This window comes from Ursus americanus, chromosome 16 (genome assembly GCF_024610735.1).
Source record: "Ursus americanus isolate L20-20 chromosome 16, mUrsAme1.1.p, whole genome shotgun sequence".
Taxonomy (NCBI): Eukaryota; Metazoa; Chordata; class Mammalia; order Carnivora; family Ursidae; genus Ursus; species Ursus americanus.
Genome location: NC_142142.1, coordinates 46,138,881 through 46,210,969, shown reverse-complemented (window position 1 = coordinate 46,210,969; position 72,089 = coordinate 46,138,881). Strand labels below are relative to the sequence as shown.

Genomic DNA, 72,089 nt, shown 5'->3' with positions numbered 1-72,089 from the left:
TTGCTTCCCCCCTAATTCCTTATTCCCAAATTGTGGTTGCTTGGTTTTGGTCATGATTAACCTCTTGTATCTTCAATTTCCTTATCTGTAAAGTGAGGATAACAATTCTCCTCACCTAGGATTAGTGTAAGGATTAAATGAGAAGATATAATGCAAGCAAAGTGTGTAGCCCAATATTAGATATGTAATAAGTACATAACAAATGTTTTTTTCTCCTCTACCTGAGATTGTTTTCTCTTTGTACTAGTTTGAGACAATGGTGTGGAGACCACAGAGTCTGGGTTTCTTTCCTGAGAGCACCCCCATAACTGAAATGCAGAACTTTAACTTTAAAAACTAACAGAGCATAAAGGGACTGCTATTGCAGACAGACTCACAGAAAGACCCAGTGGCAGTGAAGACTTGTGATGAACGTGGCCACCTCATCTCATAATAAATCAGTAGCAATTATAGGAATAGGTCTGAATATTGACTATCAGATAAAAATGTTACATGTAATAAAGACAGTATCTCATATCAGTAGGAAAAGATAAACATTTTACTAACTGGACTTCCATATAGAAAAAAAGGTAAAATCAGAAGTATTGCTCACATCATAAACCAGAAGTAAAATCCTAATGGATGCAAGACTGAAATGTACAAAATGAGGGGCGTCTGGGTGGCACAGCGGTTAAGCGTCTGCCTTCGGCTCAGGGCGTGATCCCGGCGTTATGGGATCGAGCCCCACATCAGGCTCCTCCGCTGTGAGCCTGCTTCTTCCTCTCCCACTCCCCCTGCTTGTGTTCCCTCTCTCGCTGGCTGTCTCTATCTCTGTCGAATAAATAAATAAAATCTTAAAAAAAAAAAAAGAAATGTACAAAATGAAACCATAGAAATACTAGAAGAAAACATGGGGTTGATTGTTCTATAACCTTCAAGTGGAAGAAAGGTCCCTCAAAATGACTCAAAATCCAGAAGTAAGGAGGGGGTAAAAGATTGATAAATTTGACTACGTAATGCCTTTTTGTGGCCAAAAAAAAAATGTAAACAACAAATGACGACCTGGGGAAACATATTTGCAAATTATACCACGAAGGGTTATATTTAGGGAAATATAAGGAAAATTGTGGAATCACTATATTGTACACCTGAAACTGACAGAACACCGTACGTTAATTATACTTCAATTTTAAAAAATTAAGAAAAAAATACCATTCCACACACACACACAAAAAGTCAGGAAAAAAGGCAAATTATTCTTAAACATATAAAATGACACATAAGGGAAGTGCAAAATTAAAACAACACTGAAATACCGTGGCAGAAATCCAAGCATTCCAGAGCATGCTTTGTTGGCCAGGTTGTAGGGAAGCCAGCGCTCTCATATGTTGCTAGTGGGGATGTAAAATAATATAGTCTCTGTGAAGGGGAACGTGGCAACATTGAGCAAAATTACATGAGTACTTACTTTTCAATCCAACAGTCCCACTTTTAGAAATCAAGCCCAAATGCAATCAGCAAAATTACAATTTGACATATGTGCAAGGCTCTTATGGACTATTTTTCACTCGCAAGACTTCAGACAACAAATGTGTGGCTTTTTTCCTACACGTCAACCAATTTTCCAACTCTCTAGACAGTAACTGGGTATTCGACAATTCAATCCAATTCTGACACTATCTACCAGGAGGTAGCCCAAACCTCACAGGTTAAGGGCTCAGTCCCACAGTACTGTCCCCGCTTCAGATCCAATCACAAGCTGCAGGCACCTGTACTTCTGACTGACCAGCTATAAGCCATATATTCCCAGGGCCCCCTCCCCAGGTTGGGTAATTCTCTACAACAGCTCAGAATGCAGAGAAACACTTTACTTACTGTTACTAGTTTATTGTGGAGGATATTGTAAATGAAACAAACGACTAACCAGATGAAGAGGCGCACAGGGGGAGCCCTGGAAGAGTCCCAAACAGAAAAGCTTCAATCCCTGTGGAGTTGGGTTGCATTACTCTTCTAGCACAAGGATGCATTCACCAACCCAGAAGCTCCCTGAGCACCAGCATTTAGGGGTTTTTATCGAGGTTCTATTAAGTAGGCATGACTAAGTCATTGGCCATTGGTGATTATCTCAAATCTTCAGCCCCTCTCCCGAGTTTGGGAGGTGGGGCAGAAGGTTCTAACCCTCTAATCACATGATTGGTTCCTCTGACAAATGGCCGCCATCTTGACCGGTGTCTGAGGACCCACCAAGAGTCACCTCACCAGCATCAACTCAGATGTGGTTGAAAGGGGTTTGTTATGAATAACAAAAGATACTCCTCTCACCCGTAGCACTCAGGATCTTCCAAGGGTTTTAGCAGCTCTTGTTTCAGGAACCTGGGACAAACACCAAGTATTAGAATAAAATAAAACTAGAACCCTTATCAGTTAGGAAATTACAAGTGTTTGAGGAGTTCTGTGCCAGGTATCAGGATAAAGACCAAATATATATTTCTTATTATATCACAACATCACAGCTATTCGTTGTAGCACCGTCTATAATAACTCAAGTATGTATCAATAGGGAACTGATTGGGTACACAGTGGAGTCTTAAACAACTATGCGAAGGAACGATAAGGTAGTTCGCTGTATATGTCTATAAAGTCATCTCCAGGATATATTATTGAATGAAAAAAGAGCAAAGTATGGAAGAGAGTACATATATCCCTTTCATCTGAGAAAGGGGTTAAGTTAGAAATATATACATATTGGATTAGATTTTTTTAAGTACAACTAATCTGACAACAAACAAAAATCATCACCTTTGTGAGCTAAGAGCAGACCGAGTGAAGGGATGGGGACAGAAGTCAGACTTCCCTAAATGTCCCTGACTTCAGAGTTTTGACCTTGGAATTATGTAAATAACTTAATCATTTTAAAAATTAAACCAAAATTAAGAATTAATTTCTTCACAAAAACTGCAACACAGAGAAGAATTAGTTCAATTTACTTTCAAGCAAAGACCTTTGGGGGCACCTGGGTGCCTCAGTCAGTTAAGCATCCAACTTGATTTTGGCTCGGGTCATGATCTCAGGGTCATGCACTCTCTCTCAAATAAATAAATAAATAAATAAATAAATCTTTTTTAAAAAATAAAACCCAGACATTTGACTGCATACACCATCAGGATATACCCTAATGACAAAAAGAACTGCAAATAAATTTTCAATTGCTTTCAGTAGTCATATTGTTAGTCACATTAATACAGCCATTTTGAAAGTATAATTCATATTATGTAGGATAAAGTGCCTAACTAATTATGTCAATATCATTGGACCTAAGATTTTCAGCATGAAAGGAATATAAACATAAAATCAAGTAAGTTAAGTAAAAGCCTTGTGTTCTTACACTTAAATTGGAAACAAAAGCATACGCTCATATTTTTCTCTTAAAAAAAGAAACAAAAAAGTATTACCTAGCTTTTTCCACTGAAAAGGCCTGGAGACGACAACCATTCCAGTACCAAGAAGCATCCTTAGTGCCCAGATTGTGGTCTCTAAATATTATTCCCACTAAAATGACCCAAGACTCCTTGAAGAAATGGCTGATTTCATGTTGGGGCAAGAAATGTATGAAGATGAGCCTGGAACATTTTATACTAGAAAGCAAGGAAGCTCTCAAAGACTCTGGGACTGTGTTGAAGGACATGGAAACCCCGTGCAGACCCTTCACAGACTTCCACTGGACCCAAATGAAACAATTCAAGCATCAAAAAGCAAAAAAGCTGCAAGATATTAAATAAATTAAAACTCATGCGTTCATAATAATACTTTAAAAATTCATTGATTGAGTCGCCTGGGTGGCTGAGTCGGTTAAGGGTTTGTCTTCAGTTCAGGTCATGATCCCAGGGTCCTGGGATCGAGCCCTGCGTCGGGCTCCCTGCTTGGTGGGGGGTCTTCCTCTCCCTCCACCCCTTCCCCTGGTTGTGCTCTCTCTCCCTCTCTCTCAAATAAATAAAATCTTAAAAATAATTCATCGATCACCTGTAACACGTTAAATACATTGAAATTCATTAATTCATGGTACTTAAGGTTTTATTGATCACTTTTAGAGACTGTTCAGCTATCAAGTCTTTCATCTGAAATTTGACATTCCTCATTACCGTCACTGTGTAATAAAAATGGCCATAAACACATGAAAAGATGCTCAATGTCATTAGAGAAATGCAAGTCAAAACTACAATGAGATAGAACGTCACAGCCACAAGGATGGCTATGATTTAAAAAAAAAAAGTGGTAACAAGCTTGGGAAAGAATACGGGGTAATGGGAACTCTCATAGATAACTGGTGGGAATGTAAAATGTTTCAACCACTTGAGAAAAAGAACTTGGCAGTTCCTCAAAAAGTGAAACAGTTACCATAAGATCTAGAAATCCCACCTCTAGGTATATATCCAAGAAAAATGAAAACATATGTCTACATCAAACTTGTGTCTGAATGTTCATAGCAGCATTATTCATGATAGTAAAAGGTAGAAACAATACATGTGTCCATCAGCTAGTGAATGGATAAATAAAATGTGGTGTATTAGGGCGCCTGGGTGGCTCAGATGGTTAAGCATCTGCCTTCAGCTCAGGTCATGATCTTTGGGTCCTGGGATTGATCGAGCTCTGCATCGGGCTCTCTGCTCAGTGTGGAGTCTACTTCTCCCTCTCCCTCTGCCTCTCTCCCCTACTCATGTGCTCTCTCTGTCTCTCTCTCTCTCTCAAATGAATAAAAAATCTTTTTTAAAAAAGGTTAGAATTTAATAAATAAATAAAATGTGGTATATTCATACAGTGGAATATTATTTGGCAATAAAAAGGAATGAAATCCTGATACATAAAACAACATGCATAAACCTTGAAAGCATTATGCAAAGTGAAAGAAGCCAGACACACAAACGCACACACACACACACCACGTATAGTCTGATTCCATTTATATGAAATGTCCCGAATAGGCATGAAATCAATGAAGACAGAGTAGATTAGTGGTTGCCACTGGCTGAGAGATCAGGGGAATGAGGGGTGACTGCTAATGGGTGTGGGTTTTGGGGGGACAGATATTCTGGAATTAGATAGTTGTGATGGTTGCAAAACTAGTGAATGATGTATTTTTAAAGGGTGAATTGTGTGTTATGTGAATTCTATCTCAAAGCTGTTATTTCAAAAAAAAATCACTTTGTAGAACTTATTTGAATCTTGATTCAAACCTACCCACTCTGAAAAGATAATTGGAAGTCGAACTAAGTCTGAACACTGACTCAGTACTAAATGATATTAAGGAGTCATTCATTTTATTTTAAATGTGATAATTCTATTGCAGTTATTTTAAAATGATCCCTTACAGATACCTTACAGGTGAAATCATACGACAACTGAGATTTGCCTTTAAATTATTTTGGGAGTCCAGCATAGTGTGTTTAGAAACAAGACTGCTCAGGACTCCTGGGTGGCTCCGTTGGTTAAGTGTCTGCCTTTGGCTCAGGTAGTGATCCCAGGGTGCTGGGATCAAGTCCTGCATTGGGCTCCCCACGCAGCGGGGAGCCTGCTTCTCCCTCTGCTTATGCTCTCTCTCTCTCTCTCTCTCTCTCACACACACACACACAAATAAATAAATAAAATCTTAAAAAAAAAAAGAATTCATTCCTTAAAAAAAAAAAAAAAACAAGACTGTTCACATGTTGGTCTTTGTTGAGGCTGGGCGAGAGCTCATTGAGGATTTGTTACCCTGTATGCATAAGAGCCACCCTAATAGATCATCTCCTTCCTAAAGCCTCTGATTCCAGCCAGGCAGAATCCCCCTCCCCCTCTGGGTTCCCCCCAGAACTCAACTCTATCTTCGGGAACAGGGTTAGGGTTACCTACTTCTGTCTGTTGAATTGCACCGTTTCTATAAACACATGTTTACTACAACTTCACTTCTCTCAAATTCTCGACTGGTCATTCTAAATAAACCCTGGGGGTGGGCGGATAATTGAGAGTTTGTCCCTTGAAATTTTGAACAGTTTAATATTTGGAGGAAAAAAATCTTTGTAAAATATACAACATGATTTTTAGGTTTCTACTTAAAACATTTATTAAACTGCTCTATTCTGTGTGAGTTTTTAAAAGTTAATCAGTATGGAAATTAATCATTGTGCTTGTGGTCATACCCTGATTCTCACACAGGGTTTTCCACAAGAGGGTTACAGGTAGCCTATGCCAAACAACTGCAAGTTGCTCTGTTTTTCTGAACATCTCCTATTTTTGTGATACTTCTGTCTCTTCACTTCATGGCAGTGTCCCTCCTCTCTGTCCTCAGGGTGCCTTCCCTTATCCTCTTCTAACTTGCTTCTAATCTAAAATATATGGAAAGGAACCAGACGATTAAACTTGTTAGAGTTACACATAGAATGACCACACTTCCTAGCTACCCATGAAAATCTCAATTTATATCTGTTAATAGCCTTTTTTTTTTCCTTGAGTGTATCCTGGGCTTAAATACTACATTATCTCATCATCCTAGTCATTTGCCAAGTAAGAGCATATCTCTATTAAAACACCTAATAAGGCTGCACTTATCTACCCTCCATTCAACGGCTAAATTACAAGGGTACTGTGCCTTTTCAACATTTACTGAGCACCTATCTATTAGGCGGCATGCACAATGCCAGTCCTTGCTTTCCGGGAGCTCATCACAGAGTAAGGAGGTGCCAGAATCGTTAACACAATGCAAAAAACGGTAAGTAATACACTACCACAGGTGTGCACGTGTAACGATGGAAGCCTGCACTTGGGTGTCTCGGGGCCACAGCCGGAGGGCCATTAGTCTAGGATGGGGTTTGTCAACTGCAGCGCTACTGACATTCAGAACGGAGCTGGGTTTTGTCAGTGGAGGCTGCCCTACTCATTTGCAGGACGTCTGGCAGCATCCCTGGCCTTTTCCCCATAGATGCCAGTAGCCGCTCCCCTGTCTTGACACTAAAAAAAGTCTCCAGATGCTGCCGACATCCCCTGGTGGACAAAACTGCCCTGGACTCAGAACTACCCTGGGCCAAGAGTCATGAGGACAGTGTGGGAGGGCTATCTGAAAATTCTTCCTGGAGGAGACGAAGCTCAGTAAGGTTTTATCGACTGAGTAGCAGCCGAGGAGTCGAGAAGGCAAGAACTAGTGGAGGAATGGACTGTGCTGGCAGAGCCCGAGTAACAGCAGAGGACAGGGAAGTAGGAACTAGGGAGCTGAAGGGATGGGTGGAGTGAGGGCGGAGAAGGGTTCAAATCAGTCCAGCATTACAAACCTATCTATGTTGATGATTTTTTTTATGTGGTTCTCATTCTTCTTGGGTTTTGGTTAGGGTCACGTTGACAGCTTAATTCTTAACAAGTAATACACAGAAAAGCACTTTGCAAACCCTGGGAAGTATCACTCATACATAAATTTATCATTATTATTGCCATAACGGCTGATTAAAACGGTGCGCTTTATAGCTTTGCTTATATGCGCTAATTCTTAGGAACTGTGAAGAAGAGAATATTGCTGTGCTGCTTATGAAACCAGGGTCTCTCAGCTTCAAATAAACTCACAAAAGTCTGTGGTGATCGGTGGGCAACCCCTGCCAACCGCATTTCTCCCGCCGGCTCCTTGTCAAGCCTGCCAGTAGGGGGCACTAGAGGGAAACCGCAAGGCTGGAAAAGGGAATAGGGACTGCTCCGCCTTTGCTCCCTCTTTGTTTCAGCAACAGCAATTGATTTCCAGTTTTCCCAAGTCCCCAGAACCAGCCTCGTCCGCCGTTTTCAGACACCAGCACTCATGCGCTTTATATTTCCTCCTTGGAGGCCTGGATCCCCGCTCTGGCCCCTTTCTCCAAGCTTGTCAAGGTTAATAATTCCAAACTCTTCCTAGGGTTCTCCTAGAAACAGGGCTGGTGGGGGCTTCCTTTGGTTCCTACTCCCACGGTCCCCCTGTTCTTCTTTCAACGTTTCAGTTCATAAATCTTCACATGAGATCATTTCTGTTAAAATGACTTGGGTGGCTTCTGTCTCCTGACTGGACCCCGACTGCCACTCCTGACTATTCTTTCAGCCTTTAGTTGCTTTAAATCAGAATAATCAGGAGAGCCATGACAGAGGAGGGAGGAGGAAAATCAAGCTCGGGGTGTTCCATCTGTGTGTGACTAGTCTCTAAAAGTAGCTGCTGGATTGGTAGATTCCAGAATCACATAGGAAAATCATTTGCAGAAAAGCAGAATAAAATCTTTTCTGGATAGTGCACAAAGCACCTGAAGGGTCTAAAGAAACACAGCATCTGTTCCCAGAGACCAGCAGATGAGAAGGCAGACAAGGGAATGACTCAGCAACAACTCCGTAACATATTCTAGAAGCTGCTGTGGGAACAAATCCTTCTGCCTGGGGTTGGTTTGCACATTTGCAGTGTTAGCTCTAATGTGAATTTGTATAATACACTGGGCGGAACAGCACCAGTGTTTTTGGCTTCCTTGCTTCTATTTCTTAAGTAACATGGAGGCTCTGTTGTATACTCATAACACAAGGTAGCTGCTGTCAAAGACGTTTGTTTTTTTTTAATATCTAACTTGAATAAAAAGCAGAATAAAAAATGATAAAATTGCGTAGTAAAAATTTCCAGTTCTCTGCTTCCGATCATGAATGAGGCAACTGGAATTATTCTTACCTCTTTGTAGCTAGTTATTCAAATTTACTTGTGGTTTTAATGCCACGTTAATGTGAATATAATTCCCAATGCTTTTTTTTACTCTTCTTTAAAGGCTTTTTAATAGTGAAATATTCTATATACATATACGTGAAGGTAAATCAAGCTTAATGAATGGTTATAAAATGAATATCTGTGTAACCAGCATTCAAAGTCAGGAAGTACGATTTCACAAACACTCTGCCAACCCCCACCCCTGCTGTCCAGAGCTAACCACAATCTAACTCTATGAGAATCACTACTTTGCTTCTTTTCATAGTTTTCTCCATTAACTGTACAGCCATCAATGCAGTACAGTTTTTTTTCTGTTTGTAATTTTTATATATAAAAATCATACAATATGTATTTTGAGGGGTTTTTTTCTCAACATTTTTTTAAAGATGTGTTTATTTATTTTAGAGAGAGACAGCCAGAGCAGGGAGGAGGGGAAAGAGAAAGGGAAAGAGAAACATAAGCAGACTCCTCACTGAGCAGGGAGCCCGACGCAGCGCTCCATCTCACAACTCTGAGATGGTGACCTGGCTGACATCAGGAGAGAGGCTTTAAGAGCTCTCTGTGTTGTTGCTGTATTTCATTCATTGTCACTATTATATAGTAGGCCAGCATATAGTCTAACACATTTTAACTAACTATTCTACTGTTGATGGACATTTCAGTTATTTCCAATTTGGGTGCAGGTAAGTTTGAGAGGTAGATACCTAAAAGTGAAATTGCTGAATCATAGGATATATATCCCAGCTAACCTTGAACCATTTGCCAAAGTGGCTGCATCACTTCACACTCCCATCTGTAGCACATGAGCATTCTTTGTCCTGCACCCTCCCCAGCCCTGGGCGCAGTCATATATTTTGACTTATGCCTATCTGGTGAGTATGGAATGACAGATATCCACTATGATTTTAATTTGGCCTCTTCTGATTATTAAGGAAGTAAGCATCTTTTCAATAAAAAACAAATATTTATCTGCCATCTGGATTTTTTTTGTAATATTCCTGTCCAAGTCATTTACCTATTCTTTCACTGGATTTTCTTTCTTGATTTGTAGGAGTCCTTTGCCCATCCTAGCAGTATTTGTGGCAAATATCTCCTCCCATTCAGTGGCCTGCCTTTCCTTGCTTTCCAAAGATGGGAAGTCAGGGTGGCCCTACAGCAGCCTAGCCCCAGAGCTCCCCGTCCTTGAACGCTGTTATCACAAGTACCACCCCTTCCGCGGGGCAGGGAACGCTACCGCGCTGGCCCCGCCCCCTGAGCGGAGCCCCGCCCCCTGAGCGGAGCCTCGGGCTCGCTCTGTTGGCCGCGGTCTCCAGGGCAGCACCTGCCACGCCGGCGGGGCGGGGCGGCGGGAGGGAGGCCGGGAGGTGGCAGCTCGGGAGGATGCGGGCTGCAGGGGTCGCGGTCGCCGAGGAGCACTGGGCAGGTGACAGGCGGTTGCCTCCTGAACGAGGGTGCGCGTGCCGGGGGAGGGAAATGGGCAGGACTGGGACTGGGGGTGGGGACAGCAGGAAACCTCCGGAGGAAACTGGATCAGGACCAGGAGAACCCCAACAAGCCCGCGCCGGACAGCATTTGGGGCCTGGGCGGGAAGGGAGGACCTAGGCAAGGCAGGGGCGAGGGCCCAGAGGCCGGTACCTGGAAAGGCTTTGGTGCCCAGACTCCCAGAGCAGCCCTGGCCTCTGTTGATAACCCGCCTGGGGCACCTGACCATCCCCCTCCTCCCCCGACCTTAAGACGCCTTTGTTGCCGGGTCTTGTCCATCAGAAAAAAGGCAAAGAGAGAAAACAAACCGATCGTCCCTTACGGGCAGCTTCCGGGCTGATCCACAACAGGGCAACTTTTTCTCTACCTTTCATCTTGGCCAGAGCGAGCAGGGTTCCTTTTCACCTACAGAAGGAAATTCGTTCCTCCTGGTACTAGAGGACGAGACCCAAGGTCTTGAAGGGAGCCCTAGGGAACGGGCCGCGTCTTAGTGCCTGGATACCACTGCCGATATCCCAGTCCGCCTTGTTTACTTTTGTAACGAGACTGACTGTCAGCCTCTCTCGGTCAGAAATTTCAGTGAAAAACAATTGTGCCACTAGGGAGCCACATTCATTACATTTAAAATGCCTACTTGCTAATTTATTCGGAGATACCAGCTTTTCCTTCTTTAATCTCATGCCTTTATAAGATCAGGCCTCCACCAAAGGCCCAGCTTTGCTGTGTTTGGCTTTGTATTCTCTGCACTATCCCACATTTAATTACAACAAAATTATTTTCTATGGACTTTGTTCTTTATTTATTCACGCTAAGAAACCTTAGTCTATCTCACTTAAGAAGAACAACTGAGGGGACTGAATGATTTCATGAGCAATTCCAAATTGAAATAGAATGATTATTTTAAGCTTTTTCTTTAACAATCCCAAGTACAGTGACTTAAACTCATCCAGTAAAACTCTTACAGATGTTTATGCAAACTGTTTCTGTTAAAATGTTAGTTAGTACTTGGTGAATTTGCCACTTTCTAAAAACTCCCTAAAAAGCAAGAGTTAATCTACTTGTCAATATTAAAGTAATAAGATAGGGCACACTATGTATTTTTAGAATGAGATGATACAACAAAGCGGTCTATACAGTTAAACAATATTATTTATATTTATAATACCAGCTTGGGGAATTTTGAATTAAAAAAAAAAAACCACTCCATATGCATTTAAATCTGAATGCTACCTTTTGTCTGTTTTGCTTGTTAAGGTACTTCCCTCTAAGGTGTTTGATGGTGTTAGCAACGAGGTCAACATTATTAGCAGTGCAAGGAATAGGAATAAGTTCGTGTTATTTAATTAAAGTTAGCATTTGCCAAAAGAACAAGAGCAAGCCCTTAGAAAATGTTATAGGAAACTCTGATGGTAAAAGTTTCTGTTGTCTGACCTACAGGGAAAAAAAATGGCATAAAGGCAGTGAGATAGAAGACTGAGCAAAATAGAAATGCCAGGGAGAGATGAAAGGAAGCACAATCAAAATCATCACCTCCTTTCAATCTGATACGAACTTAGAGCACCCTTTCCATAACCCATCTCATGGGTCTTTATGACAGCCCTCTGAGACAAGGAAGGCTCACTTGGAATCACACACTTAAGCGAGTTCGAAGGGACCCTAGCTGTTACTCAGGCCAATCTCCCACCCACCCAACATTCTCCAAGACAGCTATGAGTCACTTAGTGGCAGAATTCACAAAACCTCCAAATTTGGTGTTAAACGGTTTTAATCATTGTCCATTTTTTTTTTTTTAAATACTGAGCTGAAGTTGATCTCCACGTAACGTCCACCTAAATTACTCATTCCTACCTACTCATGGCCTACCTAGTGGCAACCGGGGGTCCAAAATGTCTTCTAAATGATGAAACCAGCCAATATCGGTCTAGACACAACACAGCTGCCCTCCTTACTGCTCCAACTATGGAAACCACTCTCCTCCCTGCTCTCTCCTTTACTTTCAAAAGGTAGACCTGAACCTGTTTTACTCTATGCGTGAATACTCCCGAACATGGCATATTTATATCGTAGGCCTGGGTATTTGAAATAAAGCCATCCAAGTAGTGCCCGTAATTAACCATTTAGCTCGGTCCAGGCTTGGCTGTAATACGCCCTTGGAAGGTAGAAAAAGGAATCCAGCCATTTGATTTCCTCAATAAAGCTGAATTTGATTACTCAGGCTGTTTATGAACTCCACATCAGATGTGTTTCTGTAGAGACAAAAACAATAGTTTTTCCAATAGACCTTCCTCATACAAAAGGGTACGTACAAAAGGCTGCAGAAAATATAACAGGGTTCTGCTGACTTAAATGTTTGATTAACATTGAAATTAAAGAGAATTCAGTAGTCACGAAGTGACATAAATATATTTTTTTTTTAGGTAATGCTTTTGTGAACCACAACTTTAAATATTCAAGCCAACTGCTCCTATCATCAAGAATATTTGTATTCATATTCATATTTGTATGTTTTCAAGATGAGTCATAGTCAATTAATTCCCAAGCTCTCAATCCAGTCTCCTGTTCATCATACCAACTTAAAGGTCCGGTCCACAGAGCCACCTTTTAAGAAGGACTTACATCTGATTTCAAAAGACTCCTTGGAATCTGAATCAGGAAGCTTCACTCAAGAGAGTAAGTCCCAGTTGGAAGACCAAATCCAGGACAACAATATGGAGTTGGACAGCTTAGAGGAGGAAAGCCTTCAACAGGAAAGCCTGAGTGAGACAGAAGAGGAAGCAAGCAGAAAAGCAGCTCGGAAGGAAGGCAGAGAAAACCCCCATACCCAGAACACCGGCATGGACAACAGGTAAGGAATCGGCCTATGTACGGTACCAGTGGGTTCTGAAATGTTAAGTCATCACTGGTAGATCATAAGCGACAGTAAGGACAGGCTATGGATGAGCACCTTTACTGTGTGTATGACAGCAACTAAGGACAGCTTGAAGCCAGGCTTTTTGCCACACCTTTTAATAAAAAATATGCAAAAGACAAGGTATTAATAAGGGCATATGCATTTCTTCTGCTCCTTATTTCCCGCCCATATTCCAAGTGTCTCCACTGCTAGGATCTGACCTTGGAAAGATTCCAGAAAGCCTGCTATGGAAAAGTGCCATGACTTGGAATCAGGTGGTGTTGATTTGGTCCAGGCACTGCTGTTAAGTGTATAACTTGGAATAAGTCACTTAACTCTTTTGTGGCTCACTTTTCTCACCTGTCAAATTGGCCTGGCCCGTCCATCTCCCAGGACTGCTGTCAGGGTCAGTAAATAACATTCTGGGAGTACAGTCCTACCTGAGCTGACGAAGGTCTACCTCCCGGGGCTTACATAATCGTATAAGGATTTAATTTCAAACAATCAGTATTTATGGGGTGTTAACATTATGCAATGAGCTACCAAATAATATAAGAGAATATACATTAGTGCATTACTCAGTTTTAATGAAAAAATTATAAGACTCAGTATGGAAGAAGTTAAAAGTTATTGATTAGAAAGAGGTTTTCATGGGGGGATGGAGTGTGTAGTCTGAAGCAGACCATCTGGGTTCAAGTTCTGCCACGTACTAGCTGTGAGAGTTGGCCAAGTCCATTTAATCACTCTGTGCCTCAGTTCCCTCATCACTAAAATGGGATAATAGTTACTTCGCAGAGTTTTGAGGCTAAAATAAGTGAATATATATACAACGTATGTAGGACGGTGACTAGCTCTTTATGAGTTATAGATGTGTTAGGTTTTGGTTTGTTTTAAAAGGGTGAAATAGACTGAGGAATGTTTCTTAGAAGGCCTAGAACTTGGACAGGCAGGGTTTTGGAGAGAAGGTAAAATTTGGAAGCAAGGACCCAATTAGAGTGAGACACATTCAAGCCCCACTTGGTGGCAGATGATTTGTTCTGAACATAGGGAGAGAGGACTGCGTAAGGGACCTGGTTATAGGGGCCATCATGCGTGCAGCCAGCCCACACCCCAGATAGGGCGTTGAACACAGAACCCTACAACCTGTCCCAGCAAGGCAGCCATAGCAAGGGGCACCTGAAGGAGCCGGAATTAGAGTCCAGCTCTGAGTCTTTTTCCTCCTTTCTGCTTGCCCTCCTTATTTCTTCCACTGCAAATATTTCTGGGCAGAATCGATCTCACTTCTTGGGGATCTCAAAGTACAATGCAAGTGTGACGCGCCGTGAGCAAGGTGCAGTCACAGCGCTGGGGAGGACGGGGGGTTCAGGGAAGCGTCAGCCAGACGGCCTCCCCCGCCTGACCTGGCTACACCAGGGGGAGAGAATACAGGTTCTTGGGGAGACCTGGGAGAGGAAGCCATGTTTAAGAAAGATGATCCTGCAAGCCAGTGCGTTCTGAATTAGAGGGTCAATTCACGACAAACAAAGAAACTACCAGATTACCAGATGGTAATCGTAATTACAACAACGACAACAGTATCTCTTTTTAGAGGCCTATCCGTAATTTCATTCACTTCTTCATTGTCATCCTGCCAGAAAAATGCTGCTCTTCCCATTTTACAGATAAAGAAAATGAGGTGAACAGAGATAAGTAACTTGCTGGACCTCATAGAGCTGTGCGAGGATGAGGGGCGCCTGGGTGGTTCAGGCCGTGACCTTGGAGTCCTGGGATTTGAGCCCTGTGTCAGGCTCCCTGCTCAGTGGGGAGTCTGCTTCTCCCTCTCCCTCTGCTCATCCCCCCTGCTCATGCTCTCCCTCTCTCTCTAATAAATAAAATCTGAAAAAAAAAAAGTACAGAGAAAAATTCCATATAACCCTTATTGCCATATTTGTTTCAGATATTTATTTATTCATTTATTTATTTTAGAGCATGCGTGAGTGGGAGGGGCAGAGGGAGAGGGAGAGAGACTCCCAAGCAGACTCCGTGCCGAGCGCAGAGCCTGAAGCAGGGCTCAATCCCACGGCCCTGAGATCACGACCTGAGCCAAAACCATAATATATACACTCAATCAACTGCACCACCCAGACGCCCCTTAGATATATTTTTTTATAGACATAAAACATTACAGATAAAACTTCCTTGTTCCCCTTCCCAAACCCATTCCCCCACTGGCCTCCTCAGAGATGACCAATATGTATGCTTATGTGGGTGCGTATCCTTCTTAGCAAACTTCTATTCGTTCACTGCATAGGTAATTTATAGTGGGGGGGGGGCGAAGAGAATGAGTATCTGCATTGACAGGGCTTGTTGACAGATGAGATATGGTGGCTGAAGGAAGAGGAGAAGCCAAAGGTTACGTTAAGGTGCTCGTAACAATAGCTGGCATTTATAGAGTATTTACCATGAGCCCATCACTGTGCTAGACACTTTACGTGTATTATCTCATTTAACCCGTGTGGCAGCCCTGTTAGGAGACACTACAGTGATCCCCATTTTAAAGGCTGTACATGAGGCGTAAAGGGATTATATTTATACCCCTTTATTACATCGACTGAGTGGTGGAGCGGAGAACCCGTGCAGTCTGGCTCTATGCCTTAAGCCGTGTTTTGATTATAGCTCTGACAGAAGAGAGTGGGACAGAGTCTCCGAGGTCATAAATGGTAGTAGTTTTACTGCTGGTTTGTTGTTGTTGTTGTTCTTTTTCCAGAAACGAGGGCAGAGGAAAGATGTTTTGCAGTAGATAGGCATTCTGGTCTGTAGAGAAACCAAAGCAAGGATCCATTAAGGGACCTCATTTCCCCAAAGTTGAGTTTTTCCTCTTTGAGTCCAGTGCTCAGGGAGCAGACTTGAACCCTTGCTCTTTACCCAAGGACAACGTAAATGCCACTCAATATATTTCAAAATAAAGAAAAGTACTTGTAGAAATCAAAATTATGGTGAGGGCCTTCGTCTTCTGATTCAGAGATCCATAAATCTTGCTGTTTTCCTTAGACTGGTTTGCCTTAGAAATCTTTAATGACAGACTATCATCCTCAGGGTTGGAATGGCTTTTAGCCCTAGTAATTATTTGGCGGTGTAGTGCTTGAGACATCGAACGTTAGGAGACCCAGTTCTCCACTACAAAGGAAAACAGAACCGAAGCATTTAGCCAAATAATGCCTCAAAAATATTATTCAGGTTAGTTTAGTTATTGGCCTCTTTCACTTAAGTCTTGGAAACCTTTCCTACGTGCATGGCTGCTTGGCTCCGAGTAGTTTACTAGCCATGAAACAGACAAATCGATCTCAGACTCTCAGTATGAAATTCAAGTAGGCTTTCATTTTTATAAGGTAGATGGCATTCTGGGAATTGTAGTTCAAAAAAAACTAGTCAGCCCCTTGCCTTAAAACCATGAAAAATCTCTTTCTTCTTGCTGTTATAAGCAACAGTTTTAAAAGCTGCCTGACAAATCGCTTGAGCCCTACTCTTCTGTTTTGATGTTACCAGAACCTCCTCAAAGCAATTACTCTCTTGTATCTCACCAAAGTCAAGCCATAGTTCAATGTATATGGATTAGAGAAAACCTTTTACTTAATGGAAATTGGAGCAGCATTGACTACGGTGAATGAATCAAGAGTGGAGAGAGGATCTCCACGTGATAATCCTTAAACCCCACTCCACAACTAGCCTTAGGACACTCGGCGCTGGCAAAGAAAGAGATCAATGTAATTCCTCGAGCATTAGAAATAACCTCTTCAGTCCTGGGGCCTCTGATTCGTATATGTTAAAAAAAAAAAAAATTAGAGGGCAGCGGTACAATACCTAGTATATGTGTTTAATAAGAATACTTAAATGTAATTAGCTACCATTTGTAGAACTATTTGCTTTATATACACTGTCTTATTTATCCTTCCAAGAGTCTCTCATGCATTATTACCCCCATTTTGCAGATAAGGAACCAAGGCTCTGAGAGTTGTGTAGGTGTATATAGTTACTAAGGGGCACAGCCAGAAACTGAACTGAATGAATGCTCCCCTAACCAAAGCCTGAGCCTCTAATTAGAAGTTATCTAGAGAGGTGATCAGGGCTGATCTGATAAAGGATTCGGTTTTACGATCTAGCAAAAATTAAAGCTGTAACAATTTCGATATGGACTAAACTGAAGCCAGAGTAAACATACATGGAAAATTACATGTTTCGGTAAAGTAATAAAAGTTTCTAAAGGTTGCTGTGCCTTCGTAATAAACCAACATTAATCGTATTTTACTTTGGGCAGCGGGTCATCATAGTTGCCTATATTCCTTAGCACCTCTCCTGGGAAAGAGAGAGGCTTTCATTCATTAAGGTCTGTCGATGTCTTTCCCATCATCTGGGACCAACAGCCCTCACCAAAGATCCCATAGTCTAATAAACCACCTTGTGCGAGAAATTACTGGGCAGGAGACAGACACAATGAGGAATTCTTAAGTTGTTATGCTCAGAATTGGCTAAAAATAAGAAAGGGACGCAGTAATAATAATCTGCATTTTTATTGTGCTGTGGGAGTCTAGGATCTTCCTCTCAAATGCTTTTATATATATTATTTCTGATTAATAGTACAAGAATCAGGTGAAGGGTTCAAATAATAGTGGCGGAGAACAAAACAGCGAGTGGGTAAAGAGAGACTGGGTGAAGACCAACACTCAGCCTTTCCACTTCCTGCAGATTTCCCAGACTGTTTGCAGAACACGTTGGGAATGTGAATCTGAGGGCAGACTTTCCTCTCACAGGTGTTACAGAGTATGTTTGTTTTCTTTTGTTTTTTGCACGGGTGAAGAGGGTAAAGATGGCCCCGAGGACATGTCTGACATTCTAGTATTACCGAGAACACCGTGAGAGCTTCCAGGGGCCCACTTTCATCCCTGTTGGTGTCTAGAAACATTCATCCATGTTGATTTTTACGGACTTTGTTAGATAGATTTTCAATGTAAGGCCCCTGGTTGGCCAACCACTTCACAAAACTTACACTACACCCTTACTCTGGGGCTTTCACACAGCATGTTGGGGATAGCTGTTAGCATTTTAGTTATTTCTGATCACAGGGGAATGGCTGTATCAGAGAAGTGACTTTTTGTCGCAGGCATTTGTCATTTCTGTTGTCTGTGCATCCATTTGCTCACAAACTCGGCCGCCGTTAAACCTGGTGCACTCCTCAGGGCAGGCATGGTGCCATCACAGCAGATGAGCGGGCAGGGACGGAAGTCAAGTGTGTGCGTGGGCATAGATGGTGTCTATTAGAGGCAGAGTCCCCGCCAGAAATGCTAAAGCCGCTGTGCCCTGCGGTGTAACGCCCTCGGAGACACCCACTAATTCCCTTCTAGCTTATTTCAAAATTGGGATGCTCGCTGTGTTAGATTAGTAACTAGGTAGTGAGTTCGAACACCTCCCACAGTATGATTTGAAGTCACATCCCTTACAGTGCTCTGAGTTCATCCAGACGTCTCAGAGGATCGCCAGTTATTAAAGGAACGGTCGGATCCGTGACCGTAACTGTGGTCATTATTTCTACTCCCTGGCAAGTGTGAAAATACAGAAAACTTCCATTATTATACATTTTTAACATACTGAATTTAAAATGAGTGCTTTTTCTAATTCTTATATACCATGATGGACGCCATCCAATGAATAAAACCATGGATTTTCAGAGCGGCAGGGTCCCTAAAGCACAGCCTACTCCCCTTACTGCCCAAAGGAGGAGCCCAAGGCCTAGGGTGGTACAGAGATTCACCCAAGTACACACAGCCAGTCAGTGGGACCCACGTTTCAAGGCCTGTCCTTCCGCTGCCTATCTCATGACATCACAGTCACCTTGCAATGACAATGCCATCAATATCTGGCATTTAGAAGACAAGACATTCTATGGGGCATCTAGGCGGCTCGGTCGGTTAAGCATCCAACTCTTGATTTCGGCTGAGGTCATGGTCTCAGGGTCCTGAGATTGAACCCTGCATAGAGTCTGCACTCAGCAGGGAGTCTGCTTGAGATTTTTTTTCCCTCTCCCCCTCCCCCTCTCCCCCACCAACCCTGGCTCACTCGTGTGCAAGCGCGCACTCTCTCTCTCTCTTGATAAATAAATCTTTTACAACTAATAAAACAAAGAAAAGGCAGGAAATTCTATCTAAAGGAAGTGTAAATGCCTACAAATTTTATACATCCAAGGCTTCTTAGCCGCTGTTTCTGGAGAATGAAAAGAACATCCAAGATCTCCATGGAAAATTCCTGGCCTGAGCATTGTAAACTCTCACTGAACGCGACGAACTGTGTTTCTAAATACTGGGTCATACATCATTTCCCGTGTGAAGATGCAGGCTTTGTTTCACCTCAGATGAGAGAAGTGAGGGACGAGAATGTTACGTCGCAATTACGATCACGTGCTCTTTAGATCATTTGTTTTCATTCAATTCACAGACTGTCCTTGAATCAAGGCCGGTACTCATATGAACGTGGAGCAAATATCTGGTTATTCTGCAGCTATAAATCTGTTGTCAAAGACAAAGAAGGGGCTCTGGTTGGAATTACCCAAATTATCTAATTGCTGTAAATAAAGTTCACTAGGTAACAATCTAGTCCCCTCTCTGGAGTGTACTTCTGTAGACAGTCTTTGGCCTTCAGTTCATGAAAGCAAGTTTTTTCCTATTAAGATGTTTAATTGTTTTAAAGCAGGACGCCTACAGTAAATGAAATTTCCTGCATCGCAAACAACCTACTTGAAGTGCATCAGCGTATTTATGGGACCATTTTATTTCATGCTTGCAAAAGTGATTTTTTTTAATCCTTTGGATTTATTTCATTTGATTTACTTAAAAGCCATTGATAAAAAGATTAAGAGGAACCTAGAATTCAGAAATCCTTGGAAGTAATTGTCAGTTTTATAGTTCCTTAAAGAAGCATTAAAAACTTTACACTTAAACAAAAATTGAATTTGCTGTTCATATGCATAAAAGATGTAATGGCATATAAATTGGGAATAATTGTCCTGTTTCAAAGGATTAAATTAAACCTAAATCAATAATAACATGTGCAGTTTCAATTTAACTGCCTACTTAAAATAAAGTGGCAAATAAGTAACTGCTAAATGATTAATAGCAGTGCTTTTATTCACCTCCTCAACAGGCAAAATGGCCAGTTATTGAATATTTTATTATGAGTGCAAAGGATGTTAATTGTACTAGAGACATGCTCTAATTTTAGTAATTTTTTGATTGCATGCTACACTAAATATGAGGCTCTTCATTAAATGGAGATTTGATTTTATTTTGTTTGAAGTTGAGCACAGTAAGTCCTCAAACGGGGTCCATTAGAGCCTGCAAATATCGTGGCGTATGCATAGGAGACCAGCGTCCCCTTCCTCTCTGCATCCGGGTCTTACCTCGGCATCTGAAGAGGAGACCCGGCATCTGTTGTCTGAACGGTAACAAAAGAGTTGTGCACGCATTGTCTGCGTAACCTTTCTGTCGAATGGGGAGGAAGAGAAGTGCATGTTCTCTGTGCAGATGATGACTGATGAAGGAGCTCTTCACGCTCTTTTTGTTCCAGTGTGTTGACCTGGACCACGAAACCTAATTGAGCTTCTCAGCACACGAGCTCAGGACAATGGGGTTCTTCAGTGTCGTGTTCTGTTTCCACCATTAGATTCGTTTCTGTGAAGTACTACAGCTTCCCGTGCTCATAATGTTGCAAAACAGAACCTGGCCTTTGTTTCGACATATAGTTTCCATCTAGAAAGGGGACGGAGGGGATACTTGGAGACCGTCGCTGCGGGTGTAAATGGCGCAGTGTAATTAAAGCTCTTAGAAGAGAGACATTTTCAGGTTCCAATCTCCTCTGTATACATTATTAGAGTTTCTCTTCACACGATTGGCTCAGAAACATTCTTCTCAGCCAAAGCAATTCTTTTTTTTTTTTTTTTCTGATCTGTTCCCAAACACTTTGTATCGTCTAGGTTCCACTGAAAGCACCAGTCTTTCTGCAATGCATGATACACTTCCAGGGGCATTTAAGAAGGGTAATTTGTTGAGGCCAGAAATTACAGTTCTTCCTGAAGCTCTAAAGTCACTTCATTCTCCCTTGTTTTCTCTTCCTCATCAGCACTCAGCAGGTCCTTAAAACATTTCATCATGTGGCTGAAATTTCTTAGTCCCATTTCCTAAACTATAGTTCAAACAGATTGTCCACAGGTGCCTAAGTCATGGTAACAAAAATTGGACTTTTGAAGATAAGTGTTAGTTCCTTCAAGGCGCAAAGGTGCCCCTTAGTGCATCACAAGACAGCTTTGTGCCCTGGAAATAACTGAAGCCCCAGGGAGAGAAGAATCCCTTGAGATCCGTCAGTAGGAAGCACAACAGGACAATGTTATGTCATAGTGACTGAACGTGACACAGGGCAAGCAAAGAGTGTCACGGAGCTCACAGACAGAGGCGGTCATAGCTAGCCCTCACTGGATCCTTACTGTGTGTCAAGGACACAATTCATTGTAAGCATTCATGTGTGTTAACTCACTTAATGCTCTCAACAGCACAGTGAGGTAGATACTATTATCCCCATTTCACTGATGAGCAAGCTGAGGCACCGAGAAGTTAAATAATTTGCGCATGCCCACACAGTAACTGGAGGCACCAGGAACTGAGGACAGGCAGCCCCTTGTCCTTAGACACTCTGCTGTACCATTTCTCAGAACCAAAAGAAGCCATATCATTACTTAGGCAAGAAGAGCCCCACGGAGATGACAGATAACTGAGGAAGGTCTATACTCATGACCGTAGACATTATGCCACTAACAGCAGGTGCTGGTTAAATGTGCTGACCACTGTGAGTGCCGGTTTTCTTAGTATCACTGCAGAGGTGGAATCGGGGGAACCATATCCTTCAAATCTTGAAGACTACCTACTTTTTTAAAGATTTATTTGTTTGAGAAGGGAGGAGGAGGAGGAGCAAAGGAAGAGAGAAACTCAAGCAGACTCTGTGCTGAGTGCAGAGCCCAATGCGGGGCCCAATTTTACAACCCTGAGATCCTGACCTGAGCTGAAACCAAGAGTCAGACGCTCAACTGACTGCACCCCCCAGGCACCCCAAAGACTACCTATTTTTTTTTAAATAATAAGCATTCTTCAGCCTACTGATTCCTTTGTGAGTTTATCATAGGGTCATAGAATAGAAATGAAATGGACTTTGAGATATCATCTAGCAATTGAATCTGGAAATAAGACGTTAACGTATTTTCAGTGATGAGTGAGCCTATGCCCCCCCCCATTTTAAATACCCAATATGTGCTGCATTTCTTTATATATCTAATTTATTACTTGATCATGAGAGCTGGCCCAGAAAGCCTATTTCCTTGCCAGCAGGTAAGATCCACCAGCCTGCTTCTGTTTTGCTCACCATGCTTCAATGCCTAGGACCCCGGGGAGCTGCTCAGCGTGTGTTTGCTGACTGGCCGACAGACCGATTCACTAACCCACATGAGGCAGACCTTGCTCCACGACCACCTATGGAAATAGCTGAATGATAGAGGCCAGCTAGGCGGACGGGAGTCGGCCAGATGCCAGGGTCTTTGTCCTGGTTCCACCACTTGTTCACTCGGTGACCTTGGGAAAGTTACGTAAGCTCTCGAAGCTCCAGCTCCTTCATCTATTAAATGGGCATAATAATAGTACTTCTCTTATTGGGCTCTTTTTTTTTTTAAGATTTTATTTATTTTTCAGAGAGAGAGAGGGAGCACGAGTTGGGGGGAGGAGCAGAGGGAGAGAGATAAGCAGACCCCGCACTGAGCGGGGAGCCTGACGCGGAGCTCAATCCCAGGACCCTGAGATCCTGACCTGAGCTGAAACTAAGAGTCAGACGCTCAACTGACTGAGCCACCCAGGTGCCCCTCTTTGGGCTCTTCTAAGGAAAAAACTGGAGATTCACCATCAGCATTCCCTAACTGGCATACAGTATGGGCTATGTTCCCAAAGTTAGCATTCCATGTCCCACCCCCAACTAAGTAACAGAGCAGTGATCCCCAGTGCGATACTCACTTTCAAAGGCTGCCAACCCCTGCTTTAAGGAGCACAAAGAAGAGGGCTAGCTATTCTAAAACTTTACAACAAACAAGCAAATAAAAATGCTCCTGTAGTTAATACCTTCCAAACACCCATCACTTGGGCTATCCAAAAGTACTTACGTCTAACATCTTTGCTCTCTAATTACTTTTGCTCGAAACCAGACTCCCAAGTTAATTTACGTAAGCCACATTTCTTCACAGCGTTTACAGAGCCATTCAAGATCTCACCTCTGCTTCACCCTGAGCTCTCCTCCACCTTCCTTTCATCCGTACAGAATCTGTTCTTTGAAATCACCACACTCTCCCCTCCACTCCGTTCTACAAGCTCCTCCCTCAGCCTGGCATACAGTCCCTCTCCTTCTTAGCCTTAGGTCTCAGCTCAACCATCACGTCCTTCAGAAAGCTTCGCTCGACCTCCTGAGATGGGATTGGAGGTCCCTCGTGAGTCTCGATAGGCCCGTGCTCCTCGTCAGGACACTCATCACTCCCATTGTAAATTGCTTGTTTTCTTGTCTGTATCCCCACGAGGCTGTGAGCCCATCCCTGTATCCCCTAGCTCAGTAAGTGCTCAATAAACCCCCAGCAGAATCCCTGAGCGAGCAAGTAAATGAAAGAAGTTCTGTGAAATAGAGCAAACGAATGAACAGGGCAGTTACATTGACTTTTTTCTTTTCAATATGTATTGGATATGGGGAAACAGCACCTTTCTTCATTAAAAAAAAATTCATATATTTACTTGAAGATATAATCAAGGTGCCCCTTAATCCGTTCTTCCCCACCTAAACAATCACAGTTGACCTTTATGTTGAACTCATTACATGATAAACCCTAAAATCATTCACGAATTTGGTCCAATGGAAGAAGGTTTTCTGCATGTGTAGGTCCTAATTTACTACCATTGGGTTTTTAAAAATTAATATCTGATGCCACATTTGTGTTGACTCGAGTAATTTTAGAGGCTGTTATTTAAGAAACGCTCATTCACTCCTCTGCCCAGAGCACAGGGTAGAGTATTGGGGCAGAGGTTAGGGAAGGAAGGAGACTGTCAGTCCCTGCCGCCCAAAGCTTTAACTAGGTGAAGAGGCAAAGTTACTATAGTGGAAGGTGAAATAAGCACAAATACAGAACATTAAGATATACGGTCTCATTTTGATGTCTACGCAATCCTGAGAAGTAAGCAGAACAAATATAATTGATCGCTACTTACAGACAAGAGACACTGGCTCAGAGATGACATGATTTCATGCACAGCTAACGACAGACCCAGAACTTGAGCCCAGGTGTGTCCAGTCCCAAGTCCAGATTGTGCCCTGCTGGACCATCCCAGGTCCCCACTCCGTGCCTACTGAGACCTAGAGAGCCAAGTGAAAGGCAAGGCCAAAACACCGTGGGAGTTCACATGACATCCCACAGGCGAAACCTCGTCCTCAAAAGCCCCAGAGGCAGGTAACCCGTGGTGCTTAGGGAGTGGGCTGGGTTGCAGAGTTTGACCTCCAACTTCCCAACAAATGTGTGCGATCTCCATTCAGGCATTTTGCTGGAAGAGAGTATCATTTTTCTTCCCTTGGTGGAGAAAGAAGAGCAGCCCACTCCAAGAACTTCTCCATCTTTTTTTTTTTTTTAAGATTTTCTTTATGTATTTGTCAGAGAAAAAGAGAGAGAGCACAAGCAGGGGGAGTGGCCGAGGGAGAGGGAGAAGCAGACTCCCGCTGAACAAGGAGCCTGATGTGGGACTGGATCCCAGGACCCTGGGATCACGACACTTAACCGACTGAGCCACCCAGGTGTCCCAAGAAGTTAATATGTGAAGGAAAAATTCAATATGACAGTTTAGCAAGACATGGGAGTTTTGTCTTTTCACTCTAATTTTTGTTTTACATCAAATCAAAAGACATCTAGGGCCACATTAAGAGAAGGAAATTAGTAGTAGGGGCACCATTAGTTTGTTTACCCAGCATAAAATTATGTCCTCTGCAAACGGGAATATCAAGTAGCATAAAAAGCCTACGTGATTTACATATTCTTTTTGATTAGAAGATTGCATCTACTATACTCAAGGAAGGAAAATCTCTCCCATTTAGCTTTTGAAGATCAAAGGGGCCATTAAATATGCCATACTACCAGCATTTTTTTTCTTTTTTTTTTTTTTTTTTTTTTGGTTAAGACCAGGAGGTGCCTTACAAATTGAGACTGTCATGAGGAAAAAGGGAAGACTTTATTTGGGGTCATAGGCCCTGATTCTGGACTAGCCCTTGTCCCTATGGCAGGACCATATGTTTAACCTTTTGCTGAAATAGGGCCATCCAAGAGCTAAGAGCACACACTGACCTGTGCTCGGTTTCGTGGGCATTTGTGCCACAAACCAAAAGAATATGCACTAAGAACTTTTCAGTGAGCCGCCGTCTGATTCTGAACCCTGGGGATCTTTCTACTGCGCGTGTGATAAAATCTACAAAGACAAAATGAAAAGCAAACTACTTAAAAGGATGAGCCTGGGTAGGTATTCACTTGAGATAAATCTTGCTTTCCCTCACAGGAGCAGCAGACCGAGGAAACTCTCATCCAGGCAATAATGGCATTTTCTTCCTAGATAAGCACCCAGACGTGTGTGTCACCAGCCAAAATGTGAAATCAGTTTTACCTTCACTAGCTGAAGTACCGAAAGTGTGCATAGCACAGTGAGTCACTGGCATGTGATTTTCAGCTGCTTTTGGGCATTTACAAATTAATTATCCCTAATTTTTAGTCCCTAATTTAATGAACTTGTAATTGAAGCCTTTGTGCCCTTACGTATACTCCGTAAGCCTGATCTGAGCCTCCGTTACGGCTTCGACACAGAGGTAGTAAAAGGGAAGTTATAGGAGAAAGATTCAAGTCAGATAACTAAACATTATGAGTAAATTCATTTTAATTAAGGACTTGACATTTCCTTTCTGCTTTGGGCAGCCAACAACCAGTAGAAGACAAATATTCGGACCTCCGCTATGACCCAAACTGGAAGAGTAAGAAAGAGGAGAGGAAGTTGTTGACGATGGAAACACTGCCGGAGTCTGTAGACAGCTCTACTAAAGATCCGACTCCCGATCCACTGTACCCTTCCAAGGAGACATCCATGGAACTCTCAGGCGAGAAAGGCGAACACAAGAGTAGCCCACAGAGCGTGGACTCCTTGCTTGGCAGTGAATTTTTAAGCCCAAACTATGAGCGTGGTACCCATCGCAGCCAGCCATTTTCGGAGCCGAGCGACAGTGATCTGGGGGAGAAGTCAAGCAACGTCTCTCATTACTTGAAGAGTTCAAGTTCACATAATGAGGTTTTCCTGCCAGGATCACGTGGCCGTCGTCGAAGGAAGTCCAAACAATATTTCGTGGAAAAAAACAAGCTGACTTTGGGATTACCTACTCCTAAAATGGACTCTTATCTTCAACTTCACAATAAAAAAAGGGGGGACATTCTCCCAGAACAGGTATGTAAGTGCTATTTAATAATCTCTTCCCAGCACTACTAGACTGGAATTAGCCTTTGTTTGAAATGGCTGGAGATCACTTCCCTTGAGATGGTGATGTCATTATAACCATGTGGCTGAGTAAAACAAAGGCCCCATCCCTTGCTCCTCTTTGAAGAATCAGGGGGATTATTCCATGAATTCTTTTTTTCTTTTTTAAGATTTTATTTACTCATTTGACAGAGAGCGAGCGAGAGTGCAAGTAGGGAGAGCGGCAGGCAGAGGGAGAGGGAGAAGCAGGCTTCTCACCGAGAGGGGAGCCCTACGTGGGACTCGATCCCAGGACCCTGGGATCATGACCCGAGCAAAAGGCAGACTCTTAACTGACGGAGCCACCCAGACGCCCCTGTTCTACTAATTCTAAATGTCCCAATACATTGGAGGTGACCTAACACACATCAGTAATGGCAACAAACACACAAGTTATTCTCAGCTTAGATTTTATATACATTTTGGGTGGTAGCAAGAGGGTGGCAGGCTATACCAAGTGGTTGTTTGGTTTGGTTTTTTTTTTTTTTTTTTTGAGAACATGCACGTGAGAGAGCGAGCGAGCAAGCACGCATGCATGAGTGGGGGGGAGGGGCAGAAGGCGAGGAAGAAGCAGACTCCCCACTGAGCAGGGAGCCCAACATGGGACTCAATCCCAGGACCCCAAGATCATGACCTGAGCCAAAGGCAGACGTTTAACCAACTGAGCCACCCAGGAGCCCCTTGTTTTGTTTTTTTAATTATCCAGTGATTCTGTTACCTTTCCAACACAACTGATAATCACTACACCATCCTTTTTTCTGTGCAAAGGATATAATTAAACTTTAGTCTCTCCATCTATAAAATTGGAACAACAAATGCCCTCCCTTTCTTTCTCAGATGATGGATTCAAAATCTGTTGGAGCCAGTAGCCTTAGCTCTACTTCACGGGCTCTCATAAAGATCCTATCAGCCCAGCTCCTAGTGGACATGTCCATGGACATAAAGAAAGAATGGTTAGATCAGTATATCCACCATCCTTCTTGGGGGAACGAGCTTGAAATTCATTACCTACTAATGTGAGGTCATCTTCAAATACGAAGGAAAGGTTATTACATTACATGGGGATGCCCTTAGACCTATTCCAAATTCAAATTGGTTTTATTTAAAATGCTCTAACCTGTTCTAACCTGTAAGTATTTTTTGATAGAACATGAAAGAGGAGGTAGATGAATATTTGTGATTTTCTTTTAATTCAGAAACTCCTTTTATAGTCTTAAAGGATTATGGTCACAGCCTTGCCTTTGAAACTAATAATAAAACAGAGGAATGGATGTAGCATATTCAGCTGAATTCTCAAAACAAACATTTAGCTGAATGCAAAAGAATTATCAACATTTTTGACCCAATTTTAGGTGTTCGTGTACTTTTCATAATATATAAAATTTTGAATTTTGCTTGGTTGCTCCTTTAAAAATATAAATTCAACAGTCCATTATCTGTGAAAAATATTTATAGCCAGTAATTTCTCCCAGACCAGACCAATATTTTTCATTTATTTTTAAATGTGTTCTCAAAAGAAGCCAGTCTAGAAGGAGAGGCAAATAGTGAAGCCAAAAGAAAGTTATATCTCTACTAATAAAAGTGAAAGTAGCTTTATTATAAACTCTTTAACTGCTGATTTCTTACTTGCTGATTTTTCTTAGAGTTGTAACTTAATTTACAAACAATATTGGGGTGAGTTGACTGTCAGTGATTCCATAGCATAATTTTTTGTTATGCCAGGGAGGAAACTTTAAAGCATTTTTGGCTTGCTCAATCTTTGAGCTCATAAACTAGTCTTTGAAGTGGCCATTGACCTTGTCCACCACTTTCTCCAGGACCAAATGTCTAAGGGCTGATTGCTAATCATATTCAAAACTGTTTCTTCACCATTTTCCAACATACATTTCCTCATCTTACTCCTCTTCTTTTTAAAGGGATAGAAATTAGTTTGACTTAACACTGCTAGGATACATGTAACTGTTTTACTGAATTATAGTCAATAGCATTGAACAATCTGTTCCTTTCAAGTCGTTATTTATACATGAAGTATGTGCGGATCTTTCTGTCAGTACAGATTATAGGTTTTCTTACGGACAAAAACTATGCTTTGTACAGATTCCTTGGCCTGAGGCCCTGAATTTCTGATTTAACTCATCTGGGGTGCACTGTCAGCATGGGGATTTTTCAAAGCTCCCCAAGTGATTCTATTGCTTAGCCAAGATTGAGAACCACTGCTTTACATCAGGGAGTCTCAGACATTAGTGTGAATCAGAATCAACCAGAGGGCTTGTTGAAGCAGATTGCTGGACCTAACCTAAGGGTTTCTGATTCAGTAGGTATAGGGTGGGACCCAAGAATTTGAATTTTTCAACATGGTTCTGGGTGATGCCACTTCTGCTATTGGGTCCACTGAGAACCACTGATCTTTTTCTCTTTCAAACGTTAAGGCACTTATGAACCACCCCCAGAATCTTGTTAACACACAGATTTTAGTCTAGTAGGTGTGGGGTGAGACTCAAGAGGGTGCATTTCTAACAAGTGCCCAGGTGAGGTTAAGGCTGCTGGTCCGTGGACCACACATAAAGTCCATACAGGGTTTTTCAGAAACCCAACGTCATAGTTGTGTAAGTCAGTACCTACAGAACATTGATGTTTTCAATGGCTGATTGATTTGGGAGCAGGAGGTAAGAATTAGGGGTGGCGGGTTTGGAGGGTCTTGTTTTTTTTGTTTTTCTTTTTTTTTAAATTTTATTTATTTTTAATATTTTTTTATTATATTATGTTAGTCACCATAGAGTACGTCCCCGGTTTTTGATGTAAAGTTTGATGATTCATTAGTTGCGTATAACACCCAGTGCACAATGCAATATGTGCCCTCCCTACCACCCATCACCGGTCTATCCCATTCCCCCACCCCCCTCCCCTCTGAAGCCCGCAGTTTGTTTCTCAGAGTCCATAGTCTCTCATGCTTCATTCCCCCTTCTGATTATCCCCCCCCCTTTCTTTATCCCTTTCTGGTCTTGTTTTAGATTAAGCAGCATCTATCTGGAAGGTTTTCATGTTTGAAAAACTATTTTCTCCTCTTAATTTCTTTGAAAGAGATGACCACTATCTTACAACTAGAAATGTTGAAAGGATAAACGACCTCTATCGCCAAATGACTAAATGTCAATTACCAATAAACAGCAAAGAAAATCAGCTTTTTAATACCTCATTTTGAGACAAGCATTTATGCTCAGTTGAATCAGACAGTATCTTAAGTAGTGTATTGTCTTTAGAAAGATTTGAAAGGACATCTAAGAAGTTTATGACCGTCCAAAAAAAATGTCAACAGTTTTTTTTTAAATAAAACTCAAAAAGCTGATTAAGTTCAGATGAAAAATAAAAGCAGGAATAATAAAGAAAGCTCTGGACATTAAGAATCATGAGAGAATCTAGCACTACCAGGTAGTGCATTATAAAGCCACAATAATACTAGGATAATCTTTAATGCATGTATAGACAGAAAAATGGAACAGAGTAGAAAGTCTAGAAATAGAGCCAAATTACATATGGAAATATAGGATATGATACTAGGATTTGATAAAGCAGTATCTCAAATCAGTGAGGAGATGATGGATTGTTCAGTAAAACAACTTGGTAGCCATCTGGAAGAAAATGAAGTCAGATCCATACCTCATATCATACAACAAGATAAATTCCAAATGGACCAAATATTTAATTTTTAAAAAATACTGGGAAAAAGAAAACCAAGCAAATTCTCCCATAATCTCGAAATGTTTCAAAATCCAAAATGTACAAAAGACTGATAAATTTGACTACATAAATATGAAAACTTCTGTAGAAAAAAGCATGAGTCAAAATATAAAGAAGAAAAATATTTCTAATTCATAACACAGATGAAACACTAATATCTCTAATATACAAAGAGCTTCTAGAAATCAAGAACAAAAATCTCACTATAAATAAAATACACAAAGGCCATCCATAGAAAATTCACAGAAAAGTTAATACATATATCTATGAACTATATGAAAAGATAACCAACCTCAGTCATTAGAAGAGCAATACAAATCAATACTACATTGGGATTCTATTTTTCGCCTATAATTAAACCAACAAAATTCCAAACGTTTGATGAACCTGTGGGCACAAATGTAGAGTCAGGTTCGTGAGATACTAAATTGGTCTAAGGGGTGTGGAGGACGATTTGTTAAATCTACTTAAACTATAGGGACACCTGGGTGGCTCAGATGGTCACGCATCTGCCTTTGGCTCAGTTTGTGATCCCAGGGTCCTGGGATCGAGCCCCAGCATTGGGCTCCTTGCTTGGCGGGGAGCCTGCTTCTCCCTCTCCTTCTACTGCTCTCCCTGCTTGTGTTCTCTCGCTCTGTCAAATAAATAAATAAGTAAATAAAATCTTTAAAAAATAAATAAATAAAATACAAAGACATATACTTCTTGAAATAGTAAAACATAATGGCTAAGAGAATAGACTCTAGAGCACCACGACCTGCTGTCTGACCTTGGGCAGGTGCTTAACAGCTATGGGACTCAGTTTCCTCATCTTTAAAAAAGAGAGAGAGAGATAATAATAGTACTTTCCTCACGGGATTATTAAGAAGATTAAACACATGGGTTAATACATGTCGTGTGGTTTGATCAATGCCTGCCTTACAGCAAGCGCCATGTAAGTGATAGCTACGGTTATTTTTATTTGACCCAACACGTTCCACTCCTAGGAATTTTTCCTAGTTATATATGTGCAGTTTCAAAATAACTCCTGTACAAGATTAGTCATTTCAGGCTTTTTTTCAGCTAAAGATTGAAAACTACCCAAGAGTCTATCATGTGAGTAATACTGAAATTATAGTACATCCATAGAATAAAGTACATTGTAGTTGTTAAAAAAATAATAATGAGGATGTTCTCCATGAACCGTTATGGACAATTTATCAGGGTTGATTATTACAGAAAAAATTAAAGGTGTAGAACAGTGCATACAGTGCAAAAAAGTCGGGAAGAATAAAGCTACATATTTCCTTTGGTATGCACTAGAAACTGTGGAAGGATATGCAGGTGGTTCACTGTGGAGGGTGGAGGGGGAACAGGGTGGGAACAGCCTTTAACTTTATACCCTTTTATAGCTTTTATTTTTGAACTATGCCTATGGATTCACAAGACACAATATTTTGTAGTAACCCTTGTAACTTCACATCCCCCAACCGCTCAGGGTCACCTAAATTGCATTCTTTGCTTGGAAATAATGGCTCAGAGCAGAACCGTCAGTTTTTAAATTGCTCCACAATTATTTTTGCCAACTGTCATCTGTACGATGTACATTTTTCATCTGTTGATCGTACGTTAAAATGCACTGGGAAATTCACCTTGGAATACAGGAGGAGATCTTTACCACGTGACGCGTGAAGCAAGGAACTGATATAAAAACCAACACACACTAGAGGGCACCTAAGTATCACCGTCAGCCAGTAACTTTGCTGGTGAATATTCAGGACTTCCTTTTTTTTTTTTATTATTCATGCCTTGTTCGGTGTTTGTCTGAAACTCATTAGTTAGAATTTGAGTCCATTTCCGGTCTACCATTAAAGGACATTTGTGTCTTGAAAAAGGAGCTACCTTTCTATCTTGATTCCAATGTGACTTTGAAGACCAAGGAAGGGAAAATTTAGCAAGCTCAGAAAAGAGCAGTAAGTACTTTGGACCTGTTACTCTTCTCTTGTCCTTCCCTGCAAAGAAATTACTGATACTTTGTGAAAACAAATTTAGAAAGGCTAATTCAGTTACTTATAGTCTTCGAGACCATATAAAGCCCCATCAAGAATCCACTACCCATACAGTCGTGGCTCTTGCTGGAACAGCAGGTCAATCAGCATTTATTGAGCGCCAGCTACGTGCTTGGCACTCAGTGCTAGGGATGCAAGAGAAAACAAGACACACAGAGCCTGGGCTTCATGGAGCTTACGTTCCAGTCATGTGACAGAGGCCAGAAACGTGTAACAAAATAATTTCAAGTGCCAATAAATACCTCAAAGGATACGGAATAACTTAATAAAATGATGAAGGGGAGTGTAACTGGGATGTCTGGGTGCTTGGGAAGGACTCTCTGAGGAGCTGTCATTCAAGTTGGAACGTGAACAGATGAGGAAGAGAAAACTGTGGAAGGTCTGGGGGACGAGGTTTGGTTTGTGCAGCCGAGGGAGCAGCCTTCTCCCCTAGGGGCAGCACAATGTTACCGGAGAAAAAATAAAACCAAAACAAAGCACTGATTTGGAAGTCAGCAATCATGGGTTATATCCTGGCTCTTCCGCTAACCAGGTGGGAGCACTTCCCAGATATTCGAGCAAGTGACTCTTTAAGCCTGATATTCTTTATCTATTATATGGGGTCAATTTCTGCCTGGAGGCTTATCGGAAAAAATTATAGAAAGCTCCTGACGTGTGGCAGGCAGTAAAGAGAAGCTATTGTCAACACAGGGCATTCTCAAGGCATAGGAAAGGAAAGGAATCGCCCTAGGAATAGGCTCTTCTGAACAGATTTTTTTTTTCCTTTTTCAGGTCATAGTGCCTGAAGGGAAAGGGATAGGACTTCACGTAGAATAAGAAAGTGTAGCTAAAAGGGTAGCATTTCAATGCCCCAGTAGCCCGGTCTACGGTAGGACTCCCAGAAGACCGTCCACAAAGCGGGTTTGAGCGGGCACACCTCACACTCGCCATGTTGTAGGTCAGATTCAAACTCTCAGGGTGGTGCACAAGGCTCTCCGCGGCCCAGCCCCTTCCTGCGGCTTCAGCCTTTTCCTTCGTCATCCCCACCCCTTGTGTCCTCCGAGAACTCACGGCTCCCAGACCCAGCATCTCCCCTGCGTTTCTGGTCATGCTGATGGACCCCTCTTCCTCACCTTGTTTGCTTGGGAAGACCTTCCCCTCCCTCCCGAGATGCAGCTCAAGGGCCTCTGACTTCTACCACAGACCCAGGATTATGGGATGACCGAACGAGACACTGTACGTGAAAGCTTGGTATAACATGTAGCCCTGCATATTTATTACTGAACATTTGACTTGAATTTGGTCTCCTACTGGATAAGACTAATATTTTAATTTTTAAAAAATATTTGAGAGAGAGAGAGCATGAGTGGGAGGGGCAGAGGGAGAAGGAGAGAGAATCCCAAGCCAACTCCCCACTGAGTGCAGAGCCTGATGCAGGGGTCCATCTCACACGCCAGAAGATCACGACCTGAGCCAAAGACAAGAGGCAGAGGCTTGACTGACGGAGCTACCCGGCCCCTAGACTCATATTTCAGTGCTATAGTGCTCTTCTTTTCTGTAGTTTAAGACTTAGTGAAACTTTTGGTTGTCTATAAAATTAAGCTTTACCTTTATTTCAATGATGATCATCTTTTTCTAATTATATTTGGTTAGAAACAGAATTACTGGGTTTTTTTTTCCGAATTCTTCCAGTTTCGGTGGTATTTTTGAGTCTCTCCTCCATCATACTCATAAAAATTATTCTCCTATAGAGTAAGCACTCCGTATCTTCATTGATTAGGGTTTTTTTCTTTTGCCCTGTGTGACCGCAACAAGAGCACTTACTTACGAGAGCGTAATTCAAATTGAACTTCCTGGTTTCTTCCCCAGTATAACACGTTTCCTAAGGCATCTTTCTGCGCGCACTGTTCAGCACTTAGTTGGTTCAGCTACCGATTGTATGATCTATAGAGTGACACTCCATTAATTCAACATCACTGACAAGGGATCCATGAGAAGAAAACTCTCCTCCTGACGAAAGCATGCCCTTTCAAAAACCAGAACCTTAACATAAGCAATCGTTTCTCAGGATAGCTTTCGCAAACGTGCCTGGAGTGCCCGACAGGCCTTGCTGTCTTACCCGGGGCCAGAGCACCTGCTTCTGCGGTGAACCAGAGCCATGGCAATGGGAAGAAGGATGCTCTGCCTCTTCATTAAAGGCCCCAGAGGGCTAGGGGTCTGCAGCCATTTTTGCTGCTGCCAGCGTATCTGGTCTTTAGCAGTTTCCGGCCTCGCAGGAAGCAGCCACACTGAAGAGCCAGTACCAGTGGCTCCATCAGTTAAGCATCCGACTCTTGATCTCACATCAGGTCATGAGCTCAGGGTCATGAGATCGAGCCCCGTGTCAGGCTCCCCACTCAGTGTGGAGTCTGCTTGAGATTCTCTTCTCTCCCTCTCTCTCTACCCCTCCTCCCCCTGCTCACACTCTCTCTCTCTAAATAAATAAATAAACAAAATCTTTTAAAAATAAATAAAATAGTACCTACAGAAGAGACACATAAGGTCCCAAAGTTGCACAGAAGAAACAGTGCATGAGTCTGTCAAGGGAAGTCAGAGAGGGCTTCATGGAAGAGGCAACCATTGATCAAGTTCTTTAAAAAGAAGGTAGCAGGTGGAGGCAGGCAGCAGAAGTATTGCAGGCAAAGGGAGTGAGTGCGACAGTATAAAAGCGTTGAGAGGCCACGGTTTAGGTGGAAGCCTGCTGATACAGGGGAAGCCTCCAGGGTACTAGTCAGGAACTGGAATTTGGTTAATTAATCCAATACAGTGGTTCAAGCAGACATGAAAAATGATGACCCTAAGCAGTTGATTTTCACCGAAAGAATCCAGACCTACACTGACTCACCAGTCTGTCCTGGAGGGGCCAAGGCCTCGCCTGTCAGTGCGTGTGCTCCTGGAGTACGGTGTTGTCCTTCTGCATCAGTTTGAGGGACCTAGGATTTCTACTTTTGAGTTCTTAAAAGCAAAGGAAATACTTTAAAAACCTTTAGAAAGGATCTAGGGGCCCCTGGGGGGCTCGGTCAGTTAAGCAACTGACTCTCGACTTCAGCTCAGGTCATGATCTCAGGGTCCTGGAATCGAGCCCCAAGTCAGGCTCCTCACTCAGTGCAGAACTGGCTTGGGATTCTCCCCCTCTCTCTCTCCCTCCCTCTGCCCCTCCCCCTGCTCGAGCTCGCGCGCGCTCTCTCTCTAAAATAAATAATTTAAAAAATATTTTTTAAAATAATAGATCTAAGAACATAACCTTTCTTCAACTTTTTTATAACTGTTTCCCCTAATCTTTTACAGCTTCCCCCCCCACCATCACCGAGTTGTTCTCTTGCCTTTTGCTTTATGGGGCCATTCTAAATTATTTTACTTCATTTCCATGAAAATAACAACCCTCTGTTCACACTCAGATTTCTCCAAATTATCTAACCTTCAAATACATGCTGTAATTTTAACAAAACCTACAATAAACAGGTTTGTGAACACGTGTTAAAGCTTCCTGGTAAACATACAACCGAACTGGTGGGCATCCTAGAGAGTAGCTGGCCAGCCGTGAGCATCAGCTGTAGGCATCAGTTGGGATATCTGAAAGAAGGACTGGAGAGTATTACTGAATCCAGTGTGCGGAGGAGAAGACGAAACCTTCCGTGTTGTACATGTCCAGATTGCAAGGATGGAAGTGTGGGTATTAAGGCTAGAGAAACTGGCAGGTGCCTTTCATGCACGCCCTCGTACGTCACTGTAAAGCAGGAGCTCTCAGAATATGGTCCCTGGTCCCAGCAGCATCAGCATCGCCCGGGAAATTGTTGGAAGTGCAAATTCTTGGGCCCCATCCCAGACCTCTTGAATCAGAAACTCTGGGGCGAGGCCCAGCAATCTGTTTTAATAAGCCCTCCAAGTGATTCTAATACATGCTCAAGTTTTAGAACCGCTGGGCTAAGGAGTTATGCCTTTCCTCTACGTGGCGTGGAGTCACTGAAGGATTTTAGTAATGGAGCAATTTGAATTCTGTGGCCATCCAGAGGTCACACTTACATATTCCTAGTTGTGTTACATAGAGTTCGGGTTACTTGGTTAATCAAACACAAGATATTCCTAAAAATCTCTTTCATAGTCTTGAAAATAGTTAATTGCTTCATTCATTTGCATATATTTATTAAGAGCTTATTATGTATCAGGCATGGTCTTAGGTACTTAGAATATATCACTGAACAAAAGACAAAAATCCCAGCTCTCGGGGGGCTAACTTTCTAGTAGGAGACGGACAATAGACAAAAAGAGGTGGATCAGTGTCTTTGTAGGGGATGGAAGTGCTGGGGAGAGAAAGAGAGCAGAGAAATAGGGAGCTTGGGGGTGGGGGTAAATTAGAGTTTTAAAGAGGTCATGAAGGAGGTGAGAGAGTGCATCATGCAAATATTGGAGGAAAGCATGTTCCTAGAAGAGGGAACAGCACATGTGAAGGGTGACGGCTCAGTGGTTTTGGGCGGAGCGAGCAAGGGAGAGGGAAAGATAAGACCTGCTTTCCACCTTATTTTGTTGACAGTTAGCTACCTGCTTTATTATAAGCCCCCAATCTAGCCAGATACACCAGTAGATTCTATGTGTTTTGATGTAAATGGAGAGGTCAGTGCTCCGTGTAGATAGGTCTTTTCACTAATATTTTCTGAGCACGTATGCGCCGGGCACATTCAGGACCGCCGCGTGACCCTTGTGAATAGCGCCGCCAGAGCTGGGACTTACAGTCTAGAGGGGAAACTAACCTAATTACCAAGGTAATACTTGTTACAAAAGGGAAAGTACAAAGTGCCAAGGCCCTGGGCTCAGGTGCCTCTATTGTAACCTCTGAGGAATCAAGGAAGGCTTCCTGGAGGAAGTTCTATTTCAGCCCAGGCTGTAACAGCAGCAGGGAATGGGATTGGTCAGAATAAGTGAGGTGAAGAGGGTTTCCCAGCAAAGGATGGCCTACGCACAGACCCAGAGATAAGGGTGCCTGTGGCCCAACCCAACCGCAGAGTTAGGAAAGTACGATGTGAAAAGAGCAAGAAGTACAGAATGCAGGACCTTAAACCTTTAAAGATTAAGGGCAATGGGGAAGCACTGAAGGGTTTTAAAGCGGTGGCTGGCATCATTAGTTCGGGGGTTTTAGAAGCTGCAGGATCTTATGTGAAAAATGAATGCAAAAAAGTAGTATCTCCTAAGGTTCCAATGTCATCACGTTCTGACTGAGCACCTACGTGTGAAATGCATTACGAAGTGTCCTGCAGGAACGGAGAAAGCAACCGACAGCAGAGCCAAAATCGTTCACGTGCTTTGTCTCTAAACAGCTGAATCGCGAATCCAAATCCCCAGATAATACAAACAGGGCAAAATATCCGTGTTGGAGCCTGACAATGTTGGGCTCTCTATGCCGCCTTGCCTCCGCCGCCTCTGCCGGCCATGTATGGAGAGAGAGAGAGAGAGACAGAGAGAGAGACAGAGAGAGAGATGTTAGCGGGCTCGGACTGCCGCAGAGCACAATGAATCAGAAATAGAACAGAATTAATGCAGCCGATCGCTCATTAGCCAAGTTAACCAATGCTTGCTGGATCCAGTGATTAGGTCCCGAAGAGAGGGATTAAGTAACAGATGTGTTGGAGTGACAGTAAGCAAATATTACATTAAAAAAAAAATCAGACTCTTTGGCCTATTTTCACTTGGCTCTGTGCTAGTTGTTAATCCCATCAGGAAATAACAAAATAACAAGCAAACGGATACGTTAATTGTGGGGCTCCACATAACGTCAGTGATTTAAAAAAACCCCACAATATCAAGGAATAAAGGAGCAAAACTTGCAGTGATTGTGGAACTTAAGGATCATATGCTTCCTAAACACGTCTCAGTGTGTGTCTGTGCAGAGACACTAACTTGGTGTAAAGCCTCAACTTTTTTGTGGGGTGCCGATTCTCTAAGAACCTGATGAGTTTCTTTGAGAGAAGTAGCAGCCCAATCTAGCTCAGCTGTACTCAATCTGAGTTCCTTTCCTTCCTACAAACCCTCACTTCAAAGCGAGGAACATAATGTACAATTTTTTAATGGCTCTAGACCCAGGCACTCAGGCTCTCTGCTCTGCGCCTTACCTCAGTGTAAACACCTGATCAGGATTGCCCGCGTTTCATCAATAGCAGCCAAATGCAATTCGAGAACCACAAGCCTTTGAAGTCCTCCCAGCAAAGGCCGGTTTTCTAGTCTGGGATAATGACATGCCATGATTGCTGTCTTTGTTGTATCTTTTCAGTAGAGAAGCAATTATAGGCCCCAATTTAACAGAATAGACATTACACAGCTTATGATGCTCAAAATGCAATTTCATTTGATCATTTTCTCGATTTGATTGGTATTAATAGAATGGTTCACAAAAAAAAAAAATAGCTGGCAGAGGTTGTGTCCCATTCCACTTTCAAAGAGATAATGTAGAAGTATGCTTTACTTGCCCTGAGACTCTCACTGGGGTGATTCAGACGGCGAGTTCCACCAAAACAGCCTGCGGATGGAAATATCGCACATCCTACACTGTCTGGGGAAGGAAACGTAGGACAGTGTATTTGGAATTCGGAAGCTTTTTACCAAAGCTGTGTGTAAGGGATCCCATCCTGGGCAGTCAATCAGTATCGCCAGTGACAGACTGAATTAACTAAACCAAGTCCCCTTTACAAAAGCCAGAAAATCAAACCTCCCAGTGGCAGATCTAGGAATCAACCCAATTTTTTTCTCCCAAGCCCCAGATAACATTTTTGTACAAGACATCACCTGTTTGAGGTTTGAAAAAGGATTATTTCCTCACCTGCTTAGGCAGACTATTTAGATTTTTTTTTCCAACTCTGCCTTCATTTCTTGCCCAGGAAAGAGATGATTTGACTTCTAAATGGTGGTGTTTCCCTTTAACAATATGGCAATAAGGGATAGAAACCTTTGCAATCACAGGGGCCAAAGCTTTGAAACCTAATACTTTTATAGTCTCTTCGTGTTTCTTTTCTTTCTTTCTTTCTTTTTTTTTTTTTTTTGAGATTTTATTCAACAGAAAGAGGGAGAGAGCACAAGCAGGGGGAGTGGCAAAGGGAGAGGGAGAAGCAGACTCCCCGCTGAGCAGGGAGCCGGATGAGGGGCTCGATCCTAGGGCCCCGGGATCATGACCTGAGCCGAAGACAGATGCTTAACCCACTGAGCCACCCAGGCGCTCTCCCCTCATGTTTTGCCAGGAGAGGGACCGAGAGATGGCATCATGACACACAGTTCCTAACCTTCAATGGCAGCATTTATATTTCTAAACTTTCTATTTCAGAGCAAGTTACGCTATTTCGTGGTATTGGGAAGTTTTCCTTTTGCAGAGTAGGTAATCTTTCAAAATCTGTTGAATACTCCTATTTGTAATCTGGAAAATCCCATGATCCAATAGCACATTTTGCTCCTGTATTTGCCATGATAATTCAAGGATGAAGAAGTCTTTTCCTTTTTTTCTCATTTTCAGATCAACCTCTAGGTATCTAATCTTCCATACCATCTGTTTGCCATATCTATGTATGTGAGTAACGGTGGCAGGTATGCAGACAGGTAGAAAGAAGAGTTCACCCAAAATAAACGTCGTCTCGCTTGTGGCCACAGAAGCCACATTGAGCGGTGAGGAATGAGGTTATCTTTATTGTCAGATGCTGACTTATTAATATTTAAACAAATATTTTCCCCTCTTTCCCACTTGAATAATGGGAAAGCCTGCATAAATGTAAAGTAAAAGTAAGGAGCAGCAAGAGAAACTGAACACAAACATGACAGATTCTGGGGGCACCTGGGTGGCTCAGTCGCTTAAGCATCTGCCTTTGGCTCAGGTCATGATGCCAGGGTCCTGGGATTGAGTCCCGCATCGGGCTCCCTGCTCAGTGAGGAGCCTGCTTCTCCCTCTGCCTCTGCCCTGCTTGTGCTCTTTCACTCTCGCACGCTCTCAAATAATAAATAAATAAAATTTATTTACAAAAATATGACAGATTCTAAATCCCACGCTTTTCCCAGCATTACACGGCTTGCTGCTTCTCACACCACACAGTCCACAAGGGACAATTTAATAAAACAAGTGTAAAATCCAGAATCTAAATCTAAAAATGAGTTATAGGAGTTTAGAAACGGGAACGTCAACCTTTACAAGCCATAAAGCACAGTGACCAAAGGAGCCCAGCCTGGGTAATCTTGCCACAGGTCCTGTAAATAAGAGGAGACTTGGCAAAGGCATCACAGTCAGCCGCTAACATTTGGGGCTACTGTCTGAGAGAGAGATTGACCTAATCCATTCTTTCAGGGGGCAGAGGGCTAGAAATTACAGGAAGATATATTTCTGCTCTCATAGGAAGAACTGAAGAACTTTGTAACATTTAGATGTTTCAGTGATACTACAGCATGTTTACCATCCATGAAACAGAGACGAAGAGAGCTAACATCTTACTCCACGGGATGGTGGAAAGGACCAGATGTCCCACTGAAAGGGAATATTCAGAAGCCACCTTATGCTCCGTCCTCAGTCCACAGAAGATCCTTTTTTTTTTTTTTAAGATTTTATTTATTTATTTGACAGAGATAGAGACAGCCAGCAAGAGAGGGAACACAAGCAGGGGGAGTGGGAGAGGAAGAAGCAGGCTCCCAGCATAGGAGCCTGATGTGAGGTTCGATCCCAGGACCCCAGGATCACACCCTGAGCCGAAGGCAGACGCTTAACGACTGAGCCACCCAGGCGTCCCTACAGAGGATCCTTAAGCCTGTAGTAACATACACAGGTGACTCCTGCTAGGAGAAAGGCATGTGTGTTTAGGCAGCAAGCGGATGAGTACCTACCAGGAACGGTACAGAAGTACTAAGCGGTTATACCGGATTACTTCCAGATTCTTTCACCAACAGTAAGACTGTATAACTAAGTTTGCTTTCTGAAATGCTTCCTGGTGGCTAGAATTCTAGATTTAAAATAGATAGCAGGGTACCTGGCTGGCCCAGGAGAGAGAGCATATGACTCTTGATCTCGGGATTGTGAGTTTGCAGTCCCAGAATGGGTGTAGAGATTATTTTTTAAAAATAAGCTTTAAAAATAAAATAGGTAGCTAATGGAGGCAATGAAGGGCCTCCCTAATTTGGGGACCTAAGTCCCATGTAGCTGCCTTCATCAGTGGCTCCCAAACTTGGCTGAAGAGTAGACCCACTTGGGGAACTTTTAAAGTATAATGCTATCTGGGACCACCCCAGAGCTTCTGATTTTTTTTTTAAGATTTTATTTATTTGAGAGAGAAACATGAGCAGGGGGAAGAGGAGAGGGAGAAGCATACCCCGCACTGAGCAGGGAGCCCAGTGGGGGGCTCGATCCCAGGATCCTGAGATCATAACCTGAGCTGAAGGCAGACGCTTAACCCACTGAGCCACCCTACACCCTGCCCACCCCCAGAGCTTCTGATTTAATTGGTCTGGGATGGGACCAGGGCACTGATATTTTGTCATTCCAACATCTGACTAAAGTTGAGAACCTCTGAGCTACATCATTCAAATTCACGGAGTGCCAACATTACAAGTTCTGCAAGCCAAAGATGATATTTCAAAATTGCTAAATATGAGACTCTGGAGTTAGACTGCCCGACTCCTCCACTTATTAGCTGTTGATTCTGGGCAAGTGATTTAAAGTCTCTGTCCCTCAGTTTCTCATCTGCGAAAAGAGGGGGTAATAATAGTACATACGTGATAAGGTTTAATAGAGTATAACTGATAGAATATATGCTGAGTGCTTAGGACAACCTACTAGCACACCATGAACATTCAATGTATATTAAATATTGTTATTTCTATTGTTATCATTATCTTGAAGCATAGTGTTATTTCACTATTCATTATTCCATTTAATATACTCAACATTAGTTGCTCCATCCGGTTCAGATGACTGTTTTAAAATTGGGTCCCTTGAGTGTGTATTGAACATTTAAAGTAAATAGTAGTTTGACCTCAAAGCACCAATTCTCACATCATGCTTATAAGAGAAAACATTATTTATTCCCGTTTTCCTTGGGAACAATTCAGGTCCCTGAGGACTAAGATATATCCTTGAACTACAAATAAAACGTAGCCCTGCGGGACCTCTTTCTAGAGTACACAGACGAGCCTCGTGGCTGTAAGACTTAAAATGAATCCCATTAACACGCTTTATGTTTTACCCTCTTAGATCTCCTACCCCATCAGTGTAACTGACAAGACGTCTGTTCAGAATGCCAAAGAGATTGAAAATGCTGCCGTCAATCCTGAAGACAAATGGCATCAAAGAGCCCAACAGCTCAAGGTAACTTGCTAGATTGAACTTTAAATGGGTTGCAAGGGTTACGGCTTAATATAAGTAATGTTCATGACTCACTTCTTATCACTTACAGGTTTATTCTTATGCCTGAGGGTAGTGACCCACCCTTCTAAGGGTAAGACTGGTTTCTGCCCACATGGGCCATTGCTTGCTCAGTCAGCAAATTCTACCCATTTTCCCAAAAGTTCTCAATTTCCTGGAAGAAAAATCATCACATACTCTTTAAACACTCAGAGTTAAAACCCCAAACAGAAGAAAGGAATGGAGAAAATGCATGGGCGGAGGGGGGGAAATCACAGTTGCAAAAGATTGTCCAGATCTGCACTGCTCCCAAGTCTGTTTCCTTATGGAGCCAGTAGTCACAGCATCCCTAGCTGATGGGGAACACGATCCCTAAAAATGGACGGGAATCCCCAGAGCCTCCCTGAACCCTCATTTGCAGGATGGGAAAGCCTACTAACTGATAATTTAGCACGAAAATATCCTTTCCTGGCCCTGGGTTTACTACTCTAACATCATAATGTGATTTGGAGGAAGATTTTTACGAAATCATCTCCACTGACCATTTCTCTAGAAGAGGAAAAGCACTAGCAGATGATTTCTTCTGGGACCAGTGTGTGGAGTTCTGTGGAGCAGTCACTCTTACACCAGATTTTATCCCCGCTGAAGGAGGGGTGAGCCCTATGAAGTCACCCAGCCTAGACAGCCTACTGACACCATCAGTTCAAACTATGTACAGTGCTGAAGGTATAATAATAAAAATAAAGTTCATTCCAGTTTCAGAGAATTTAGAAAAGAGGGACCACCTAAATCATCTTCTTTCCTTCATGGTGGCTTCCAGGTCACTCTCAGAGTTGCAAGCATGCATAAATACATACATACATACAGTCATTCACCCAGAGTTTCCTGAAAGCTAATGCCAGGGGGGACCTCACCCAGAGGTTGAGAGGTACTGAGATGTCCATGGCAGTGGGATGTAGAGGACAGGGTCTACACCAGACCTCAGAGAGAGCCCAGGGAGCTTGGCCAACAGGATGGAGAGGACAAGAGAAACACTTTAAGGTTTTGTCGTGGGTTACAGATAATGCACTGGGTCCAAAGACATGGATTTCTGGACTTTTGCCTGTCATTTAGTTGCTGTAGAACTTTGGGCAAATCTCAACTCCCCCCAAGCCTTAAGTTTCTTCCTTATTAGATGAAGAGTTGCCCAAAATGAACTATTAGATGCATCCCAGCAGCTATTATGCTAGGATATTTTTCTCTAGTTACTGAAATCATCATAAACCTATTGGAAGCGTGTAAGGTTCTTGCAACCTAGAGCTTCTGTAATCATCACTACAGAAAATCATAGGATCTCAGCCAACGATAAAATAATCACAGGGCTTGATTCGTGGCATGGCCTTTGAGAAAGGCAGTCAAAAATTTTGTATGGAAGAAAATCAGAAGAAAGCCAAAAGAATGCTGTGTATTCCCTGTGTACTAGAACTCATTTGTTTATAACCCACTCCTGAATGAGGACAAAGAGGAGCCAAACATCTAAAGATCATTTGACCTAAAATGATCATCACAGAGTGGTCCACGGGACGCTTCCCTTTATTTAGAAAGGATTTGTTAACTCCCCGCAGCATCCTAGCCAGCTAGGCAGGCACTCAGCTCCAGGCTGCCTTTCTTTCTCCTATTCAACTACCCAAATCCAGGGCCTTCTTTCTGATCCCCCAACCTCCATGAGAATTTCCCAGCCTCTCCCACTCCATCCTCTGCCCCCTCTCTCGGAGACCACCGTGCCATGGTCTGGACCCCTCCCTTAGTGTTTATCATATTTGGCCCCATCTCATTAACTGCTACCTGTATTCCTTTTGTACCAACTACACTAGAAGCTGCCTGAACGTTAAGATTGTACGTTTCTCTACATCTGTTAGCACAGTGCTTTGCCCAAAGCGAACACTCAGTAAATACTTACTGGCTGGTTACAGAAACATTTAAAAATCATTTCGTGAAAATGGGCCTCTCTGAAAGGTTTTTTTTCTTGAAAGATAACTTTAGAAGACTCTACACATTCCTCAGTAGACCTACTCTAACAATGAATAGTTCCCACTAATAAGAAATGTGTTTACGTGAAATCAAAATACTTCCCACCAAAAAATTTTTATTGAGTATCTACTATATTCCAGGCACTTGGGGTCAGGGGTCTGGCCCCAATAAACATGGTTCCAAAAAAAGGAAAAAAAAAGAACTTTAAAAAAAATAAAGTAGTAAAAGATCTTTTTTTAAAAAATGGTCCCTACCCTCAAGGAGCTCAAAACTTTAGCCGGAAGACAGTTACACAATCATTATAATGCAATCATAGGAACGTAGGTTCAATATGCAGTAGGAACTAAAGAAGCACCTAATTCTGCCTTAAAAAGACAAGAAAAGTCTCCTGAAAAGAGACAGTGTTTGAACTAACCCTAGAAGGATGGAACAAAACATGGCAAACAGACAAATGGGAGCAGAGGTCTGAGAGATTGAGAGACGTGGTGTGTCCTCAGCCCCACTTACAGCTCAGGAACTGGAGGAGCACGAGTGAGGGAGGGGAGCGGTGTGACACGAGCTGGACAGGTAACTAGAGGTAGGGGACCTGGAAGGCTTTCATGTCGGCCAAAAGATTTTAGATTTTATCCTGCAGATGGCAGGAAGCCACTGGCAAATTTTAAGCAGGCTCGTGACATGATCAGGCTTAACACGGTAGAAAATTCATTCTAGCCAGGGTCTAGAGAATAGACTGGAAGGAAAAAAGATTGCGGAGACAGCAAAACCAGTTAGGGGACGTTTGCTGTGGCTCCTGCAAGAGATCACGCGAGAACTCAGGGCAGCAGCACCTGCTTTGGGTCTGTCTCACACTCCGCACACCATTAGCTCGCTTTTCAGTACAGTGGACAGATCTAAATCCAACTGGATGAAACTTCCTACGGGTCAGGGCAGCACCTGATGCCCTCTCAGCGCCTACCTAGAGGAGGTCAAGGAGTGAGATTAACAAATTCAGCAATTGCTTGAATACAAGGTAAATGGGGGAGAGAGAAAGAGACTAGTTTCCAAGGGTCTGATGAGTAGTACTAATACCACTGAGGAAGAAAAGGAGGGCTTTCATGCTGGGGTGGAATGGGGGAAGGGCATGAGAGCAGGGGTGGTGAGCCTGATGTCGAGTTTGGAGGAGAAAAGTAGCCCTAGCATAGAACTCAGGAGAGACATCCGAGTTAGCAATGTACATTCGATCGTAAGAATCCACTCCCTGGTGGACTGAAGCTGCAGAAATTACTGAGATGCCCCAGGAATTGTAGGTAGTGGGAGAAGAGAGGAGGGTCAAGAACAGGGCCTGGTACAGTATGGTTAATTTTAAGGATAAGCAGAGGAAGAGAGCAGAAGGTGAGAGACTGTGAAGGGCTTGCCAGAGAGGTGGAGGGCCACCCAAGGTAAAATAGTGTCATGGAACCCGAGACCTGAAAATCAAGAGAGAGACATCAGTGGACAGGGTCAAACTCTGCAGGGAAGAGTTATTTACTTTTTACTTAAAAAGTTGCCATCAAAAGGGAATGATGATACATGCAACTCATACATGCCAGTTTCAAAGGATTCAGGAAAAAACCAAGTAGCAAAAATGCACACAGTAGTCACAGAAATGACATATATGTACATTTGAGTGTCCATCTATCTATATGTGGAGAGACACAGAGAAAGATGAAGTTGGCACAACGTTAATGAACCTCAGTAAGACTATTTGGGAGTTCTCCATACTATTCTTGCAATTTTCCTGTAAGTTTGACTTAATTTTGTAAGTTTGAAAAAGTGAAAAGTTAAAGAAAACGGTGCCCAGAGGATTTCACTAGGAAGAGGTTACCGGTGGCCCGAGCAGAGCAGCATGGGCAGGGTGGTGGGAATCCGTGCTCTCTTACAAGGTGTAGAGGGCACAACCGGAGAGGGAAAAGGATGGCCAGTGCAGCCTACACCTGCAAGATGCTTCACCGGAACAAGAGATGAGGTTCAACTGGAGACTGAGGTCAAGTGAGGGATTCTTGCATTTTTTTTTCATAGAAGAGATGGAAATACATTCACAAGCTGCAAGGTGGAGAAACCAGAGATAGGGCAAGGAAACAAGATATGCCAGAAACAAAGCCCCTGAGGCCATTTAAGCCTATGCATCTTCGCTTTCAAAATACTGACAATTGATGGTCATCAGCATCCCTTTCTGTGTAAGCGTCCTACTCATGCCTCAGTCATCCGTCTTCACTTTACCTTTCCACATAGGTCTTGTCCTGGATCCTTCTGTGCTCCCCTGTGAACCTTCACAGCTTTTCCCAAATTTCAGTTCCATTTTGTATCCAGAACTGGACCCAGTACTACTTAGCTGAGGGTCTGACCCTTGCCAGCTCGTGTGAGGGAGCACATTCCCAATAGCAGAAGATCCTTCCCAGGCACGGAGCATGCGGTCAATAGAAAAAAAACAAACAAACAGAAAGTTTTCCAATTAAGTGAAGCTTTGGCAAAATGAAATAGGAGGTTTCCTTTCTTGCCACCCTAAATTAACTCTTGACTTTGTAGGCCAGGCAAAGGAATGACAGTGTGAAAAGTAGGTAGGATTGTTGACTAATTGATATCAAAGTCCTTGTAACCACTTCCTAAGTAATCTTCCTACCTCTCCTATTATTATAAGAATAGAAGAGCTATTATTTTAGTTTTGCCTCCAATATCATCAAGAGAGCTATGCTTCTTTTATTCATCTGAACATAGAGCCCTCCCTTACTAATGCTGAATGTGAGAGCCAGTCAATACATGTGCTCTAAATGTTCTTAATAGTATCAGGTGGAATTGATAACCCCTGCTCAAAGTATTTGTGTTTTATTATTAATAAACACACCAGACACGTCTTTACGTCAGAGCTGATCTCGGAGCCCAGGCACAACCCTCAAGGTTGATCAGGGCAACGAAGAGCAAGAATGGCTTTTGTTTTAAAGCAGATGCACCTTTGGCTGAGACAGAACATGCATCCTTCCCCTCTGCTTAGGGCTTGTAAACAGGAAAGCCATAAAAGAGAAGCAGCTAGACACTGCCTTTCATAGGGTTGGGGGCAAACCACCCTTGGATGGCACAGTATGAACGAACATGAATAACTAAGTGTGGATCTAAGAAATTATCATCCCCGTATTAGGCATCAGGATTCCCCAGTGTGAACGCTGTACCAGTGGCCACTGTTGTGTGTGTGCTGGGAAAACCTAGTGCCATTAAGCAGTTACCCTGAGTGCATGGAGTAGGACTGATTGTGAGTATCGCTAACAAAAGAACCCCATTGAGAGCAGGACGGTATAGAGGATTTCAGTGCTGGTGGAGATTAAGTAGCCTGAGAACGGCTTTGTATGTTAACTTGAGGGAACTCAGGTCTTGCGACCTAAAAAGTGACACCTGATGTCTCAATTGTCGGGTAATAAATCTTCAGTAAACCACAGATCTCAAGTAGTCTGCTCAGAAGGTGAGAGAAATCACATCGAGCCCGTAAATGTCTTCCTTTCTGGGGACTGAAATGCCATCTCTGGGCACTTACACTTATGTGAATAGAGGATTTAACACTTGAGACAATTGAAGTTTCATAAAATGATAAGTCCTTGGCCTTGTTGACAGAGCACCCTGTGAAGAGTACTATTGTAATCTGAATTGTCAGCCGCAAAGGTAGAACGTGATTAAAACCAAGTGGTAACCCAAGATTTCAGGTCCGGTACCCTAAGGAAAAAATTCCTGATAGCTTTTTTTTTTTCTTTGTTGGTGGGAATGAGGACAGAGAACTGGGACATGTACGGTTGGATAGCAGCAGAAAAAGCTCCTGTTCACTTATTTTTCTAGCAATTAAAAGGTTGACAAATATTTATTTTTATTTTTTAAGACTTTATTTAGGGGCACCTGGGTGGCTTAGTTGGTTAAGGGTCTGCCTTCGGCTCAGGTCGTGATCCCAGGGTCCTGGGATCAAGCCCTGTATGGGGCTCCCTGCTCTGCGGGGAGTCTGCTTCTCCTCCACTTGTGCTCTCTAGTGCGCGCGCTCTCTCTCCTCGCTCCGTCTCTCCAATAAATAAATAAAATCTTTTAAAAAAAGATTTTATTTAGTTAGAGAGAGAGCAAGCATGAGTGGTGGGAGGGGCAGGAGGAGAGGAAGAGAGAGAATGTCAAGCAGACTCTGTGCTGAGTGTAGAGCCTGACGTGCAGCTCGATCCCAGGACCCTGAGATCATGACCTGAGCTGAAACCAAGAGTCAGATGCTCAACTGATTAAGCCACCCAGGCGCCCCTGACAAATTTTTTTAATGAAATTACCAGGGGCGCCTTGGTGACTCAGTTGGTTAAGCATCTGCCTTCAGCTCAGGTCATGATCCCAGGGTACTGGGATTGAGTCCTACATCAGGATCCCTGCTCAGTGGAGAGTAGGCTTCTCCCTCTCTCTGCTCCTCCCCCTGCTTGTGCACTCTGTCTCTCTCAAATAAGTAAATAAAATCTTTTTAAAAAAACAAAAATGATATCAGGGGCGCCTGGGTGGCTCAGTCGTTAGGCGTCTGCCTTTGGCTCAGGGCGTGATCCCGGCGTTCTGGGATCGAGCCCCGCATCGGGCTCCTCCGCTGGGAGCCTGCTTCTTCCTCTCCCACTCCCCCTGCTTGTGTTCCCTCTCTCGCTGGCTGTCTCTCTGTCAAATAAATAAAATCTTTAAAAAAAAAATAAAAATAAAAATGATATCATCAGCTTCAATAAATATTTATAGATTGTAGCACAGGTGGGCTTTTTTTTCTTTTGGTTTTTTACCTTCATGAACAGTAGTGATGGCCATGAAAAGAGCCATTGTGTTTCATTAACACAACTGATAAGATTGTAAAGTAGCAGTTTTCTTCTGGGTCCACTATAAGGAAAGATGCTCCTGGGCTATCTATTTGCAGAGCCTTCTTGCCCGCATTTTCCCCATGCAGTTCCATATACTGCATGGAAGAAAGACCTTTCTTAATTGAAATATAGTAAAGGAAGTTTTTCTTTTTTGGAGTACCACAGGTAAAAATTCTAAGTGTAGACAAACTCATCAGAACCTGGCCAGTCCTCCAGAAAGCAGGGAAAACATGCTCTGAATTTCAGATAAGCCATTTATACTTAACAGTCCGATATGCGAAGTAATATTATTGTAGAAGACTGCTTTAAATTTAACAATCTCAACCTCACCATTATAGGGAGATTTCATTAGAAATAGAATACTATTTAATATTATACAGGAGAAGGATGGTCTTAGTCATTATGTCAGAAAAGTGAAATAAAAGTTGAACTCATTCCAGTAATTTGATCATTCTTCATGACAAGCTAAAACAATCTGAGCACAAATATGATTAATTCACTTTAAGGTTCCCTCCCCCCCCCCCCCGAATGACCCAGGTAACTGGCATTTTTCAATTAATGTTGCCCAGGTAGAGATTTTTTTATATGTGTGTTCAGAAAGAAAAAAATATGTTGCATTTTTATATCGCACTGATGCATATGGTCACATCACTGTTTTTACTAAGCATTTAATCATTCTTTCCAAAGGCCACTTAACTCTGGTAGTTTTTCACAAAATAATGAGTGCTTTATTCCTTGGAAAATATTTCTAAATGGCTTAGCACAATATAGTTACATAGTGTATCTATTATACCAGGAGTACATCTTGTTGTTACAAGACTTTGAAAAGCATAAAGACCGTTCTGAAATTGAAATATTTCCCCCAGATGTTTGATTGCCTAAGTACAGGCTATATTAAGGAACTGAAGCAAAACAACCCTTGTGGTTTCACAGATGTCCTATCACAGTGCAGACTCTTTTATAATCCTCTGAATAAAAACTAATTTGTTTCATCTGGTGAAGAGGTCATTTCTAGCTTCTGACCTATATGAGTAAGAAGATCTGATCATCTAAATTGTAGCTCATATTTGACTTGTACTTTGTTGGTAAAATGGATCATTGAGGTCCTCTCTGGTTGACATCTTTAAAAATATTCACCTTAGTTAAAATAAACTTGCATATTTTGATGTAGATTTGTACTTTTTTTGCCTGTAGCCCTGTGGAGGTAAAACTCCTTCCCCTACCTCCCCCCCCCCCATTTGGTAACACTTCATTTTACATTTGAAGTCAAAGACTTGTCCTTAATATAAAGCCCATTCTAAGCTCCCTACTTCTAGAAAATTCGTAATCTGAAGTTGCCAGGAGGAATTACTCAGCTAATCACTCGCATATCCTGAAATTAGGAAAGGACCTGCTGTACTCTTTATACCCTTTCAATTCTGTGGTCAACTTCCCAGAAGCCTCAACTGCTAGTTTGAAAAATACTAAAGTAAAATGGGAAGCGTCTGACTTTACATTAACCAAAGATATCTTTTTAGAATTATCAGGAACACTTGTCTCAATATGAAAGTGCAAAGTCAAACAGCGTACTGAGAGGTCCATCTTCTGAAACAACCAATGGCCAGCAACCTTCCAGAAAACCAGCCAAGCACAAGATTCGAAACCAGCCTAAATGTCAGCATGGCCTGAAGTCCTTGGTGACAGAAGAGATGGCTGCCAGTCACAGAGAGCAGAACAACACTCCCAGACAGCAACAACACCAAAATAAGCCTATGGATACTTCTCTGAAGCACGAAACAATCAGAATTATGAACGTGCCTGACAATGATTTACAACACTCAAGTGCACTTAGGAGCCAGGAGCCCAAAGTAACCTCCAATAAATTTGCTCCACCCCAGCAGGCTTTTGACAAGGTATTGTACAAAAACTCGACTGGATACCCCTCGGTGGATGTTAAGAAAGAAAGAGGACACAAAGGCCAGGAAGAGAAAAGACCGTCACATCAGCAGCTACACATCAACACCCTTTCCAATATGGACTTGAACTACCATAATGAGCTTGCTAAGAGACAAGTACCCCTGAGCCAGAAAGGCTCCCGGTCCATTCGTAACAAAAATGTTAATGGATCGAGGGAAAATAAGAAGCAACCCAAGCAGACTTACACAGAGACAAAATATAAGAACTTAGAAATATTATGGTAAGAATTCCCTTTTCTCAAGCGTTTTTCTGGAGGAGAAGTGAGAGACCATTGAAGACAGGAGAATGGGGGATGGGCAGGTCATGGGGGTGGTCAGGGGAGAGGAAAACATCACCTAACAAGGTCCTTGGCTCTGATTTTTTTTTTTTTAATGATTTGTTTATCTAAGAGAGCACGGCAAGTATGGGAGGTGGGAGGGGTACAAGGACAGGGAGAGAGAGAATCTCAAGCAGACTCCCTGCTGAGTGCAGACCCCCCCAACACTGGGCTTGTTCTCACGACCCTGGGATCATGACCTGAGCCAACACCAAGAGTTGGACGCTTAACAGGCTGAGCCACCCAGGCGTCCCAGGTGGCTCTGATTTCTGCCTCAAACGGTCCACTTTCAATGTATTTTTCTTCTTCCCTGTCTCCTCTAGTTTTTCCACTGTAGTTAAGCCAGAGGTTGGAGGGTGGGGAGGAGGACAGAGGGACCAGTCATTAAAAAAAGATCAGTAAATTTTGAGGGTTACAAGTAATGTTTGGAAGAAACTATCTCTGACATTGTATTGACCTATCCTAAGGAAATCATCAAAAATACAGAAAAATATGTACGCACAAAAGTACCATCATTTACCAAAATGACAACAATAATCCAACAATAAGGAAAGGTTTAGGTAAATTATGGTATTTAATATCATGTAATCCTTAAAAGTTATGGTTATAAGGAAACACTTCTATAAAAAAGAAAATAGTAAGGTACAAATTCATATCTAAGGAGTAGAAGCTCTATTACGTAAAGCTATGCACAAAGAAAGAAAAATGCACCAAAATGTCAATAGCGGTTATTTCTGGCAAGAGAGGTTGGGGTTATTTCTAACGTCATCTTCACACTTTCTGAATTGTTCAAAGTCCCTGCAATGCAGATGTATTCCTTCTATAATCAGAAAAAGAAAATTATTTTAAAAATCACTTCAGGGGACATTTCCTGATGTCATTCAATCAAAGGCATTTATCACATACCTGATATGCGCTAAACCCACTGCTGAAATGCTACAGAAGATACAATAGTAGCATGACCCACACGTACCTTCCAGGAGCTGACTCTCAAAGCAGGGAGACAATCTGCATATCTGAAGTGATGCGAAGATATTTCAGTGCTGTACTTGGAGGTATGGAATGTACATTCAATAAAATTCAGATTTAGCTTCCTGAAAGAGGTAGTGATAGATAGCAACCATCCTGGTCTTTCTTTCCTGACTTTAGAGGGAGTGCTTCTAACATTCATATCATTAAAAATATGTAACTTTTGATAGACAGGGAGGGGAGACAGGAAATTTCTCCTGTTCCTATTCCTTTTGCAAAGAGCTTTTATCACAAATGGATTTCCAACTTTAAGCTACTTACATTGATTGTGGTCATATTTGGATTTATTTCTACCATCTTAATTTGCCCTTTCAATCACCCTATTGTTTCTATACTGTTACATCTCTCTCTCTATATATATATATATAGATATCTAGATCTTCTATTGAACTAATAGAGTTTTGTTACTTTTTCCCCTCTACAGATTTGGAAATATATATTCTCTATTTTGAGTATAGCTGACACACAATGTTCCATTAGTTTTGGGTGTACAACTCAGTGATCTGACAAGTTTATACATTATGTTACGTTCACAAGTGTAGCTATCACCTGTCCCGTTACATTGCTATGACAATACCACTGACTGTTCCCGAAGCTGTGACTCTTATTCCTGTAGCTTATTCATTTCATAACTGGAAGCCTGCACCTCCCTCTCTCCTTCACCCATTTTTCCTAACCCCTTCCCTCCTCCCCTCTGACCACCGATAGTTCTCTGTATTTATGGGACAGATTCTGCTTTTTATTTATTTTTTAGATTTCATTGATGAGTCGAATTCCATGGTATTTGTTTCAGTCAGGCTCAATTCACCTAGCATAATGCCCTCTAGGTCCATCCAACTACTTTTTCAAAAAACTAACCTAGGCTGGTGTTAGTATTTCTATTCTCCTCCAGAACAAATTCAGAATCGCTGGATTGCTTTAATCCAGTCGCCCTCTGGAGCATATGTATTTTTGCTCAGCTCCTTGTCCAGCACCTAGAGCTCCAAAAATTATCGCTTATTGTATACAATGTTTTAAATTTAACTGTTTATTAATGTCCTTGCCTCACAGTTTTTCTTCCACTCTTTCTTCCCGAAGTAGAGATCCTTTGGAAATTTTTTCAACAAGAGTAGGTCACTGGTAAATTTACCTTAAATTCCTTTATGCTCTATCTTGAATTGATAGAAAAATGTTTTCTATCTCCTGGTTTCTATGAAAAGCTTTTTGTCAATATAATTAAATTTTCCTTTGTTTTCATCTTTTTCCTTTGTTCTTGGCATTCTGAAGTTTCACTGTGTGAGGTCTAGGTATGAAATGTTTAATCTGGCTTGTGATTCCTAAATCTGAAGATTCATCTCTTTCATAAATTCCACAAAATTATCATCCATTTCTCTTTATTAGGAAATAGTCATAAGAAATATTACATATTTTATAAAATATTATTTACCCTCTTTTCCCTCCAGGAACACTAAATAGGTGTATATTAAATTCTGTTATTCTAGACTCTAGGTCTCTTTAATTTGCTTTCTTATTTACTATCTTTATCTATTAGTGCTTCTGAGAAATTTCCTCCTATAAGTGTCCCAATGCAATAACTCTCTTCAGCTGTAGCTAGTATGGGTTTAATGTACCCACTGAGTTGTGAAATTCAGTAGTATTTTTCATGTCTAGAATTTTTATTTGGTTCTGATTAAAACCTTCCTGTTCTTTTTTCAAAATAGGTTTCTCATGGTTCTGGTTTCTTCTTTCAGTTCTTTAATCATTTTGCTTTAAGAATGCTATTTAATAGTCTATCAGAAGTTCTTAGAAATCTAGCACTGCTGTGTGTGTGTGTGTGTGTGTGTGTGTGTGTGTGTGTGTGTGTGTGTGTCTGCTGACTCTCTTACTTGGTAGATTATTTCCTCATATGTTCTAGGATTTTGGCTTGTGAATGTATGTTTAGCCATCTCATCTGTAGACACCTAGGCAGGCTTGAGGAGTGTATCCCTCCAGAGAACTTTTACATTTACTTCTGCCAGAGATGCAGAGGTATCCCTCCTCGGGGATCATTTTTATGTTATTTTTTTTTTTTTTTGGTGTTGGAATCCACGACTATGTAGGTAAGGTAAATATGAACCCCACACACTGTCCCATGGAAATTCATAAGGAATTTTCTTCCAGTTGAGAACTAGACTAAGATAGGCTTGCTTTGTTGAGTCTCAATGCTGGCGACTGAGGTGTTGACTAATCCAACCTTTTATCGAGGATGTAGCTCTCCCAGAACTTCATGCAAGCATCTCAGTTGATTCCCCACCCGACAAGGGGCCAAGATTCCACCTATCCTGTGCCAGAGTGAAGTGTTAGAGCTCGAGCCCATAGATCCAAAACTCCCACAAAGAACGCCATAGCTTCAGCTTATCCAAAATCTGCTTTACTTTTAATCCCTTTTTTGATTTTGGTCTCAAAGTTTCCCTGCCTCTCGTACAAATTCGCCTATGTATTCAAACGCATGTTTGTTTAAACTTAATCCAACATTTCCAGGTATTTTATAGTGGCAAAGACTTTTCAAAGGACTGTTTTTTCTATTCTGAATGCACTAAATGGAAGTTCTGAATAAGAGCCAGACTACCCTAAAGAAAAACTAGGAGGATTTTAAGAAATTAATGTATTTATGAAAAGATTAAGCTAAGGGTGTCTGGGTGGTGCAGTCAGTTAAGCACCTGACTTTTGGTTTCTCCTTGGGTCATGATCTCAGGGTCGTGAGATCGAGCCCTGCTCCGCGCAGAATCTGCTTTAGATTCTCTCTGCCTCTCCTGCTCATGTTCTCTTGCTCTCTCTCAACTAAATACATCTTTTTTAAAGAACATTAAGCTAAAGGTCAATAATTTGATTTGGAGAATGATGAATACATCAAATCCACTTTTATGCTAAAAGTCCTATATATGCAGTTTTTAGTAACAGATTTGTGGGGTGTTTCTCCGTTCTCCGTTCAGGAAATTCCATCCTTCCTCGGACAGACAACCTGTTAGACCTTCTCCAGACTCGCAGCTCACTCAGATAATGGAGCAGCACCAGCAAGCACTAATGCAGCTGACCGAGGTGCAGCCCACAGAAGAGGCCTCGTCCAGCGTCACATTTCCACCTATATTGTCAAGGGTCGAAAGTGAATCCCAACTCAGTTCAGAGAGTGGCCAAAGAAACCAAATGAGGTTTAGTCGTAGCAATTCCGAAGGCTATCTGCTTCAACTGGAAAAAGGAAGAAAGCATAAGAAAAGGAGCAGCAGCAAGGTAACAAAAGCATTTTACCAAATAACTTTTAATTCTGATGGTACAGATGGCCCTTGGTTTTCATTCCCTTACTTCTAGCCATGGAATAGGGATGGTAGTTACGGAGCCACTGCCACACAAGTCCCTAGGCACTTCCCGATTCGATCCCCTGCTACTGCCTGAAATGTCCCTCCTTTGTGTTTCATCTCAGGGAAGGGTCTCCTTTTGGCCCCAGGTTAAACATCGCACCCGGTCTTGACCTCTAGTCAAGGCTGAGCCTCTCAGCGCACTCTCCTATTGGAGGAGACATAGTAGGGCTGAGTGAGGATGCAAAAATCTTTCCAGGAAGAAATGAAGGCACATGGAAGGAGTCTTTCTAGGTCCTCTGCATTTCTCCACTGTCACAAGCATTAAAAACCCCTCAGGAAAGGTCACTTGCTTCTAATGCCAAATGGTAAGGAAAAAACTGGATGCATTCTGCGTTACAGGGCAACAGGGAAAGACCTGGTTGGAAGCAGTGGGCCTGTGGTCATCTAGGTTCCCCAGGAATAGTCTCTGAAATGGAGATTCACGTGCAGTAGGCTGGCTGAGACGTCTCCCGAACCACCCCTGTAAGGCAGTGAGGGGGGCAGGGTTGGCTGAGGGAGAGCATACGGTGATACAGGTACAACAGGAGCCTCTAGGAAGCCCTCGAGGGCTCTGAAGTTGGGAGGGCTCTTTGAAGGTAAAGGGTGTAAGCTTTTGCTCCACCAAATGGACCAGCCATTGGCTACTGACTACCCCCCAGGGACGGTTGGAACTTCGGGCACCGCAGCTCCATCTGCTGAGGGCGGTTCTTAGGGAGGGACCCAACTGGGACAGCACTCCCAGCAAGTGGAGGAAAGAGTGCCTCAATCCCGGGGGACATCCATAAGGCAGTTTTAGGGAGTCAGCCTTCATTCAATTCCACATAGGTGTTGAATTCCCATTAGGAACCGTGGTAGGTGCCGGGAAGTAAAGAGAATGAGCCATGACCCTTCCTCATGTAGACACACAGGAAAATGGCCTCAGTATAATGTTGCCATGGGGGGAGGGGGCGCGGAGAGGTATGTGTGGATTGCACAGAGGAGCACAAAGGAGTTCAGATTGACATCCAATCTGGGGGGGTTAAGCAGGGCTTCAGGGGATAATTCTGAGCTGAGATTTAGATGATCAAGAGTTAATAAGAAAAGACGGAAAGAGCATTTCAGGCAAAAAGGACCAGGCTGTAGCTCAGTCCCTAGCAAAGAGCAAACCATCAAATAAATGTTAGTTTCCTTTTCCTTCTTCTCTTAGGAATTTGAATTCACGTCTTACAGAGAAGAGATGGCAGAAAGTACTGTGATGACAGTGTGTATCAGTGGAAGTCTAACAGCATGGGAGGGTCAGAAGGGGAATTAAAACAGAACTTCTAGTCACTGCTGCCCAAACTCTCTTTCCAATTCAGAAAATCCCTCCCTTCCTGCTTTCTGTCAGGAATGTTACAATCCACCACATCCATTTGCTCGGTCTGACACCTTCAACCTGCATCTCACAAACGCACAGAAGCGCTCTTTGTCCTTTAAGCTACTCCAGAAGCTAAAATGATTTAGAACCGAGCTATTTGTATAGGACAGCAGGTAGCCGGGGCACCAGACAGGGGCAATCATTATCCAGGTCATGCCCATTTGCTAGTCACAGCAAATCTTGTGGTTTCCAAGGGAATAGACTTGAATCACATTAAAAATTTGAGGATTTGTAAAGCTAACAGGCCCAAGCACTGTTCCCCTGCTTCTGGCACTTCTGATGTGACCGATTTAATGAACACTAAGCATCGTCCGTGCTGGTCAATGCAGACGTCAGGCCGTAAGAGACTGACGCAGAGGAAGGGACAAACCGCATAAAAGTATCTATTGCGACCGGACGCAAAACAACTGTTTAAGGAGTTCTGGAACAGCTGAGCTGCAGTCATTAACTCATGCATTTGTTGTCACAGGCAGTCTGGGTATTGCTGCTTGACGGCTTCTAAGAAGAGGTTCATTTGGATTAAATTTAGCAACCACAGAGCAAATTTCCTTCACTCGCTGTTCCCCAGTCTTGGAGGCATTGTTTTTTTGCCCTGCTTTTGAGTAACTTTCTCACACTCAGACATCTGAGAAATGTTCTGGAGAAAAGCCTTGCCGTGTCCCCCACCGAGGGGTACAGCGTTTCAGAGCAGAAACAAGTCCTCACGGGACAGTCGAGGTCATTCTTCAATTCAGGCACACTTTGCCCCACGTTTACAATAAAAGTCACTCCTCCAGCTTGAGAAGTGGGATTAATTACTGGAAGAAACATGCCATCAGGAAAGTTTGGTCATCCTCTGCTAAGGGGCCATCAGCAGTGAACACCAGTTCAGAGGGGTGGGTCTGGTGTTCGAAATCATCGGCCCGGGGCCAGGGGTGGCGGAGGTCCATTTGTGCAGGTCTCATGCAAAGACTAGCAGTGAACCCCATCAGGGTTTTGTTGAGAACAGGACTACGTTTTCCTCCTGTGTTTAGAGACCTAACAGGACTATCATTGTTGATTTAATTTGTGGGGGGAGAGGGAGCCTGCTATTGTGACCTTTTAGTCTTGTAACAGCCAAGGAGAACTAAATCAAAGTAAATTCTGAGGATTATTTTACTATAAAAGCCTTTTGAAGAGGCAGAAAGTAGATTAGTGGTTGCCTAGGGCTGGCGGTAGAAAGGGGCAGAGGAGGGGCTGCTAATGGGTACAGGGGTTTCTTTTCAGGGTGATGAAAACTTTCTAAAATCAGATTGCGGTGATGTTTGCACAACTTGATGAATATACTAAAAACCAGTGACTTGTACAACTTCAAATGGGTGAATTTTGTGGTGTGTGAATTCTATTTCAGTAAAGCTGTTAAGACTTTTGATGGAAAGAGATCAAACGAAATTACAGCACTGAGAGCCAATCAAGATTAGTTGAGGCAAACTTAAGTAAATCCAGGATTTTTCATTGTCAGTCACCCAGAACAAACTCCGTTAGGAACCATGCTCTCTCTCCCTGGAGGAAAGGTTTCTTTGCTAGAAGCAGCTCGCACTGGAAAGGAGTTAGTAGCATGTAGTTACTGGTCCCCCTCCTTGGGCCACACTGTTTATTTTGTGTCAGTATTTAACGCTAGTCCCTTCGCTCTTTTCCTAGGATAGCCAAGATGTTTATTCTGGTTATTCGAGGGGATAGAAAAAACTGGGACAAAGGGCCGCTGGGGGGCGGGGCAGGGAGCAATTATTTGTGCTTCACACTGTATCTTTTGTGTCAGGGCAATGATTAAAGTTAAGCTGCTTCATGCTAAGTATGTGATTTCTGGCCACTGATCATTTCTCCTCAGTTTTGGACAAATTGGATTATGACTTGGATATGAGCGAGGTTCTCTCCTTTTTCATTACTGGTTTACTTTGCCAAATAGAAAGTAACGTAGTGATGGCGAAACAACGGTACAGATGGCATGCCCAAGAAAAAGAACAAATTTGCAGTTGCCAAGTAGAAGATATCCGAGTTCATTCACCTACTGATAATTAGCGGAGATCTTAAAATGTGATCATGTCCAGTGTAATCAAGGTTTGGACAAAAAGGACATTCTTACACATTGCTAATGGAAGTGTTCATTAAGGACCTTACATGTGTTTGTCTCAGTAATTCCACTTCTGTTAAGTTTAGATCTCAAAGCAATCATCAGAGTAGCCCACAAACAAGGCTTATCCCTAGGACATCTTAAAATGTTCAACATTTAGAATGTTAGGTAGAAAAGTCACATTTTGGAAAATATGTAATGACAGGGAAATACAGCATAATGCTAAAATACTTAGTGAAAATAATTTGTAGCGCTTCGCAATTTTATGAAAGGATGAACAGAAAGATGTCAAGGGCAAGGAGCAGCTGGAATGGTTTTGCCAGGTGATTGTTTTCTCTAAAGAGATTAAGGATTTTGAAAAACCTTAAATGAACAATATTTTACTCGATACTTTAATGTTTTTCATGATTTTAGCCCAACAACCTCTTTTTTAAAAAAAGATCCTCTCTCATCTTTTATGATTAGATATACTAAAAGACTTTCGACTATAAATTTTGAACATTCTAATCAGGAAAATTCTATGTGCAGGACTCAATCCTTGCAGCGTAGAAATGTTGCCCAAAAGATACAGGATTCTGGCTCTCTGAAGTACCGAAATGTTAGAAATATTGCTTTCGGCTACAAGTCACGCAATTACTATTTACAGCAACTTCAAAATTATGAGCTCGTTCTTCTCAGCTACAGTTAATCCACAAGTGGACAGTAACTAGCACTAATGGTCCACAGCTCAAAACATCAGAAACAATATTTGTATGGTTCTCTCATTCCTCTCCTGACACAAGATTGCTGCTGCAGCTCCAGCTATCATATCCACATTCAAGACAAGGAAAAGGAAAGGGAGGGGCCGCACCAGCCTGAATGAAAGCTAAGATGCAAACTCTACCCCAGCCAACTTGCATTTATGCCTCATGGGCCAGAGCTCAGTGCTGCAGATGTGGGGAAAGGAGTACCTGTCTCCAAGCGTCTGTGGTGGGGAAGGACAAGGGAGAAACTAACTGGTATGAACGATGGGTAGTCAGCCAATAGGCCTGTGGGAGTAGAACACATTCTTGTAACCATTGATACAATGTATAGTGGACACTTAGGATTTGAGAGTTATAGGTAGTAACTAGATCCAATATGATGAGAAATTTTTTTTAAGTCTCTGGCCTATCTGCCAAATTCTGTCTCAAGAGCTCATTAGAGGGATGCCTGGGTGGTTCAGTTGGTTAAGTGTCTGCCTTTGGCCCAGGTCACAATCCCAGAGTCCTGGGATCAAGTCCTGCATCGGGCTCCTTGCTCAGGAGGGAGCCTGCTTCTCCCTCTCCCTCTGCCTGCAGCTCCCCTTGCTCGTGTGCTCACTCGCGCTCTCTCTCCCTCCCTCTCTCTCTCTCTGATAAATAAATCTTTTTAAAAAAAGAGCTCATTAAATACACTGTTTATCTTAAGACTTAGGATAATAATTTATAGGCGCTTTCAAAATTCAGAAAAATCCTGAGGTTTGTCATTAGCATATAGACAGGTAATACCATGTGCATTAGTACAGAGCTGCCTGTCGCCTCTCCAGGATGGCTATTCTTTCTCTGTTCTAAGTGCTGACTCAGGCCTGTCTGAATAGAATCACTGTCACACTAGCCCTTTGGTGTTGTCCTTCCTATTCTTCCCAAGGAAGGAAACCAAATGAACTCACAACTCAGAAAAAGGATTTGGTAGCCCCACAAAGACATCTTCCCCAAGTAACAAGTCAGTTTTAACACTGAAAGCAGCAGTTTGGGGAATATCTTAATCTATCCTATAATCAGGAAAGCATCGGTGTTGTTCCTGCCTGTTACTGTGCTCAGGTGTCATAATCTAAAAATTAAATTGCCTCGTTATGTTACTCTATCCTTTTACATGTTCAATACTAGTAAGAGTCATCATATAAAATTACTTATGCCCTTCAAAATACCCAATATCATATTGACTAAAAGGAGTTTCTCAAATCTTGCTTAAACTCTTTTTTTAAAGATTTATTCACGTGCGAGAGAGAGCGAGCCCGCACGCACACAAGCAGGGGAGAGGGAGAGAGAGAAGTAGACTCCACCCTGAGCATGGAGCCTGATGCGGGACTTGATCTCACAACCCTGAGATCATGACCTGAACTGAAATCGAGACTCAGAGACTTACCCAGGTGCCCCAGATCTTGCCTAGACTCTGAACCCTTAAAAATTTACAGTCCTTTCCTAATCAGAGAAGGAGAGAAACCATAAGAGACTCTTAACTATAGGAAACAAATTGAGGGTTGCTGGAGGGGAGGCGGGTGGGGGGTGGGGTAACTGGGTGATGGGATTAAGGAGGGCACTTGGAGGTAAGGAGCACGGGGTGTTATATACAACCAATGAATCACTGAACTCTACCTCCAAAACTAATAATACACTCTGTGTTAATTAATTGAATTTAAATTTTAAAAAAATTTACGGTCTTTTGAATGTTATGACCTCATTAGACTGGGCACTCTCCTTTTGAAGCAATGCTTACCGGATTTAGATTGCCTCTTCCCAGGAAATCATTTGGTTTCGTGAACTGTACAAGACCAGATGTAATAGTAAGGGCAGCAGCAAAGTGGTAATGTAGATGTTGTTTAGAATGTTAATAAAACAGCTCTTTGTTCACTTGGAAATTTTTATTTATAATTTTTAGAATTCCAATTTTTTTGTTGTTGCAGAAGTTGGAAAAGTCAAAACATGTTAGTTGACCAGCTACAAATTACCCAAGAAGCTATTATCAATAACTACCACGAGAGTGGAAGAATTGTCAGGAAATGCACCCACTCTCCCAACAGTCCACACGGGCTTCCATTCTTTCCTTATGTGGCTATGACAGCATGGTGGGGGGAGGGGCACACAATTCCTTAAAAGAAACAGTCTCTTTGTATTTGTAGAGCTCCAAGCTGAAAGGTTATCAGAAAAGAGATGTGAAGCTTGGAGGCCTTGGACCTGACCTTGAGTCCATCAGAGACAAAGTGAGTGTGATGTGCATACAACATGTTGTAGGCTTGGAGTTGCCTACCTGTGTTTTAGCAGAACTGTACAGACAGGACTCCCACCCACCCACCGCCTAGAACCAAGTCCCAATCCAAATGTCTCCCTCTGAATAGAGACCCTTGTGAAATAGCATTAGTAATAGAGACCCAGATACTCCTTTTACCACAAGATAAAATCACCTAGCCAATGTTGTTTTATGTATCCACCTTTTAGTTAGTCTTGAAGGCCCTCACAGAAAAGGGGGCCACATGCACATGAAAAGAGAAGTGTGTGTTATATGGTCGTTGGTCTTTCCCAATAGAGTGATCTTGGTAATTCTGAAGAGTGGCTACAGAGAAGACACTTAGGATAAGAGTTTCCCAACCCCTGAAAAGTGCATCCACTTTATTTCCTTTCCTCTAGTGAAAGAAGATCTTCATTTAATGTGTTTTAACTACAGTTGCACTCAAGGCATAAAAAGAGAGTATAGTTCAAAGTTGGAAGCCAAAATGAAAATAAATTGGGTAAATGCAACAGAGAAGGAGCTGAATGTGATTTAGACCCTGTTAAGGAAACACTGGGTGTGCTATGGCAGTGATGTCCCCCCTCAGAGAGAGACTGTTTCTAGGAGAAACATTAATTTAACTCTCTCACTGCTGTTGCCTTATGCGTGGTAATCCCATTTCCTCTCTGCGGCTGATACAATATGCCAGCTCTCTAAAATGAGTGCCGCTTTTAAAGAGAGAACAGAAAGATCCAGCAGGACCTGTGCACTGTCATAACGTGGTTTCTCTCAACAGATGCAGAAATTAATCCAAAAAAAGGAATACGCGAAACAAGTTAAGGAGTATAACATGAAGACGCGATCCATTCTGTCAAAGCCACAAACAGCGAAAACTGAAAGTCAATCTGCCATCCCTCGGCAGAAGGTAAGAAATCCCCACCAAGACAGTTAGAATTAAAAAGCAACCTTTGTTACCGCTTCACAAATTCCCCAGTTCTTTGAACCCAGATGTCTTAGCCACTGCCATTCCTGTGGCTACCCATCATTCACAGACATTGATTCACAAATAACATGTGTACGAACAATGCTGTAAGGTTAGCCTGAAGTTCATCATGGTCTTAAGTCCTCCACATGTTTTCTTCCTGTATTTCAAATCTGACACACATAAAAATGAATATTGAGGCCACCAGACAGGAAAAGATACTCAACATCACTCATCACCAGGGATATGCAAATCAAAACCACAATGAGATCACCCTACCCCTGGTCAGAATGGCTAGAATCAAGACGACAGGAAATAACAAGAATTGGTGAGGATGTGGAGAAAAAGGAATCTTCCTGCACTGTTGGTGGGAATGTAAACTGGTGCAGCCACTGTAGAAAATAGTATGGAGGTTCCTCAAAACATTAGAATCACCATATGATCCAATAATTCCACTACTGATTATTTACCCAAAGAATACGAAAATACTAATTTGTAAAGATATATGCACCGTATGTTTAGTGCAACATTAGTTACAATAGCCAAGATAAGGAGGCAACCCAAGTGTCCATCTTTAGAAGAATGGATAAGATGTGGTGTGTACAGACACACACAGAAGCATATTACACAGCCTTCAAAAAAAAAAAAAAGGATGAGGGCGCCTGGGTGGCTCAGCCAGTTAAGCATCTGCTTTCATCTCAGGTCATGATCCCATGGTTCTGGGATCGAGTCCCACGTTGGGCTCCCTGCTCTGCATGGAGTCTGCTTCTCCCTCTGCCCCTCCTCCCACTAGTTCTCTCACTCTCTCTCTCGGTCTCTCTCTGTCATTAAAAAAATTAAATCTTAAAACAAAAATAAGCTTTAAAAAAATTTTTTTAAAAAGGATGAGATGGTGCCACTTGTAACAACATGGATGGACCTAGAGGATATTACGCTAAGTGAAACAAGTCAGAACGTAGAAAGACAAATACCATACAGTTCCATTCATATGTGGAATCTGAAAACCAAATGAACAAAACAAGAAGCAGAATCCAACCTATAAATACAGAGAATAAATTGATGGTGGCCAAAGGGAAGGTGGTGGGGTGATGGGCAAAACGTTTGAAGGGGAGAAAGAGAGAGAACAGGCTTCCAGTGATGGAATGAGTAAATCATGAGCATGAAAGGTATAACCCAGGAAATACGGTCAATGACACTGTAGTAACGTTGTATGGTGACAGATGGAGCTACACTTGTGGTGAGCACATCATGAAATATAGAGAAGTTGAATCACTAAGTTGTACACCTGAAACCAAAGTAACATGTGTGTCAACTATTCTCAAAAAAAAATTTATAATTGAATAGTAAGGTGATTTCTTAGAAGAAACTAGCAATCCTGATAAATCCTATCAATTTCCTTCTCTAAAGTTAAATTTTAAGGAATTAGTGTCTTCTTGCCATTTACGGGTACGTATGTCAAAAGAAGAGTCCTTCCTTGTTTCTTTCAAGTTCATTCCCCTACATTTTTCCCAATGAACTGTAATATATAGGTCCCTCTAGCCATGAAAAATGATTTCATAAAATACAGAATGTTCTCCCTCTCAGAGGTCATCCAACTATAAGTCAGGATGTGAATGAAGTACGTTCAGCGGAGACACTGAGCCTGGCAGTGCAAAGTCTCTGTCTCAGTCCCAGGAAGAACATGGGACTCTTTGCATGAGGGACAAGTGACCCTTTGGTGCTTTTAGGAATTTGTACTTCATGTTCTCTCTCACAGACCATCCTATTTTCTATTTATTGCCTTTCTTCCTTGGACCTTGAAGACCTCAGTCCACTTGATTGAGTTTCCATGGTGCCACTTTTTCTTTTTTCTCCAATCCATTATTTTTTCCATGAAGAGATTCAAGACAACAAGTCTGTAATTAGAAATTCCTACAGAAGTCACCTACACACACTGAGAAGTTTGGACATTTTCTTTCCCCTTCCAGCACCTGAATATACTATCTACTCCCATTTCAGCCATCAAGAAAATTATTTTTTTAAGATTTTATTTATTCATTTGAGACACAGAAATAGAGAGAGAGAGAGAGAGAGAGAGAGAGAGCATGAGGAGGTGGAGAAGCAGAGGGAGAGGGAGAAGCAGGCTCCCTGCTGAGCCAGGAGCCCAATGTGGGACTCAATCCCAGGACCCTGGGATCATGACCTGACCTGACGCTTAACCATCTGAGCCACCCAGGCACCCCAAGAAACTTATTAAAATATAAAACTGATATAAAGACAGATTTAGAAATCATATTTAGTGATCTCATTTTTATTGTAGTGCCTTTTCAAACTGACATCACTGAAAAAATACTGCTTTTTTCAGTCTCTAGGCTTCTATGGATATACTAAAGAAAAGAATAATTTCCAACCTCTAATAAATAGTTCCAAGAGCCTGGGAAAGAGAATAGTTGATGTAATAATGGAGGCTCAATTGTATGTCAACTACAGTGATGTCTTTGGTCTCACCTTACTACTTGCTGTAGCAAGCCCACTTTGAATGGAAAGGTCTGTTAGTATCTCCTTAATAGAAGTTTGGTTTTAATAAGACAGCCAGAAGCTAAATAGAGCCAACACATGAGAAATCTGTTTTCAAACACTTGAATAAAACTCCATTTCATAAAGAAAATGCCCAAAGGCACAACTCTGTTGCATTTTCCACCTCTTTTTCATAGCATGATGTTGTGTGGCTAGCTCACTTTGTTGAAACTGCTTTATATTACAGGACTTGCATTTCCCATCCGCATCCTAGAATTTTATGGTAGCGATAGCGTCCGTTCGTATTACCAGTAAACATCTCCTAAGGCTTGATTTCGTTTAAGGAATCTGGGGCTCACTTCCCATTTCAAATCAAACGTTATCTTTATGCTTGTAGGCTTTGGAATACGCCAAGACCATCCCCAAACCCAAACCTTCAAATCTGACTGATCAAGTATCAAAGGAAAAGAAAATTCCCACCTATCCTCGAAAAGACCCTCTGCCTGAAATCTCACTGCTGGAAATACTACAGAGCAGACACGAAAGGGAAAAACAGGCTGTGGCTGCCTTCAAAGTCCTTCACATTGTGTAGACCACAAATCTGTCGGAGACCAAATATGCCCGGGGACTGGACATGGAGAAAAAACTCCAACCCACCTTTGTGCGTAGAAACAGATGACCCTCTGTCCTCTAGCTGCAGCCCACGTTTGCTTTGTACAGGATTTAAAGTAAGGGGCCTTATTACTTCACAGAGCTGTATTTTACTTTCTAGGAAGATTTTTTTATTATTTATTTTCAAATCAGAATTTTGGGTGGAATAAGAAGTAGGGAATAAAGCCTTTTAGTTTCATAGAGGATCTTTTGATTTCTTAAAAAAAAAAAAAAAATCACTACCCTTCCTTGCATAATGAAAACCATGAAGTGACCCAGCAAAAAATGTATCTAACTTTTGCTCCTCTCTGACCTTCCTGATAAGAAAGAAGTATAAACACTTCAGTTTCAAATAAATATGAATGTAAATTGAACTAGCTGTCAGTACTTTGGAGATGCTGTTTCCCAAATAGTTCTAAAGTCTCTAAATTTAAAAAATAAAATAAAATCCCTAAATTTAGCAAAGGGTTTATATAAAATTGAAAAACTGAAGGCACATCTAGACTTGCTTTTTTAAGTAGAACATAACCGAGTGTTGTCCTAACAGGGCTTCGAGACATAAATTAGAAATCCAACAAATCCAGAAACACCCATTCAAGGCAACTCTGAGCGATAACCTTTCTCAAAGCTACTTGTTCTGAGTATGGGAATATGCCAGGCGTCTTGCCATCGCAAACATCTTAAAATGTTACCACATCTGTGCTTTTATACACACACACACACACACACACGAGTTAGGTAAGATGAGAAAACATTCCATACTTTACTGCTACGTGTCAATATTCATAAATATTTACTTTTTATCTTTTGAAACTAAATAAACATCATCAGGTGATAACTGAATAAAATTAACAGGTCTTAAAATAATTCCTGAAGAATTTAATTTTTTCTTACTTGCTTGTATTAGATGGGCATTGCATTCTTCAATAGCCATATCCAGAAATGGGCAATTTAACATGAAATTAGGGGGAAAAATCTGTTGATCTATACAGGTGGCATAAGAGCTAACTTTGGAGAATTATTCCTTTGTTATAAACGTTTTACATAAACCATGATGTGGTATAAAAGCTACCTGCACATGATTTCTCAAAACTGAAAGGAATTAGAATTGAAAATCTGGAAAAATTACACATATCTGAAGATAAATAGTAAACTGACAAATCATGTTTCAGTGGTATTTTGAAAATTATATCATATGTGAAGTATTAGTTTGGGAAAATCATAGGCCAAACTGTTCCTAAGATGTATTTGTAAAAGAAGAGGACCCTTCATGGTACATGATGAAGACTGTTCTAGAAACTTAAGAACTAAAATTTTTTCCAAACGGCCTTAGACTTACTCTGGAAGATTAAATAATGCATATAGAGAGATTTCCAAATTTAAAGGGACAGAGCAAATTTTTTAAATATTCCATTTCTATTAGAGTACCCTAAAAGAATTCAGAGCTTGGGATGGGCTTATCTTGTTCACCTAATTTTTTCAGAAGAGGAAATGGAGATCAAGGTAGGGTAAAGGACTCTTGACATCTGTCAGTCCGACTGATAATAATGGGAGATGGAATAGCCCCGTCTAATCTTCAGTCTTTCAACACCAAGGACAGCGCTGTTTGGTTATTTGTTTCTAGGAAGGGGTTGATCTTGTTTTCTGTGGGGGCAAGGAGCATGTAATTATTATGAACTTCAGTGTGGGACATGCACTCTCGTTTCATTTTCAGAAATATGCATTCCTACATACCTGATCATATTTTAATACATATAATCTGGCCACTTCATAACTACATTGTTAGAGTTGAAAGAGATATGCATAAATTAATTCAGATGTTGACTCATAAAAGACACTATTTCAATTTTGAACATTTAAAACCCTCCCCCCTAACCATTTCTCTGGTAGCTAAGCACTGTTAAATCCTTCCACCCCTTCACTCATTAGCAAGAATCACACTTAGCTGAAACAGGTGGCACAATTCGGTCTATGTCAAACATTTCAGTCTTTACTTCCAAGGCAAGTCTGTACCAAACCCTAGAAGATCACAATTCTTTGTACACAAATATTGAAAGTGACAAGTGGCATCTAAAAGGGCTGTGGCTACAGAAATAGAACATATTTGCTAAAACCTGGGGGTTGAGATCAAAGAAGGAACCAAAATAGGCCACTGTCTGGGCCCACCTGGCAAGATCTAGCCGATCACTCAGCTATCATATGCTAAGGCAGAGACAATGAATGACAAATACTTCTCCTCCTTGAAATTAATGGCAGCAATATTGATCTTCTGTAGACCCAAGTGGACCAGTGATCAATTTTTACAGTGTTTCTGCTTCAGATACTTAAGAAGTAAAAACGATCTTCCTATTAGAAAGCAAGGGACTTTAAACTTGAGTGATAGAATGATGGAGGGCCTATATTTGACCAGATGTTATATACGCCCACTGAAAGACACAGGGCCTAATCTGCCTAATCTCTATGAACTGGTGTAAATAAAGGACCTTTAAACCACATATTCACTCTTATTATAGACTCCTCTTTATGGTGTTTTTTCCATCTTGAATTTCCAAGGAGAGCGTCCTCTTAAGAGAAAGCTTTGTTCCGAGGAACTGAATTTAATGACAGCTGTCTTCATGATACTGTTTTGCATATTAAGGAGTCTCTTGGGAGTTATCTAGAAACCAGCCCAAGAAAAGACAATATTGAGGAACAAAATAAAAGGTAAGTCTAGCAAAACACCAATGCCTAATGGTTCCAATTGGGGCCCTATTATTGGTTAATGAATCATTGTCAAAACCTCACGGCAAGCATGAGTGTGCAGTCTAGTCTATAGTGAGAAAATGACTCTTCATCCCAACAGTTATTAGCTGGGAGTTGTTTGAAAACACATCCAGTAATTATAACAACACTGGAGCTAATTGAGAACTTTGAGTTGATAGCAAATGGTCTACAATAGCAAACTCGGGGTGGGGTGGGGGGGTTCTTTTTTAATTACTTATTGACAGCACAAAATCAATAGAATTTGGGTCATAGTCTGAAGATATCAGGACACATTTAGCTGCTTATTTCCAAAATATTCTTGAAAACATACATTACCATCATATTCAAAGTAGCACTTGAAAATATAAAATTCTTAAGGAAAAAAATCGAAGTTATTCATCTAAATATGCCTTTTTAAGATTAACTTTATTAGAGAAAGAATAAATCTTGAATAATACATTTTTCATCCAACTCTCAAATATTCGTGGGATGATGACAGGACTTTTAACTCTAAGTGTGTTTTCATAATTTCTATTCCTAATGTAAACAGAGACAAAAAAACACACCAATACTCCATTTGATTCTTCAGTTGTTTTCCCAGTGAGGGAAGGGCTTTAAACAACACAAGTAAAATTTTTAATTATTGTGGGTTTTGTTTATCCAGAGTGTCTCACCCCCTTTTATCCCTGACTCTAAGGAGTTGTCTATATTGTCAGACAAAATTCATAAACTATAAAGGCAATATAAAGGAGAAATATGTATTATAATAATTTTATTTAGACATTCCACTCTTTAAAATACAGTGAAGTAGGATTCCAGAGTAGCTAAACTCTAATATTCAAAATCAAATTCAAAAAAATTTTTTGTCCCCTTTGGGGTGCCTGGCTAGCTCAGTCAGTAAAGCATGTGACTCTCAAACTTGGGGTCATGAGTTCAAGCCCCACACTGGGCCTAAGCTTAAAAATATAGATACAAAATGGTCCCTTCGCCCCACTGCCTCTACACTAAGTACATTATTTGTTCTTGCTCCCCCTCTAGCTTTGTTGAGCAAAGCCATACATCTTTTCACAAAGGCACCGAGAAAACATAATATCTTGATTTTCTAGGCAAACATCTGCTCAATGGAAAGCAAAAGGTGGCAGTTTTTCATTAATTCTATTCCCCAGTCTTAAAAATTCCATTGTTCATGTTTGGTTACTTAGTTTTTAACTCAGTGAAATAACTGGAATGTTGGGGTCTTCCCAAAATATTGTGAAAACATCACATCACAAGATGAAGATGCAAAATAAATAGATTTTTCAGTTCTCTCGACCCCTCAATACAGGGAGGGCTCTTAGGGTAACATGAGGGGAGGAAAAAGGAATTTGGTGGGCAGGACTAATCTCCCTCACTGCCTCTCCACAGCCTTTTCATTTCCCCTGGCAAACCTGAGCAGTGTAAGTAATTAATTTTCAATAAACCGAGAAAACGGTCTTCCACTCTTCAACAACTCTAATAGGTTGAGAGGATTACAATGATATGAACATTTCAGGCAAATATATTTAGTGAAGCCTTGGAGATAGGATATGATTTCACAAATATCCTTTACTGAGTTGACAGCTCGTCCCTGAGACCAGCCCCAACACTTGGACTGCTAGACCGGCTTCTCAAGATCCCCTGTTTTAGCACCGATATTTAAATAGTAGGTATCCTTATGATGCAAATTTAACAGTGGGGAAAATAATCTTTAGATATTTAAAATCCAAAAGTGTGATCAGTTATTCCTTCAGAAGCTGCCTACATAGAAGGAAGTAGATAACAGAATATACATATATATTATATATATAATTGAATAAAATCAATATAGCTCTCTCTGTAGAGAATACAGCTAAATAATTTGGGCCCCAAACATATTTTTTCCTCTGTGGCAAATATGTCTCCCAAATTAATCTTACACTTTCTTTTTTTGCCATCCGGACAACTACCAAAGTCGCTGTCATGAAGCCTGTGTGGCCTTACCTCGTATTAACAACCCATCACCTGGCATGGAGGTCTTTCCCATTACCCTGCCTCCACACAACGGGGACACTGAAGCAGTGCTGATGAGGTCTCCAAATTTGTTGTCTCTACTTAAAATTGATAATCTCCAATCACACAAACCTCAAGCACCTATTTTTAATGAATCCTTTAGATGAATATCAAAGAACTATTTAGCCATGTCTAATATTTTAATTAGATTATATTCTCAATTTAACCCATTAAACCTCCTTTGATGATCCCCATATTTAGTGTTTAGCCTCAGATGCACGAGGTAATGAATACTGGACCTTTTGATTTAATGAGAATTTCAGCTCTTCCAGCCTGCGCCTCTTTGTATACCTTTT

General features: G+C 41.8%; 1 protein-coding gene across 1 annotated transcript; it reads left to right on the top strand.

Moving 5' to 3' along the window:
- Nucleotides 1-12,610: 12,610 nt before the first annotated feature.
- Nucleotides 12,611-67,353, top strand: JHY (junctional cadherin complex regulator). Its single transcript, XM_045798007.2, has 8 exons — nt 12,611-13,028; nt 26,119-26,638; nt 42,716-42,829; nt 51,249-51,907; nt 55,984-56,278; nt 62,770-62,850; nt 63,652-63,780; nt 66,731-67,353. The coding sequence occupies exons 1-8, from the start codon at nt 12,697-12,699 to the stop codon at nt 66,923-66,925; spliced, it is 2,325 nt and encodes a 774-aa protein (XP_045653963.2). The 5' UTR covers nt 12,611-12,696; the 3' UTR covers nt 66,926-67,353.
- Nucleotides 67,354-72,089: the final 4,736 nt, after the last annotated feature.

What these genes read in the sequence shown, in the direction of transcription:
- JHY (XM_045798007.2), top strand. Translation starts at nt 12,697, where the DNA reads ATGAGTCATAGTCAATTAATTCCCAAGCTCTCAATCCAGTCTCCTGTT. An exon ending in AAAGAGCCCAACAGCTCAAG is followed by an intron (nt 42,830 to 51,248) that starts GTAACTTGCTAG and finishes ATATCTTTTTAG; the next exon opens with AATTATCAGGAACACTTGTC. An exon ending in TTGAGTCCATCAGAGACAAA is followed by an intron (nt 62,851 to 63,651) that starts GTGAGTGTGATG and finishes TTCTCTCAACAG; the next exon opens with ATGCAGAAATTAATCCAAAA.